The sequence below is a fragment of the Salvelinus alpinus genome, chromosome 10 (assembly GCF_045679555.1).
Source record: "Salvelinus alpinus chromosome 10, SLU_Salpinus.1, whole genome shotgun sequence".
Classification (NCBI taxonomy): domain Eukaryota; kingdom Metazoa; phylum Chordata; class Actinopteri; order Salmoniformes; family Salmonidae; genus Salvelinus; species Salvelinus alpinus.
In genome coordinates, this window is record NC_092095.1 from 30,843,392 (window position 1) to 30,915,480 (window position 72,089).

At 41.1% G+C, this 72,089-nt stretch overlaps 3 protein-coding genes across 7 annotated transcripts; all 3 read right to left on the reverse strand.

The window, feature by feature from the left end:
- Positions 1 to 3,460: 3,460 nt before the first annotated feature.
- LOC139531891 (ADP-ribosyl cyclase/cyclic ADP-ribose hydrolase 1) lies at positions 3,461 to 17,339 on the reverse strand. Of its 2 annotated transcripts, XM_071328830.1 has the most exons (10): positions 17,317 to 17,339; positions 16,061 to 16,191; positions 15,831 to 15,954; positions 8,314 to 8,440; positions 7,947 to 8,085; positions 7,367 to 7,449; positions 7,115 to 7,188; positions 6,931 to 7,023; positions 6,534 to 6,620; positions 3,461 to 3,717 (listed from the first exon to the last, which is right to left on the reverse strand). In XM_071328830.1, the coding sequence occupies exons 2-10, from the start codon at positions 16,113 to 16,115 to the stop codon at positions 3,621 to 3,623; spliced, it is 879 nt and encodes a 292-aa protein (XP_071184931.1). In that variant the 5' UTR covers positions 16,116 to 16,191; positions 17,317 to 17,339; the 3' UTR covers positions 3,461 to 3,620. The 2 variants fall into 2 exon arrangements, with proteins under 2 accessions (XP_071184931.1, XP_071184933.1); XM_071328832.1 differs by lacking the exons at positions 3,461 to 3,717; positions 17,317 to 17,339 and adding an exon at positions 4,455 to 5,524 and having other exon boundaries at positions 16,061 to 16,188.
- Positions 17,340 to 19,931: 2,592 nt separating this feature from the next.
- Positions 19,932 to 23,892, reverse strand: LOC139531890 (E3 ubiquitin/ISG15 ligase TRIM25-like). 3 transcript variants are annotated; one of them, XR_011666452.1, is made up of 11 exons: positions 23,234 to 23,871; positions 23,028 to 23,123; positions 22,357 to 22,590; positions 22,047 to 22,206; positions 21,732 to 21,778; positions 21,403 to 21,642; positions 21,151 to 21,291; positions 20,584 to 20,841; positions 20,323 to 20,427; positions 20,042 to 20,119; positions 19,932 to 20,005 (listed from the first exon to the last, which is right to left on the reverse strand). XR_011666452.1 is itself a non-coding variant. In XM_071328829.1 (10 exons), the coding sequence occupies exons 1-10, from the start codon at positions 23,819 to 23,821 to the stop codon at positions 20,108 to 20,110; spliced, it is 1,854 nt and encodes a 617-aa protein (XP_071184930.1). In that variant the 5' UTR covers positions 23,822 to 23,892; the 3' UTR covers positions 19,932 to 20,107. The 3 variants fall into 3 exon arrangements, 2 of the variants coding, with proteins under 2 accessions (XP_071184930.1, XP_071184929.1); XM_071328829.1 differs by having other exon boundaries at positions 19,932 to 20,119; positions 20,584 to 20,814; positions 23,234 to 23,892; XM_071328828.1 differs by having other exon boundaries at positions 19,932 to 20,119; positions 23,234 to 23,872.
- A 9,306-nt stretch (positions 23,893 to 33,198) lies between these two features.
- LOC139531892 (uncharacterized) lies at positions 33,199 to 55,205 on the reverse strand. Of its 2 annotated transcripts, none has more exons than XM_071328834.1 (18): positions 54,338 to 55,205; positions 53,988 to 54,077; positions 53,580 to 53,813; positions 53,262 to 53,411; positions 52,748 to 52,984; positions 52,456 to 52,560; positions 51,977 to 52,228; positions 51,472 to 51,567; positions 46,239 to 46,463; positions 42,744 to 42,855; positions 42,483 to 42,506; positions 40,283 to 40,332; positions 39,906 to 40,136; positions 38,492 to 38,617; positions 38,053 to 38,232; positions 35,330 to 35,386; positions 35,148 to 35,252; positions 33,199 to 34,960 (listed from the first exon to the last, which is right to left on the reverse strand). In XM_071328834.1, the coding sequence occupies exons 1-18, from the start codon at positions 54,371 to 54,373 to the stop codon at positions 34,925 to 34,927; spliced, it is 2,346 nt and encodes a 781-aa protein (XP_071184935.1). In that variant the 5' UTR covers positions 54,374 to 55,205; the 3' UTR covers positions 33,199 to 34,924. The 2 variants fall into 2 exon arrangements, with proteins under 2 accessions (XP_071184935.1, XP_071184934.1); XM_071328833.1 differs by having other exon boundaries at positions 39,906 to 40,139; positions 54,338 to 55,204.
- Positions 55,206 to 72,089: the final 16,884 nt, after the last annotated feature.

A 72,089-nucleotide genomic window follows, 5' to 3' on the forward strand; every position in this document is an offset into this window, starting at 1 on the left:
ATTTTTTCCCTCATCAATCTACACACAATAACACAATCCCTGCCGCTGAAAAACATCCCCACAGCATGATTCTGCCACCACCATGCTTTACCGTAGGGATGGTTCCAGGATTCCTCCAGACATGATGCTTGGCATTCAGGACAAAGAGTTCAATCTTGGTTTCATCAGACCAGATAATCTTGTTTTTCATGGTCTGAGAGTCTTTAGGTGCTATTCGGCAAACTCGAAGGGGGCTTTCATGTGCCTTATACTGAGGAGTGGCTTCCATCTGGCCACTCTACCATAAAGGCCTGATTGGTGGAGTGCTGCAGAGATGGTTGTTCTTCTGGAAGGTTCTCCCATCTCCACAGAGGAACTCTAGAGCTCTGTCAGAATGACAATTGGGTTCTTGGTCACCTGCCTGACCAAGGCCCTTCTCCCCCGATTGCTCAGTTTGGCCGAGCGGCAAGCTTTAGGAAGAGTCATTGTGGTTCCAAACTTCTTCCATTTAAGAATGATGGAGGCCACTGTGTTCTTGGCAACCTTCAATGCGGCAGAAATCTTTTGGTACCCTTCCCCAGATCTGTGCCTCGACACAATCCTGTCACGGAGCTCTACGGATAATTCCTTCGACCTCATGACTTGTTTTTCCTCTGACATGCACTGTCAACTGTAGGACCTTGTATAGACAAGTGTGTGCCTTCCAAATAATGTCCAATAATTTTAATTTACCACAGGTGGACTCCAATCAAGTTGTAGAAACATCTCAAGGATGATCAATGGAAACAGGATGCACCTGATCTCAATTTCGAGTCTCATAGCAAAGGGTCTGAATACTTATGTAAATAAGGTATTTCTGTTTTTAATTGTATTCATTTGTAAAAATGTCGAAAAACCTGTTCCCGCTTCGTCATAATGGGTTATTGTGGGTAGATTGCTGAGGATAATTATTATTTATTTTTTTAGAATAAGGCTGTAACATAACAAAATGTGGAAAAAGTCAAGGGGTCTGGATACTTTCTGAAGGCACTGTATAATAATGAATATTATCAAATCCATATCAATGATAACATAACAAGGGTGGCCTAATTTCTGTTGCAGATTTTCTGAAATTGAAATGCAAAATTGTGGTTCTTGAAGTATTCTAAGGTTATTAGGTTGAATATAGGATACATGATTGATGATTTTTTCCACAATGTCTTTTTCCACAATGTTGGCCTTCAAATGTGTTTTCTATAGACATAATAATTGTCGGATGGTCGGAAACAAATTTGAACTTAAATCGCCAAAGATGTGTCTCTAATTCTGTAGCATTGTCACGTCATGTGTATAGGTGGCAGGGAAGTCAGGCGCAGGAGAATCAAACTTGGTATGAATGGAGTAGTTTAATAGCTTAAAAAACACAACTCCAAAACCATCGTACATAATAAAAGCAAAGTGGGTACGAGGACCCGTCGCGCACCAATACAAACTTCACGAGCATGCAAAACAAACAATCTCTGACAAGGACATGAGGGGAAACAAGAGGGTTAAATACACAACAGGTAATGAATGGGATTGGAACCAGGTGTGTAGGGAGACAAGACAAGACAAAACCAATGGAAAATGAAAAATGGATCAAAGATGGCTAGAAGACCGGTGACGTCGCCCGCCGAGCACCGCCCGAACAAGGAGAGGCATCGACTTCGGCAGAAGTCATGACAAGCATATACTAGAAAAACATTTAAAAGTATGTAATACAGCCAAATTTGTCTTTCCAATCACAAACTTGAGCGGAAGAGAACTATTACGTTTTTAGAAATAGTACTCATGCAAGAGGCGCATCTCCACACTTCGCACTAGAAACTTTTTCCATTACTAAAAACATATTTTTTCTATATGCCTTTTTCAGATTGACTCCACTGTTCGATTACTTAGCCTAAAAGTTAGCTCACAGGTTTCAGGGTATGTTAATGGGGGAGAAGAAGGGAAGAAAGCAGGAGCAGCAGCATGCCGCATGAGGTGCGTGTTGACAGGGTCACCAGCTACAACTCGGGACAACATAATTGGAGCCGCCAATGAATTACCTCGTACCCCTCCACATCGACTCGGTACTGGTAGCACTTGTATATAGCCAAGTTATCGTTACTCATTGTGCATTTATTATAACTTTTATTTTTACATGTATTACTTTTCTATTATTTCTCTATTTTCTTTCTCTCTGCATTGTTGGTAAGGGAAGAGGTCCCTGAACCAATAGTTGGTTGTATTTACTAAAGTAATATGGGGTGGAAGCTATTGGAGTTTTAAGGAAGTATTTTGTATTTAAAGCTATTTGCATTCATAGAAAATAACCAAAATCATAAAATACTAACTAATTGCCGTAGATTGTACAGAGGAGGCCCCTGAATCAATAACAGTTGGCACTATTCAGGCCAAAAAGATCATCAAGGACATCAACCACCCGAGCCATGGCCTGGTCACCCCGTTATCATCCAGAAGGCGAGGTCAGTACAGGTACAACAAAGCTGGCTTCTATATCAAGGCCATCACACTGTTAAATAGCCATCACTAGCCGGCTTCCACCAAGTACCCTGACCTTATTTTTGAACGAAACTGAACAGCAAAAACAAGGGGTGTAACTTGTTCGCTATCGTTAGCTGATTTAGAATATGATATTTCTATCATCCTGGCATGTTCCTCGAAGAGGTATTGACGAGAAAAGTCTGAATCTTTAATATTAAGCCAGTGGTGTGTATTCATGGATGCCAAGGGAAGCCAGGCTTCCCCCCAAAATGTTTCAATAATTAAAAAATAAATTATATAAAATGTATCTTTTGTCTCTGTGCTTCATAAAAACAACACCCCTCTCTGTATGTGTAGCCCATCTATCTGATGCTGTCTGGTCAAAAATAGTATGACATTGTTGCCACCTGTAGCATTGAATGCAAGGGAAGCCAGCAGCATTTGGCATTCCTTGATTAAAAAAAAGTATAATAGCCAATCAGCGTTGACCTAAACCAGAGAGTAAGAGGAAGCGAGAGGCCCAACTCGGCGGAAAATCTTTCTGTCTGTCCCTTGTTTATCAACCAACCGTACAATCTAATCCGACTGTAAAATAGCCTTGTGGTCATTTTCACGCAAAGATGTGTATTTATCAATGTGAATGTGATCGTTTGGTGTGCACAAAACCCAAGTCTGCTCTGAGCTGGGTGTACACCGTTTTACAGGTGAACAAGTGGTGCTGGTTTTGGAATACATGGTAAAATAGAACATGATTGTCAAAGTACATAATAGACTAATAACTGGGTTTGATAAGTAAACAAGATTAGGGACCAATCAGAGAGCAGGGTTATGATGATGTCATTATGAAAGGACCAATCAGAGCAGGGTTATAATGATGTCATTATGAAAGGACCAATCACAGAGCAGGGTTATGACCATCCCATTATGAATGGACCAATCAGAGAGCAGAGTTTTGACGATGTCATTATCACATTAATATAATTAATCTGTCTTTATTTCAGTTAAAATCAACAAACATAGTAAACAAACAGCAAAATGTGTGTATATCTAAAGACAACTTGGATAGAGTATAATGCATTGAAAAGTGACACATAGCCTACTATGGGGGTAATATTTTTAGGGTGGATGTAACCTATCTACAGATGTAGCCTCTGTCTGTGCAGTAGGCTGTTAGCACAGGGCAGGCAGGAGAACTGTTGAGGGTTCTGGATGCACTGGAGGATCATCAGAGTTCTGCGAGGAGACATGAAGATTCAAAATAACAATGTGCACTCTACCGTGTTCAGGGTTCTGTTCACTTTCCCAAAATTCCCAAGTTTTCCAGAAATCCTGGTTGGATGTTTCCCAGAATCAGGATTGAACTAGAAAAAGACATTTCCTAAGGAAAATGTGTCTGCTTGCTAATCTTAAAGTGTTCATGCTTGTGAAATAGTAGTGTCAGTGACTGCAGTAATGGTAGTAGTAGTAATGGTAGTAATAGGGTTGTCATAAACAATGGGTTACTTAAAGTGAGTTATTTTGGGGTGGTTTGTAGGTGTAGTTATTGAAGTGGGTTATAGTGGGTTAGTATAGTAGGCTAGCGGGAGTACTATAGCATCTTAAGCCATATCATGTGTTTTTAAGCTCTCAAAATGTTTTAGTTTGAACATTATGATAGTTCTGTGGCAGAGACTTCAGTTTAGAATGTTGAAGCCTCCATATCGCCATTGAAATGAATGGGGATACAACAAACTTTATAGATTATGAAGTATGAAGGCTTCCAAAAAGCGGTGTTGAGACAATCTAAGTTGAGTCAGTCTGCACAACGTTGGGGCGGTGTTTGTAGCTGGAACGGATCAAGGCAGCGGCAAATATTTGTTTTGCCTTTGAAGTCTATGGAGCTTTTATCCTAATTTAAAACGGTTATAGTCCAAAAAGTAAAAAATAGCATCAACAATCTTTTGACAAGCAATCTACAATGAACAAAAATATAAACGCAACATCCAACAATTTTTATTTTTTTACTGAGTTACAGTTGAAAGTAAATTGAAACAAATTCATTAGGTAGGCCCTAATCTATGGATTTGACATGACTGGGCATAGGCCCACCCACTTGGGAGCCCACCCACTGAGGAGCCAGGTGTGGTTACACGTGGTCTGTGGTTGTGAGACCGGTTGGATGTACTGCTAAATTCTCAAGAATTATGTTGGAGGCGTCTTATGGTAGAGAAATTAACATTCAATTCTCTGGCAACAGATGTGGTGGACATTCCTGCAGGCTCCCTCAAAACTTGAGACATCTGTGGCCTTGTATTGTGTGACAAAAGTACACATTTTCAGTGGTCTTTTATTGTCCCCAGCACAAGGTGGAGCTGTGTAATGATCATGCTGTTTAATCAGCTTCTTGATATGCCACACCTGTCAGGTGGATGGATTATATTATCTTGTTATAGGAGAAATGCCCACAAACAGAGTTGTAAACATATTTGTGCACAACATTTTTGAGAAACAAGATTTTTGTGTGTGTGGAACATTTCTGGGACATTTTATTTCATTTTACAAGTTGAGTCTGTAACATGTCAAAGTTGGTTTGGTCTTTGTAGCTTTAACAGTTCAAGAACAATGGAAAATCCAAATGGCATTTCTAGCTTTAAAGGTTGAAGACTAGTTACAGTCCAAACTTTTACCATGTTAACCTATGCCAATTGAAATGCATTGAGATTTATGCAAATATGGTTGTAGTGTCAAAAATAATCAGTAGTATCCCCCAAAAAAATTTCAAGCAAAATTCTCATGGTAACGTGTGCGCTGGGAGTCGGGAAGCAAGTTCAGGGAGTGAATAATTTCATAAATGAACGAAACATAATACAAAACAAGAAACACGAACAACGCACAGACATCAAACTGAAACAGAAACAATGACACCTGGGGAAGGAATCAAATGGAGTGACATATAAAGGGCAGACAATCTAGGAGGTGATGGAGTCCACATGAGTGTCATTATGCTCTGATGTGCGTAACGATGGTGAAAGGTGTGCGCCATAACGAGCAGCCTGGTGACCTAGAGGCCGGAGAGGGAGCACACGTGACAGTACCCCCTCCCCGACGTGTGGCTCCAGCCACAGGACACCGAACAAAATGACGATACAGGGGATCAGGAATTGACCGCTCACCTCTGCTAAGGCGCAAGAAACCGGACGAACCGGCTGAGGTGTGAGAGCCTGATGAGCCGGCTGAGATCTCCCTGGTTGCCTTGGTCGAGGCACGGGAACCTGTTCACCTAGCTGAGGCATGGGAGTCTATCGAATCCGCTGAGGCATCACAGCCTCTCTATCCCGCTGAGGTATGGAAACCCGTCGAGCCAGCAAAGGCAGGGGAACCCGTCGAACCCGCCGAGGTATGGGAAACCTACAAACCGGCTGAGGCCTCCCAGGTAGCTCCGGTTCTGACTCCCGGACCAGACATCACCTCCAACACAAAAACCAAAAAACTCTGATGCTTCCCTTTGGTGAGACGTCATTCTGTAACGTGTGCGCTGGGAGTCGGAAAGCAAGTTCAGGGAGTGAATAATTTAATAAATGAACGAAACATAATACAAAACAAGAAACACGAACAACGCACAGACATGAAACTGAAAGAGAAACAATGACACCTAGGGAAGGAACCAAAAGGAGTGACATATATAGGGCAGGTAATCAAGGAGGTGACGGAGTCCAGGTGAGTGTCATTATGTGCTGATGCGCGTAACGATGGTGACAGGTGTGGCCATAATGAGCAGCCTGGTGACCTAGAGGCCAGACAGGGAGCACACATGACAATCAGTGGTAGTCTGGACGTTTTAAAATTGCTTTGGTGTTGGTAGCTTTTACGGTTTTGGCGCTAGAGGTTCCAGCAGATGGCAAATAATAATAATAAGTACGAACAGTTTCTAAAGTTTGCTTTGCTTTCAGCAAGCATACCTAATAAGCAGGAATACTCAGGATTTCTGGAAAACTAGAAAGTTACCGAAATGTTCAAAACAAATTGTGTTTTAGTGAAGTAGGAAGTGATGAAAAGGTGATGTGACTTACAGGTCACTGTCTGTGCAGGTCCAGCGGAACCCTCTGGTCTGTAGGACATTGATCAAATCCACAATGGAACCCTGAGTGCAGGATTCTCTAAAGGAGGAGAGAACGAGGATACATAAAGTACATAACATATAATATTTCTAAAGGTTGTTGTATTGTAGACAAACCATTTGTATCCGATGCAACTTGACAATAACATAATTTGCATGACATTTGCATAGATAAACTTATTTTGTGTTGATATTGAAAGATATGCCCAGTTCGTAACTTGGGTGTTTATCTAGGGTTCGTTCCAAATGGCACCCTATTCCCAATGTGGTGCATTACTTTTGACCAGGGCCCAACGGGCTCTATGTAGGGAATAGAGTGTCATTTGGGACGCATTCCTAGTCATTCTCACATGAAGGGTCCCTCCAGGTTGGCCACCACCTTGATGTTGACATGATCCACCATTCTGGGGTTCAGGCTGTCCAGCTCCACACCCCCAAACATGCTACAACAAGATGAAAAGGACCAGAGTGAAACAATCACTACCACTGTTAGACCACTATGTACTGTCAGTGGCTGTCACGTCTTCGCCTTACCTTTTCCTGTTGAAAGCATTCTCTATGGATCCATTGAGCAGCACTGTGATGTTGCCACATGCCGCTGCAGCAAACTGTCAAACATACAGAGATGAGGCAATCATAGCCAGACATAGTCCACAATATACAGTAGACATGTCATGCCGTCACTCAGTATCTCAAAATCACAAGGCATATCCCTACCACAAAAATATTGCCATGAGATTAGTGGCATTCATGTAATTTAGGCTACCATTTTGTGAGTGAGCTTACGTTTTGTGAGGCTTGTCTCCACAAGGAATAGACAGGATGGTTTACACACGTTGACCAGTCTGGGCAAGAGTTGAAATCAAAGCCTAACAAAGAGAAACACATGAAGGAGCTTCATAAGAAAGAGACAGCCATTTTTTACATAGAAAAACCACCCCATAGACAAAGTCAATGATATCTGCTGTGAAGAGTACGTTATCCTTCTAAGGAAAAGGAAAGTAATTCTCCTTTGATTCGTGTGCAGAGCAGGAGGGGGATCTCTCCGGTGCAAAATTGGAAGAGTTTACCACAGAGATGGGGGTGTAACACATGGTGTTCTGATACAGCTGCACTACACAACACCCTATGTGTGCAATATCCCCCACTCTGTCTCAACTTCCTGTAAGCACTGATCCAAACATTACATCTGTGGTCAACCACAGAGCCCCAGCCTGTCATATTGTGACCTCTCTCCTCATCAGGGGCTTTGGAGTGATGACTTGGCACCCACTGGAACAACTGTTCCTTCAGTTCTTTTGGGAACAATGTGAAGAAAAGAATCATAACTCTCTCTCTCTCTCTCTCAGACCATGATGAATCCTACCTCTGTCTTTCTCTTCCTGTCCGCACCAGATGAGGTCATTGAACATGTATCCCACCAGCGTGTCCTCCAGGGTCCAGAAACGACGTGTTACAGCTGCATAGCTGTGCATCAGCTCCCTGGTCTTACTCCAGAACAGCAACTACAAAAACCACAAGGGCAACAAGCACAAACCAGATACTAGATATCAGAGGAATCATACAGTAGATACTCAATAAATCAAAGATACTCAAAAACACAACACAGTCAGTTACATCCTCAGAGGATTCAGGGCCCGTATTCATAAAGTGTCACAGGGTAGGAATGCTGATCTAGGATCAGGTCCTACCTGTCTCGGATAAGAATCCAGCGCTGCCATGGTGATACTCACCTTACCACATGTCAGAGTCTGTGGTGTGGCATGGAACATCCTTTTGTAGTCCTTAATCTTCACATTACAGCGAGACTTCCTCATTACAGCCTCCTCAAACTCCCTCCAGATCTCCTCACAGTCATAGCTACAGTAACACACACAGCACTTTTACCTACAGTACCAGTCAAAAGTTTGGACACACCTACTCATTCCAGGGTTTTCCTTTATTTTTACTATTTTCTACATTGTAGAATAATAGTGAAGACATCAAAACTATGAAATTACACATATGGAATCATGTAGTAACCAAAAAAGTGTTAAACAAATCAAAATATATTTAATATTTGAGATTCTTCAAAGTAGCCACCCTTTGCCTTGATGACAGCTTTGCACACTCTTGGAATTATCTCAACCAGCTTCATGAGGTAGTCACCTGGAATGCATTTCAATTAACAGATCTGCCTTGTTAAAAGTTAATTTGTGGAATTGATTTCCTTTTTAATGCTTTTGAGCCAATCAGTTGTGTTGTGACATGGTAGGGTTGGTATACAGAATATAGCCCTATTTGGTAAAAGACCAAGTTCCTATTATGGCAAGAACAGCTCAAATAATCAATGAGAAATGACAGCCAATCATTACTTTAAGACATGAAGGTCAGTCAAGCCAGAAAATTCCAGGAACTTTAAAGTTTCAAGTGCAGTCGCAAAAAACATCAAGTGCAATGATGAAACTGACTCGCATGAGGACTGCCACAAGAAAGGAAGACCCAGATTTACCTCTGCTGCAGAGGATAAGTTCATTTGAGTTAACTGCACCTTAGATTGCAGCCCAAATAAATGCTTCACAGAGTTCAAGTAACAGACACCTCTCAACATCAACTGTTCAGAGGAGACTGCATGAATCAGGCCCTCATGGTCGAATTGCTGCAAAGAAACCACTGCTAAAGGACACCAATAATAAGAAGAGACTTGCTTGGGCCAAGAAACACGAGCAATGGACATTAGACCAGTGGAAATCTGTCCTTTGGTCTGATGAGTCCAAATTTGAGATTTTTGGTTCCAACTGCTTTGTCTTTCTGAGACACGGAGTAGGTGAACGGATGATCTCTGCATGTGAGGTTCCCACCGTGAAGCATGGTATAGGAAGTGTGATGGTGTGGGGGTGCTTTGCTGGTGACACTGTCGGTGATATATTTAGAATTCAAGCACACTTAACCAGCATGGCTACAGCATTCTGCAGCGTTCTGCAGTGATATTCCATCCAATCTGGTTGGCGCTTAGTGAGACTATCATTTGTTTTTCAACAGGACAATGACCCAACATACCTCCAGGCTGTGTAAGGGCAAATTGACCAAGAAGGAGAGTGATGGAGTGCTGCATAAGATGACCTGGCCTCCACAATCACCTGACCTCAACCCAATTGAGGTTTGGGATGAGTTGGACCGCAGAGTGAAGGAAAAGCAGCTAACAAGTGCTCAGCATATGTGGGAACTCCTTCAAGACTATTGGAAAAGCATTCCAGGTGAAGCTGGTTGAGATAATTCCAAGAGTGTGCAAAGCTGTCATCAAGGCAAAGGGTGGCTACTTTGAAGAATCTAAAATTGATTTGTTTCACTTTTTTGGTTACTACATGATTCCATATGTGTTATTTTATAGTTTTGATGTCTTAAATATTATTCTACAATGTAAAAAATAGTACAAATGAAGAAAATCCTTGAATGAGTAGGTGTGTCCAAACTTTTGACTGGTAATGTATATCTAATCATAGATAACATTTAAAAAAATATGTCATGTTGAGAACATGTTGCATATAATGAAATAAGATCCCTTACGAAAAAACCACATGAATTTCACAAAATCACATGGGATCACGTGATTACATGTGAAGTTAATGTGATAACATGTGACAACATGATCTCATGTGAAATAAATGGACAACATGCGGATGCAAAAAACATGTAGTCGGACACGAGCTCTGCTGTACTATAGGGCAGCCCCCCACACCTCTCTGATTCAGACACATTTCATTTGTACAACTGACTAGGTATCCCCCTTTCCCCTTATAGAGAGTTTAGTTTGGGTTAAGTTGGGTCTCTCTCTCTCCCTCTCCCCTTTTTTCTTATCCGCTCTCCTCACTCTCTCCCCCTTGAGGTAGATATCAAGTGATCTGGAGCAGTACTCGCAATAGTTTTCCACTTCTACTTTCTTAACAGCAAGCATCATAAAACATTATGACACGGTCATAAACATGTCATAATATGTCTTAACAGCTGACATAACTTGTCATAACCTGTCATAATACAGTCATGACACATATTTAGACCTGTTGTGACATATATTGCATTATTTTATGGCTGGTTATGACACCTACATAAGAGTGTTAAAACCCACAAAACCTATCGCGGTAGTTATTTTATGTCTGATTATGACACCTACATAAGAGTGTCAAATCCCACAAAACCTACCACACAAGGCGAAGCATTGTAGATTACACCATAGCCTACTTGAAAACTTCATGTGTATGTTATATAACATTTTCTGATATGTACCATATTAAATTATTGTAATTGTGCACACATTGATGTCAGACATGTACCTACTGTACCCCAATGCTCTGTTGCTGATGACTGGGATGAATGCAGGAGCAAATTTCAAGAGCAGGACAAGACACTATCTTTTTGAGTGATGACTGACATATGGCCATGCTCGTGATAGGCCTATCTGGCTGATATGATTATGGTGGTCATAATTCTTCTTGACAGAATCAAAAAGTGTATTTTTTTTGTCCAAGTAAAACGACACAGGATGGTCATAATACTTCATGACAGTGTTTGCTAATTGACATCATTTGAGTCAATTGGAGGTGTACCTTTGGATGTATTTCAAGGCCTACCTTCAAACTCAGTGCCTCTTTGCTTGACATCATGGGAAAATCAAAAGAAATCAGCTAAGACCTCAGAATTTTTTTTGTAGACCTCCACAAGTCTGGTTCATCCTTGGGAGCAACTTTCAAACGCCTGAAGGTACCACGTTCATCTGTACAAACAATAGTACGCAAGTATAAACACCATGGGACCACGCAGCTGTCATACCGCTCAGGAAGGAGACACGTTCTGTCTCCTAGAGATGAACGTACTTTGGTGCAAAAAGTGCAAATCAATCCCAGAACAACAGCAAAGGAACTTGTGAGGATGCTGGAGGAAACAGGTACAAAAGTATCTATATCTGTTACGCTCGTCGTTGGAATGAGACCAAGGTGCAGCGTGGTAGGCGAACATCTTACTTTTATTTAAAATGAACACCAAAAAACCAACAAAATACAAAAACGAACGTAAAGTTCTGCAGGCTATACAGCAACTAACAAAATCAAGATCCCACAACTGAAGGGGGAAAAAGGGCTGCCTAAGTATGATCCCCAATCAGAGACAATGATAAACAGCTGCCTCTGATTGGGAACCATACTAGGCCAACAAAGAAATAGAAACATAGATTTGCCCACCCAAGTCACACTCTGATCTAACCAAATAGAGAATAAAAAAGGCTCTCTAAGGTCAGGGCGTGACAATATCCACAGTAAAACTAGTCATATATTGACATAACCTGAAAGGCCGCTCAGCAAGGAAGAAGCCACTTCTCTAAAACCGCCATAAAAAGCCAGACTACGGTTTGCAACTGCACATCGGGACAAAGATGGTACTTTTTGAAGAAATGTCCTCTGGTCTGATGAAACAAAAATATAACTGTTTGGCCCTAATGACCATCGTTATGTTTGGAGGAAAAAGGGGGAGGCTTGCAAGCCGAAGAACACCATCCCAACTGGGAAGCACGGGGTTGTCAGCATCATGTTGTGGGGGTGCTTTGCTGCAGGAGGGACTGGTGCACTTCACAAAATAGATGGCATCATGAGGCAGGATAATTATGTGGATATATTGAAGCAACATCTCAAGACATCAGTCAGGAAGTTAAAGCTTGGTCGCAAATGGGTCTTCCAAATGGACAATGACCCCAAGCATACTTCCAAAGTTGTGGCAAAATGGCTTAAGGACAACAAAGTCAAGGTATTGGAGTGGCCATCACAAAGCCCTGACCTCAATCCCATAGAAGATTTATGGGCAGAACTGAAAAAGCGTGTGCAAGCAAGAAGGCCTACAAATCTGACTCAGTTACACCAGCTCTGTCAGGAGGAATGAGCCAAAATTCACGCAACTTATTGTTGCGTGAATTTAAACAATTTAAAGGCAATGCTACCAAATACTAATTGAGTGTATGTAAACTTCTGACCCACTGGGAATGTGATGAAAGAAATAAAAGCTTAAATAAATATTTCTCCCTGCTATTATTCTGACATTTCACATTCTTAAAATAAAAAGTGATGATTCTAATTGACCTAAGACAGGGAATTTTTAACCGGATTAAATATCAAGAATTGTGAAACCCTAAGTTTACATGCATTTGGCTAAGGTGTATGTAAACTTCCGACTTCAACTGTATATATGCATTCGTGAAATGGTAGGTGCTTTGTGTTTGTTTTGCATGGCCACTGATGTGATTGATTTGCGGTATAATTACATTGAAGTGGAAGGTGGCGAGATGACATGTCCTTTTAACAAATTGACGTCTGGTTTCACGAGGTTATTGTCATTCATTGTACATTTGTACGTATTGCGCAATTTTTTTAGCTACTGTAACCATGTTTTCAGACTTGCTTCGAACTTTGCCTGCTTTGATAGAGTCATAAGAGTAAAAATTAACCACCATAACTCCGTACCGAAACAGGAAGTACTTTAAAGGCTCATTGCTGGAGGTTGACGAAAACCCACACGCGAAGGATGTATTGACTTTTAGGCCGGGTTTCTGTACAGCACTTCGAGATATTAGCTGATGTACCAAGGGCTATATAAAATAAACTTGATTTGATTTGATTTGATTGACTGTGACTGTGACTGTCAACCCCATTTCTTATTCAGTAATGGAGGTACAGTGAAACTTTTATGTTTTATGAGCACTTGCATTGCACCGCTGTGATCATTCCAATGAAGATGAAGGGTAATTGAATGAATAAATCAAGTGTGAGCACACTGAAGCAGTTTGCACTCAGCGTTCATGACACAGGCAAACAAACAAACACACACACACACACACACACACACACACACACACACACACACACACACACACACACACACACACACACACACACACACACACACACACACACACACACACACACACACACACACACACACACACACACACACACACACACACACACACACACACACACACACACACACACACACACACACACACACACACACACACACACAGAGTGCCTGGACACAGCCCTTAGCTGTGGGATATTGGCCATATATCACACACCCCCAAGGTGCTTTATTGCTATTATAAACTGGTTACCAACGTAATTAGAGCAGTAAAAATACATGTTTTGTAATACAAGTGGTATACGGTCTGATATACTATGGCTGTCAGACAATCAACATTCAGAGCTCGAACCACCCAGTTTATAATTAAGCCATTAGGCACAAGGCGGTGTGGTATATGGCCAATATACCATGGCTAAGGGCTGTTCTTATGCACGACGCAATGCGGAGTGCCTGGATACAGCCCTTAGCCATGGTATATTGGCCATATACCACAAACCCCAAAGGTGCCATATTGCTATTATAAAATGTTTACCAATGTAAATAGAGCAGTAAAAATAAATGTTTTGTCATACCCATGGTATACGGTCTGATATGCCATGGCTGTCACCCAATCAGCATTCAGGGCTCGAACCACCCCGTTTATAATTAAACATACCACAGCATTATTGAATACTCGCTTCTGATTGGTTAAAAGGGCATTCTAGAATGGACATTAAAACCAGATAACTGGACAGTTCGAAAAGATATCGGGACACCTTGCAATCATGACGCAATAAGCGCCTACATATGCAAACCGTACTTGCTACAAAGTTACAGAATGCTAAACCAACAACCACACAAAACGGAATTAGATACATTGTAAATGCAGGTCCTACGAGGAACAAACTTTGCTAGCAGACTTTCATTGATTTGTTTTTGCAGAGACGTATTTTTTGGGGAGCGTCTGACGACTTAACGTGGTGAGTGATGAACAAGAATGTATCTGGTCCCTACTGTTGCAGTCATGACACAAGTGGCGCTATGCTGTCAAATACTTCCATGTTTCTAGTTTGACCAGCTGTTTTCAGCAACTGATATTTTTTAATTTGGTTGTCATATAGACAGGTTTGCTAGCAACAAACAATTGTTAAAATTTCGAGCCTAGTGTTGGATATACAATGCGATCTCCTCATTATGAAGTGTTGAGTGTCCTGACGAGAAGGAAAACTTTTCTACCTATGCTAGGCAAAATCAGCCATTATCAGCTCATTGTTATGGATGTATCCAAATGAATGTCAACAGAAAACAGCTACTTTGCTGTTACTCTACCTGCAAAGGTTGTGACTGTGTTAGCCGTAGCTAGCTGGCTAACAAGGGATAAGAACGTTGCCATGGAACATAAAAAACGAATGGTTGGGTCGCGTCCATAAATATCGAACTAAACGAATGAATGACTGGGAATGTATGAATTCACTTATAAAGATGAAAATATCAAAAACAACAAAACAGTATTTCTACCGGTAAAGTAAATGTGCTTTCATATTGTTTTCTCTCTTTCTTTTTTTCTCTCTCTCTCTCTCAGAGGACCTGAGCCCTAGGACCATGCCTCAGGACTACCTGGCATGATGAATCCTTGCTCTTCCCAGTCCACCTGGCCGTGCTGCTGCTCCAGTTTCAACTGTTCTGCCTGCGGCTATGGAACCCTGACCTGTTCACTGGACGTGCTACCTGTCCCAGACCTGCTGTTTTCAACTCTCTAGAGACAACAGGAGCGGTAGAGATACTCTTAATGATCGGCTATGAAAAGCCAACTGACATTTACTCTTGAGATTATGAATTGTTGCACCCTCGATAACTACTGTGATTATTATTATTTGACCATGCTGGTCATTTATGAACATTTGAACATCTTGGCCATGTTCTGTTATAATCTCTACCCGGCACAGCCAGAAGAGGACTGGCCACCCCTCATAGCCTGGTTCCTCTCTAGGTTTCTTCCTAGGTTTTGGCCTTTCTAGGGAGTTTTTCCTAGCCACCGTGCTTCTACACCTGCATTGCTTGCTGTTTGGGGTTTTAGGCTGGGTTTCTGTACAGCACTTTGAGATATCAGCTGATGTAAGAAGGGCTATAAAAATACATTTGATTAGATTTTTCTTTGGCAACTGTAAGCAATTGTATTTTATTGTTAGCCTGCAATACTTTATTATAAAAGGTGGCTATTTTGTGGCTACTATGTTCCACAAACACTTTTTCACATGTGAAATCATGTTATTTTCCACATGTGAAATCATGTGGTTTTCCGTAAGGGATTCTATGTTAGAAATGCATTTGATTTGTCAAGACACTAAGTCGGTCAAACTGCCTACTTTTTCATGTCTTACCCACACTTTACCTGGAATTAGGGCAAACTAGTGTTATGTAGCTGTAACATCGACCAATCACAATGTGTTTCAGGTTAGGTGTCGTCCCCATCTCAGCTCTCAAACCATCAGTGCAGAACAGGACAATGACAAACCCTGATGAAAGAAATAACACAAGTACAATACCTCTGAATGTATTCATCAATGTCTATAAAGGTGTTCTTTCACTCAGGTTATGGAGGGACTATAGAAAATAACTCACATAATATGAGCATGTGGAATATGCTAGAGGTCGACGAAGACTTCTGAAAGGTCATGGTGTTCAGAGCTCATGGATGGAGCTCTCCAAGGTACGCCCCAGACCCCTCTTACTTTCAGAGTTAGGCCCTGTCACTGTCAATAGAGAAAGAAAGAGTGAGTGAGTAACGAAGTGTGTGTATGTGTGTGCACGTGCTTGGTGACATCAATTGACATCAAGAGTGTGAACTCAATGGAGAGACCAACTCAGTGTTATCACCAAATCAAATCAAACTTTATTTGACACATGCCCCGAATACAACAAGTGTAGACAGTGCAGTTCAAGAAGAAGAAAATATTTGCCAAGTAGTCTAAAATAAAAAGTAATAATAAAACGTAACACAATAAGAATAACGAGGCTATATACAGGGGGCACCGGTACCGAGTCAGTGTGCGTGGGTACAGGCTAGTTGAGGTAATCTGTACATGTAGGTGGGGGCGAAGTGACTATGCATAGGTAACTAACAAACAGCGAATAGCAGCAGTGTACAAGAGGGGGGAGACTCTTATTATAATTTCATGCTCTCTCTCTGTGTGTGTGTGTGTGTGTGTGTGTGTGTGTGTGTGTGTGTGTGTGTGTGTGTGTGTGTGTGTGTGTGTGTGTGTGTGTGTGTGTGTGTGTTTGCATGCTTGGTGACCTCAAGTGTGAGGTAAAAGAAGAGATGACCCATGTGTTATCCCAAATGTGACTCCAATTATAATTTCACGCTATACTACTAGGAGGCACATTTGTGCAATGGGGGAGAGGTCAACCACTAGAAGTTTGCAGAAAGACATACAAACAGGCCATACATAGTGTCAGGTTAACATTTTTGGTAGGTAGTGTAAGATTCTGGTCAGTGTGTGTAATAGTGAGGAGTTGGTGAGTCGGAGGGTATGACTTTAGTTAGAGATAGGGTTTATGAGTTGGGTTAGTAGAGTAACCAGTGGCTGGCAGAGCTCCTTGCGTCTCTCACTACTCTCAAGAGAACACACACTGGGTTTGTTGCCTGTTAAATCTAATCAGCTAAGGGAATGTGGCTGTCTCTTCCCACTGTCTTTGTGTCCTGTCATAAAGGTGGTTATCTTTCAGCTGTTTACAGTAGATGTAAGGGTCAACAGTCCATCAAGCACACACACTCAAATTAAGGCAGACATTACTGATGAATGACACATATTTTTGTTAAAAGCCAATCATTCATTTTCTTATCACTCATGAAGTAAAGTACAGTTAAAACTCACCAACTCAACACCAATACCTTACCTACGATTAGAATAAATCAACAGGAAACAATAAGATGGTAATAAATCAGTAATCATGTCAAACATATTCAATAGAAACACTCAGTCAAAAAACGAATACATACAAACCAGACAAAGACCAAGAAGTGCTTACCACTGCATAAGAAGGGACACAAACATTGATGAGTTGATGGACAGTTAGCTCCACAACATCTGGATGTCCATAGGAGTGGTGTTCATTTCCCTCCCTGCACAGTAGCAGTGTCCTGGGGTTGTGCAGTGGACATTACCCTCCTCCCTTGGCCACTAAGAAACCTGAGGGGCTGGGCTCCCAAGACAGAGACAGCCCTTTCCCAACCCATAGAGCTGGATTGAGGGAATAAACTAGGCCTTTTCCTGCCACAGACAGACGGCCCGCATGACTCTCATTACAACAGTCTCCACATAGAGGGCAGGAAAAGGACTATGGGGAAGGACACTTACCATATGCAGGGACAGGGGCGAGCACACATATATCATATGAATACATAAAGATAAAGCTTTAGAATTTACTTATATTTACTTTAAGGCTGGAAAAGGGGTGGATTGCCAATCAACATACGGTGTGTGCAGTATCACTTAGTGGCCAGTAGATGGTGTTAATTGTCTTGTTTGTATGCGAGTTATGGTTTCAAGCCCCATCTCAGCCTTGCACTCTGTTTCAATCATACAGTCGTGGCCAAAAGTTTTGAGAATGACACAAATATTAATTTTCACAAAGTCTGCTGCCTCAGTTTGTATGATGGCAATTTGGATACACTCCAGAATGTTATGAAGAGTGATCAGATGAATTGCAATTAATTGCAAAATCCCTCTTTGCCATGCAAATTAACTGAATCCCCAAAAAACATTTCCACTGCATTTCAGCCCTGCCACAAAAGGACCAGCTGACATCATGTCAGTGATTCTCTCGTTAACACATGTGTGAGTGTTGACGAGGACAAGGCTGGAGATAACTCTGTCATGCTGATTGAGTTCGAATAACAGACTTGAAGCTTCAAAAGGAGGGTGGTGCTTGGAATCATTGTTCTTCCTCTGTCAAACATGGTTACCTGCAAGGAAACACGTGCCGTCATCATTGCTTTGCACAAAAAGGGCTTCACAGGCAAGGATATTGCTGCCAGTAAGATTGCACCTAAATCAACCATTTATCGGATCATCAAGAACTTCAAGGAGAGCGTTTCAATTGTTGTGAAGAAGGCTTCAGGGCGCCCAAGAAAGTCCAGCAAGCGCCAGGACCGTCTCCTAAGGTTGATTCATCTGCGGGATCGGGGCACCACCAGTACAGAGCTTGCTCAGGAATGGCAGCAGCCAGGTGTGAGTGCATCTGCACGCACAGTGATGCGAAGACTTTTGGAGGATGGCCTGGTGTCAAGAAGTGCAGTAAAGAAGCCACTTCTCTCCAGGAAAAACATCAGGGACAGACTGATATTCTGCAAAAAGTACAGGGATTGGACTGCTGAGGACTAGGGTAAAGTCATTTTCTCTGATGAATCCCCTTTCCGATTGTTTGGGGCATCCGGAAAAAAGCTTGTCCGGAGAAGACAAGGTGAGCGCCACCATCAGTCCTGTGTCATGCAAACAGTAAAGCATCTTGAGACCATTCATGTGTGGGGTTGCTTCTCAGCCAAGGGAGTGGGTTCACTCACAATTTTGCTTAAGAACACAGCCATGAATAAAGAATGGTACTAACACATCCTCCGAGAGCAAATTCTCCCAACCATCCAGGAACAGTTTGGTGACAAACAATGCCTTTTCCAGCATGATGGAGCACCTTTCCATAAGGCAAAAGTGATAACTAAGTGGCTCGGGGAGCGAAACATCGATATTTTGGGTCCATGGCCAGGAAACTCCCCAGACCTTAATCCCATTGAGAACTTGTGAACAATCCTCAAGAGGCGGGTGGACAAACAAAAACCGACAAATTCTGACAAACTCCAAGCATTGATTATGCAAGAATGGGCTGCTATCAGTCAGGATGTGGCCCAGAAGTTAATTGACAGCATGCCAAGGCGGATTGCAGAGGTCTTGAAAAAGAAGGTTCAACACTGCAAATATTGACTCTTTGCATCAACTTCATGTAATTGTCAATAAAAGCCTTTGGCACTTATGAAATACTTGTAATTATACTTCAGTATTTCATAGTAACATCTGACAAAAATATCTAAAGACACTGACGCAGCAAACTTTGTGAAAATTAATATTTGCGTCATTCTCAAAACTTTTGGCCACCCCTGTACATTACCAGGAAGTTGTTCCTTCCATCACATACAGTATAATAAAAATGGCATGATTATAATTATAATTTGTAGATTATAACCCCTCTCCTCTCCCCTAGAACTCTTCCCCCGTGTTGTTGCTGTAAAATAGACTGTGGTTTCTCTTAGCCAATTTACCTGGTCAAATGAACACATACGTTTTAATGTCTGTTTCATGCAAATCCTTATTTCTGCTGATATCTTGGTAAACCAGGTTACACAAAACTCTGATATAGAACTACAGACACTTTCGGGTAATATACATATTGTAGGGAATACATGTTTCAGTTCAGTTTAAATGTATATAGCAACAGCAAATAGTCTTACATTATCATATTTAATTTCACAAATAATTATATCCAATACATGTATTCACTCTTATCACATATTGATGTGTGTGTGTGTGTGTGTGTGTGTGTGTGTGTGTGTGTGTGTGTGTGTGTGTGTGTGTGCGTGTGTGCTTCCATCTTGTCCTGTGCACATGTTCTCCCCTACTACAGATGAAGCTAGAGACCGGAAAACATACATACAGAGAGAAACATTACATCACTCTTGTAATCACGCAATACAATAATCAGTATTGAAGGACTGTAATTCCTACAATTGATGCATACAAACTGTACTATGGCTTGCAAACAACATTTAATAGGCAAGCAAACAACATTTTTTATGTAGACTTTAAACAAGGTTGAGGGATTACTGGTCATACCTTTCGGAGGTCCAGCACATCCTGCAGCATATAGCGGATTCTGGGGGCGGTTGTCCTATTCTTCACAATCTTCACAATCATGTTGTAGTGCTGATCCATTCTGGGCTGTGGAAGTATAGACAGGCCAGGTGAATGTAGTTGACTGATTTATAGATCTGAATCTATTGGATTGATCTATCCAATCATTTAGGATTAAAATGCACTGTACTGTACTCATATAAATGTAACAGATCACATCAATAAATCAATACAGTGCTGTACCCTGGCCTTCTCTAAGTCCTTGCCGATGGTGGAGAGCATTGTGCACAGACACTCCAGAGAGGTATCGTCGCCATCCTTAGCAAGCTTTACGATGCAATTGTGCATAATGGCTTCTGTAAGTATCTTCAACTGGAACAACTCGCAAATGAATCTGATGTTGCCTAGAGACCGTCTGCACCACATGGCCTTGACCTCCTCCGGCTCCTCCTTCAGTCGCTGGCTGACCTCCCCCTGGAAGGTTCGGACAAGCTTCACAAGCTGCATCAGAGTTTTTTAAAGCACTTCATGGGAATTTAATTGGGAATAACACAATTTATTTCCACTGCAATGTAAGGAGCAAGTTCCGATGTCATATACTGTATGTCAAATATGTGTTCAGTGTGTTCTGTCTATGGAGTAACCAAGGAACATTTGATTTAATGACACACATCAGGGGGTAATCACAACCAGGGCTGGGATCTAGCAACTGTCAATCCAACCCCTTAGCTGTTAAACCAAGGGATCCAAATCTCTTTCCAAGGTCACAAGATGTCAGTTTAAGCTAGTCCCTAAAATATGTTATTGTACCTTGGTGGTGGTGTCCAGCTCCTTCTGCTTTCCTCCAAAGAGCTCAGATTTATTATTCTCAAACTCAAACCGGCATTGATTCAGCAGTAATTTACGGAAATTCAAAGTCACTCTTGGATTCCATGACGTTGGCACATTGAGCTGAAGAGTAAAAAGGATGTTACAAAAGTCAAAATGCCTGTGAATCAATGTTTTAAGTGATCCTCACATTTGGCAAACAAGAGACGGACACAAACACAGTTGCAGACTTACCCTCATTAGGCAGCGGCACAAGTTGGCGTAGACCGCAGAGCTGGCAGGGTGTGCTATGGCTCTCTCATATATGAGGTCAATGATGCACTTCAGCTTGTCTTCTGTGTCAATGGTGAGCTCAGTCACTTCTACCATCAACTCCCTGAAGTTCTTAGGAGTCAGCCTGTCCAGGATGTGACACATAGTGACAAACAGCTTCTGCATCTGTGGATCCTCAGCTTGCATGGTTTCCTTCAAGCCCTTTAGGACAGAAATGGGTGACATGGCAAAATATCACTGGCAATATTTATTTTAGAAGGTACTACAACACAACTACAGTAGGCACTTACCAGGTTCTGTTCTACTGACTCCTCACTGACAAGATTGCCAGTTATATCTAGACCAGATCCAAAGATTAGAGAGAGAGAGATATAAGTAGAGAGACAGAGAGCAGAAAAATAAATACATCAATGTTGAGCCGCTGGTAGTGTCCTAGTGGAGACTGTAGACAATGTACATTTGCACTGTCTGAGCTTTGCTACCTATAGGATATACTGTACACATCCTCAGCTGTCTAGATGAAGACATAAGGAAAAAGAGAATGGAATGATCTTCTACACAGAACAATCCATTAAGAGACACATTGAGTCAGATTTAACAAGTACCTGTTTTAGAGACCTTCCCCAGTTCCTCTGAGCAGACATCCTCTAGTTTTTCTTTCAGTGTAGAGGTGGACATCTTAACTTTCTGAAAATATACTTCATGACCAACAGGAATCCCAGGTATGTCTTCAAATCCAATGGGGGCAAGTAGAGACGTGCAGCTCTAGATTCAAACAGAAATAAAAGAGAGATGCAGGATGGTACATAGAAGTATTTCTGTTTTCTCTCTATGTAAATGAAAATGACAAAGGAGCATAGTTACCAGAACCATATATTTCTAATATGGTTCTGAGAGTTACTAATGCTGCAGTACCTGGAGGAAATGGATGTGATCCTCGGTCTGTGTCAGCAGTATAATGTTAGCATCAATCTTCCTCAGTTCAACATTGTCCTTCTCCAGTGTATGTAGAAGTCCTTCAGTCTCGCGCACTATATCCCTCTCCTTAGCTTTGATCATCTCTCTCACCTCAGAGCTTCTTCTCTCAATGAGGCGGATCAGCTCAGTGAACGTCCTCTCGCTGTCCACCACAGCTTCCTGTGCAGAGCACTGATAGGGAATTCGGAAAGTAAAAATGTAATTGAAGCCGCCATCGTAATGTACTTGTTTACAACCTACATTGTTGCGGTTCACAACTTACCTGGTTGTAAGTTTGAATAATTCCTGAAAACATTCTGTAGTTTTATTTTAGCATTGAAAATATGGCTCTACTTGAGCTCCATGAAGAGGAACAGGTTGAGTGACTAATTTCTCTGCTAATCTAACTACAGGAGAGCCGCCCGGAAATGAGCCAAGAAATGCCCCTTACATGTTTACCGACAACAGCCTGTGCCGACGAACAGTTAATTAAAAGCTTTGACTAGTACATTAGAATTCATTACATGATTTCCTGTTGATATCCTGACACACTGCAGCCACTGCTTTTAGACGTTTCTCTTTGCAATTTTGTCCTTTAATGTTTCCATATTTTACAGGTCAAAACTTACCTTGACAGAACCCATCATGTTTTGCAGGTCCAGCATCACAGTTTCCCTCTTCTTGATTTTCTGCTGACATTCCCTCTGTACCTTCCTCACCTGTTCCTGTGAATATACATATTAAACCCTATTTGATAGTATTAATGCTGTGATGGCAACAACAACAACAACAAGATTACATTGAAAGACAAAAGATTTCTGGCAGTTGGGCATACCTGTTTCTTTGCCCTTTCAGCTGGAGCTACAACAGTTTCATGACCCCTGTGTTGATCTATAGCACACTGATAACAAATGCATTGTTGATCAGTGCAGCAGTAGACCTCCAACAGTTTGCCATGGTGAGGGCAGATCCTCTCCTTTAATTGTGTGGAGGCTTCACACAGAATATGTTTCTTCAAAGCTGTTGACTCATAGTGAAGCTGAATGTGAGTCTCGCAGTATGAGGCCAGACACACCAAACAGCACTTCACTGCTCTGTGTTGTTTACCAGTACAGATGTCACATGGCACATCTCCAGGTCCAGCATACGGCAGAGAAGGGGAAACTTGTTGTCCTGTCTTCTTCAGTTTCCCCACTACTTCAGTTAGCATGTTGTTTCTGCTCAGGACAGGCCTTGGTGTAAAGGTCTGTCTGCATTGAGGGCAGCTGTAGATAAGCTTTTGATCATATTGATCCCAGTGACCCTTAATACAAACTTTACAGTAGCTGTGTCCACATGGAATAGTCACCGGATCGTTCAGTAAATCCAGACAGATTGAGCAACTAAACTCCTCCAGGGACACTGAAATACAGGCCTCTGCCATGGTCACTGTCCTTAAAAATACTGAGAATTGTCACATTCAGTTTCACTTCTCTGAAACAGTTCTTCCTCTTCGCAACGAACTGACAGGTGCATACACTGCCACCTACTGTACTGGAGTGTGAGTTTGGTCACAACCTATCTTTTAGTTATATAACCTTTATTTAACTAGGCAAGTCCGTTTCTTATTTACAATGACGGCCTTCCCCTGCGAAACCCTAACCCAGACGATGCTTGGCCAATTGTGCGCCGCCCAATCATGGCCAGTTGTGATACAGCCTGGAATCAAACCAGGGTCTGTAGTGACACCTCTAGCATTGAGATGCAGTGCCTTAGACCGCTGCGCCACTCGGGATCTCTTTGTAACTATACCATTATATTCTCTTAACTAACCCTACATTTCTAATAAAATAAAATTCCCAACAAACCTCATTACTCCCATCACCCCCACAAAAAATACCAACCTCTCTTTTTATATATTTTTTATTTAACTTTTATTTAACCTCTCTGACCCTTTCAAACAACATCTCCCTTTCTACGTCATACATTTCACAAAATAATTCTAAATATTCAACCATTTCCTCTACCATACAGCCATTACAAATTCAAGTACCATGACTCCATCAATTTCAAAGAAAAATTTAATCCCGTAAACCCTAATCTCACCTACACAACATCAATTCCTCCCTTTCATCTCCATTATATGACACTATATCCCGTACAGATTTCCTTGTACTATAAAAATGTTTGCCCATTCTACTTTCATCCCATTGTCTATGCCAGCAATCTAACCCATTTTTCAGAATCAATGTTTTAATTTCCCCTCTACCCAACTACACCTGTATATCCACAATATTATTTTGTTTTTGCTATTATATCTACTATATAATTTCCATAAACTCCTGTATGAGCCGTAATCCAACAGAACTGGATTTCAATACCAATACCAATAACCCCAACAACAGCAGCATTATTTATAATCCTAAATTCTCATGTTCTGACTTTCCAGATCTTAAACTACATCAAATTGATGCAGTCCCAACATATTACTACTCTTCTTGGTTGCACCTCCTCTATCCATGGCAATCCAACAATTATCACAACCATTTCTGTTGCATATACAGATAAATCATGTGTTAGTCTCTTCCATAAATTAAAGTCAGGAATTAATACACCTGCTCCTGTGGGATCCTTTGCACCATCTGTACACACTGCAAGACAATAATAATACAACTGATTACTAATATATTGATCCACTACTGTTCCTACATTATCTTCTTCACACCACTGTTTCTTTTCTTCAATCAGGCTAAGATCAACATGTGGTATTGAGTAAAACCACGGTGGCACATTTCTGAAAGTTTTTTAATGAGTCGGCCTTTACCTGCAAGTGTAGAACATAGTTGGATAGAGGGTACACCTTTGCCATTATGGCTTCTGTGACAGCATGGGCAGCACCATTGAGGCTTATCTCCATGTGAAAGTAGTACATTTCTTCATCTTCTATTTCTATTAGTTGATTGACACTCGCTAAACAAACTGAAAGGGTGCATACTGCCACCTGGATTGTGTTGTTTGAACAGGCATTAAGCCAAGGTTGGTGATTCACTGCCACCTTCATTTTTGAAACGTTTGCTCAGGAGTATAATTCATAGGCTGATACTTCCTGCTGATCTGGATGTTATTTTCTGTGTGATCCTTCCTTAACCTAGGGTTTCCCAAACTTGGTCCTGGGGCCCCACTTGGGTCACATTTTGGTTTTTGCCCTAGCAGTACACAGCTGATTCAAATAACCCTGCCTTAACCCATGTCAAGTGTTAACAGTGTTTGGCCACCAAGTGCTAAAAGTCATTATCTAAATAATGTGTCTGAAATGCTAGATGGTGTATGTGATGTAAACAGAGAGGTCTACTTTCTTTTGGACCTGAATATTGAATGGTTTTCATCAAGCTGTCCGCTTAAGAGGAAGCTTCTCACTGTAACCAGTGCCTGTAATCTGGTTCAGGTTATTAATTAACCTACCAGGGTGTTTACAAACACTACATGAACAAGATCATCCACATGTATAGGTCACATTTTTACTAATACTGTAGAACTCTGTTCTAAAGCTGTACCCATACCCATTGGATGCAGTAATCACAATATAGTGGCTATATCTAGGAGAACCAAGGTTCTAAAAGCTGGGCCTAAAATAGTGTACAAGAGATCATACAAAATATTTTACTGTGACCCTTATGTAGATGATGTAAAACATATTTGTTGATCTGATGTGATTAATAAGGAGCATCCAGGCGCTGCATTTCATGAATTTATGAAATAGCTTCTTTCAATTATTGATAAACATGCACCTGTTAAAATACTGTAAGGCTCCATGGATCGATGAGGAATTGAAAAGCGGTATGGTTGAAAGAGATGGGGCAAAAGGAGTGGCTAATAAGTCTGGCTGCACATCTGACTAGCTGACATTGTAAATTGAGAAATTATGTGACAGAGCTATTTATCTAATAGAACTCAGAGGGTTTTCTTTGATGGAAGCTTCTCTAAATGTCAAACATGTGGTGTACCCAGGGCAGTTCTCTAGGCCCTCTACTTTTTTATATATTTACCAATGACATGCCACATCTCTAAAATTAAGAGAATTGTATTTGGTACACATCATTCCCTAAGCTCTATTTTTATTTTAAATTAACATTTATTTAACTAGGCAAGTCAGTTAGGAACAAATTCTTAATTACAATGGTCAAATCCAGACGACGCTGGCCAATTGTGCGCCACCCTATGGGACTCCCAATCACGGACGGTTGTGATACAGCCTGGATTCGAACCAGGGTGTCTGTAGTGACGCCTCTAGCACAGAGATGCAGTGCCATAGACCGTTGCGCCACTCGGGAGACCTCAGCTGAATCTGATAATTGTCATGACTTTCCAGTCCTGAGATGGAGATCGGGGGTGCCGGCTAGGCAACAATATTTCAATTTTTGAGAATGTGGAAATGTTCAGTGGATACTAGAAGAAACCTCATATCGAATTAATTTTGATGTTGTGACAGATGGTAGAACCACATAACTGTACCTCTGTCTACACTTCTCAATTATGAGGTTTGCATCTGAATGTTGTTTAAAATGAATGACTAAGTATCATACTTTTTAAAAGATAGAAATGTGATTTAAGTCTTCTAAATGAGAAAATGTTTTTTTCATGTCAAGTTTACAAAGTCAGTAACTACACCCACATGAGCACAGAGATTATGCAAAATTTAATGGAACGCCCCTTTTCCCCAAGTGTTTAAAAGGACGCGCTGAAGAATTAACACATTAGACCAGTTACGTGCAGCGCCAGCTGAATACGTTACAAATGGTTGAGAAATCTACCACTCTATAGACCAAGCAGACTAAAGCGCGAGCCGGTTTTTGCAAAATGGATTAGAACTACAATTCTAAAAACTAAAACTACAAGACCAGAGAACATGAGGACGCTGGTCCCCACGTTGAAATGGTTGCCACTCTATAGACCAAGCAGGCTGAGGTGTAAGCCGAATGTTGCATAATGGTTTTAAACTTTGAAGCTATCGATCACTACAGAAGAAGCAAATCCTAGACGTCGCGTTATCAGTCTGCAGCTGGAAACGTACGTAGCCTAGGATGAGAACACCGACAACCTCTGAAGCATTCTAATGAGATCAACTCTGAGAACTACTGTACAGGGTAAGTCGAAGTATCCATTCTTAACACCACCATGACCAGGAGCTCTACCTAAGGACATGGTGAACTCTGGTGGCCGAACCAGAGTCGTACACCCAACATCTCCGTGACCAAAGGATTTGGACGATCAAGGACAGCTCAATCATAAATACATAAATTGCATACTCTTTTTCCAAATGAGCGGTTATTAGAATGTTTCAGATTTTGTATTTCGTGAGCGTAGCTTCCCAATGTCCGATAGAGTAACTCCTTTGTCTCCCTTCCTCCCCGCTCTGAATTCGCCACTGTGTTATAACCAAACTGTCCTGCTTTGTTATACTTCTTGGTACTATTTACTGTATAATGTTATTGTGTATTTGTGTATTCTGTAATTGTTTAATTAGTTAGTAAATAAATAATTGAGCCAACTTGTGTATCGCTGATTCATTAATAAAGTAGGGTTCAAGCATACTACAAGAAATGACAACGTTCAGAATGACTGATGAGGTAATAATACATTAATAAGTGACTGTAATCGATAAGATATGAAAATATCTGAAGAGAGTAAAATTCGGGAAATAGTAACTCTTTAAACATTTTCCCGTGGTGCCCCGACTTCTTAGTTAATTAATGTTACATTAGTTTAATCACATAATAATAATAATTACAAAGAGAATTGATTTGATATAAGTCTTCACATTAATGAATAGTCACGTCATGACATAATGAATGGTTTGAATGTTGAACAAGTTGAGGAGACTAAATTCCTTTGTGTTACCTTAGATTGTAAACTGTCGTGGTCAAAACATATAGATTCAATGGTTGTAAGATGGGGAGAGGTATGTCTGTAATAAAGACATGCGCTGCTTTTTTTGACACCACACTCCACAAAGCAAGTCCTGCAGGCTCTAGTTTTGTCTTAATCTTGATTATTGTCCAATCATGTGGTCATGTAGTTCAGCTGCAGCTGGCCCAGAACAGAGAGGCACGTCTTTCTCTTAATTGTAATCAGAGGGCTAATATATATACTATGCATGCCAGTCCCTCTTGGCTAAGAGTTGAGGAGAGACTGACTGCATCACTTCTTTTTATAAGAAAAAATGTGTTGAAAATTACAAATTGCTTCCAGAGTCAACTTACGCACAGCTCTGACACACTTACACTACCAGACTTGCCACCAGGGGTCTTTTCATAGTCCCCAAATCCAGAACAAATTCAAGAAAGCGTACAGTATTATTATATAGAGATATTATTGCATGGTTCATAAAATACAGTTGAAGTCGGAAGTTTACATACAGCTCAGCCAAATACATTTAAACTCAGTTTTTCACAATTCCTGACATTTAATCTAAGTAAAAATTCCCTGTCTTAGGTCAGTTAGGTTCACCAGTTTATTTTAAGAATGTGAAATGTTAGAATAATAGTAGAGAGAATGATTTATTTCAGATTAAATTTTTTTCATCACATTCCCAGTGGGTCAGAAGTTTACATACACTCAATTAGTATTTGGTAGCATTGCCTTTAAATTGTTTAACTTGGGTCAAATGTTTCGGGTAGCCTTCCACAAGTTTCCCACCATAAGTTGGTTGAATTTTGGACCATTCCTCCTGACAGAGCTGGTGTAACTGAGTTAGATTTGTAGACCTCCTTGCTCGCACACACTTTTTCTGTTCTGCCCACACATTTTCTATAGGATTGAGGTCAGGGCTTTGTGATGGCCACTCTAATACCTTGACTTTGTTGTCCTTAATCCATGTTGCCACAACTTTGGAAGTATGCTTGGGGTCATTGTCCATTTGGAAGACCCATTTGCGACCAAGCTTTAACTTCCTGAATGATGTCTTGAGATGTTGCTTCAATATATCCACATAATTATCCTGCCTCATGATGCCATCTATTTTGGGAAGTGCACCAGTCCCTCCCGCAGCAAAGCACCCCCACAACATGATGCTGCCACCCCCGTGCTTCACGGTTGGGATGGTGTTCTTCAGCTTGCAAGCGTCCCCCTTTTTCTTCCAAAAAGTAATTATGGCCAAACAGTTCTATTTTTGTTTCATCAGACCAGAGGACATTTCTCCAAAAAGTACGATCTTTGTCCCCATGTGCAGTTGCAAACCGTAGTCTGGCTTTTTTATGGCAGTTTTGGAGCAGTGGCTTCTTCCTTGCTGAGCGGCCTTTCAGGTTATGTCAATATAGGACTTGTTTTACTGTTGATATATATACTTTTGTACCCGTTTCCTCCAGCATCTTCACAAGGTCCTATGCTGTTGTTCTGGGATTGATTTGCACTTTTCGCACCAAAGTACGTTAATCTCTAGGAGACAGAACGCATCTCCTTCCTGAGCGGTATGAGGCTGCGTGGTCCCATTTTTTTTATTTTTTTTAACAAAAATGAATATATGAAGGAATATCTAACTAAGAGATTTCTGGGTTTACTAAAGGGTTGGGAGGTTATAAAAAAAGCTGATGTATTTTGTATTCATCTGTACTATTGTTTGTACAGATGAATGTGGATACCTTCAGGCATTTGGAAATTGCTTCCAAGGATGAACCAGACTTATGGAGGTCTACAACTTTTTTTCTGAGGTCTTAGCTGATTTATTTAGATTTTCCCATGCTGTCAAGCAAAGAGGCACTGAGTTTGAAGGTAGACCTTGAAATACATCCACACCTCCAATTGACTCAAATGATGTCAATTAGCCTATCAGAAGCTTCTAAAGCCATGACATCGTTTTCGGTAATTTCCCAAGCTGTTTAAAGGCACAGTCTATTTAGTGTATGTAAACTTATCCCACTGCAATTGTGATTATAAGTGAAATAAACTGTCTGTTAACAATTGTTGGTAAAATTTCTTGTGTCATGCAGAAAGTAGATGTCCTAATTGACTTGCCAAAACTATCGTTTGTTTACAAGAAATGTGTGGAGTGGTTGAAAAACGAGTTTTAATTTCTCCATCCTAAGTGTAAGCAAACTTCCGACTTCAACTGTAGTTCGTAAATGTAATTCCTCAAAATGTTCTTGGAATGTGTAGCTTTCTTAGGAACTTCGTAAATATATTTCTTAAGAACTTAAAATATCTTCTTATGTGGCATTGACATTAGTGACGTGCTTGAAACCAATACATAAGCACATAAGCCTATGTGACAGGGATGATAGGATTTGGCCCACTATAATAAAGTGTTGATATTTCAATTTTATTAAATGTATTTTTTTGCTTTATGTCTCGAGAATAAAAATGTTTTAGTTGGCTTGCGAACCCTTTACACACAATTCCCCCCCCCCCACACATTATAGCCATCAGACTACCGTTAGCTACTGTACATCAAAACCAAAAATGGATAACCAAGGAAAGCGCAATAAAAACTTCAGTAAACAAGAGCTTGAGGTGATGGTGGAGGAAATAGCAGCCAGGAAAAGGTTGCTGTTGGGGAGACTTGATAACTGCAAGTTCACTGCAGAGACCAAAAAGAGAGGATGGGCGAGAGTGGCCGAGTCAGTCTCTGCCATCTGGGGGAATGGCAAGGGACAGTGACAACAAATAAGTGGTCCGACATCAAGTCGGCTGCTAAGAAGAAGGGAGCTGAGAGACCATTCATGTGGACCAGCTGGAGGAGAAGGTGTAATCCATCATAGAGATGGTGGTAGAAGGACTGCGCGATGGTTAAATTAGTTAGCTACGTTAGCTAGCTAACGTGTAAAGACATTATAGCCAACATAGCAATTATAGTTAACGTCGTTAGCGAAGTTCTTTGCAAATTGACGAGATAGCGCCAGCTATTTAACACTTCTAGAATATTGTACTATATTGTTAATTACTAGCTAGCCAGATAATGCGTGTTTAATTTGTATTCTTGCTGTATTTAAATATCCTGAAGCCAACGGTTTCTGTGGCGCAAGAAAACATGAATGGTTACAAAAGTACCCATTCGTCTCAAGACAAGGGTTTAGCTGTCCTAAAGTTAAGTACATTTCCAAGAAGGAATCCTAAAGCATTATTTTCAAGAATCCCATTTCTTAGGAAGAAACTTAGGTAAAACTTTAAGAACATTTCTAACAACTTTATTGAGGAATAGCTGTAACGGTCGTTCAGTAGGGATTGGACCAAAGAGCAGCGTTGTTATTTGACATAATGAATTTATTAAAGTAAAGACGAAAACACACGAAAACACTTTAACAAACTACAAAACAACAAACGACGCAGACCGACCTGAACATAAGAACTTACATATACACGAAGAACGCACGAACAGGTACAGACTACAAACAAACCGAAACAGTCCCGTGTGGCGCTACAAACACAGACACAGGAGACAACCACCCACAACAAACAATGTGAAACAACCTACCTTAATATGGTTCTCAATCAGAGGAAACGTAAAACACCTGCCTCTAATTGAGAACCATATCAGGCAACCCATTAACCAACATAGAAACACATAACATAGAATGCCCACCCCAACTCACGCCCTGACCAACTAAACACATACAAAAACAACAGAAAACAGGTCAGGAACGTGACAATAGCAACTTTGCTTAACTTTATTCTTAAATCCGAAGATAAAGGAAAAAATGCCAGTTAAGAAATATATTCTTAAAGTTTTGTTAATCCGGCCCCTGGACCCCAGGAAGAGTAGCTGCAGCTTTCACAACAGATAATGGGGATACTAATAAAATACAAAAAATACCATAGGAAGCCCCACCCAATTGACTAGTCCAGTGTTTTTTCTTTGGCACATGACATAGAGTACAGGGAGTGGATTAGCTAGAGACTGCAGCAGTCAACATCCAGGGCTGCCTGCTGGCCCGGCAACATCTGCCAAGCTCACCGGGCCAGTTAATCAAGATTTCACAAGCAAGACCTGATGAGAAGTTTGATATGTGCCCTAACCTACCACACAAAGGCACTATGGATTCATTTTCCCTGGTTGACACAGACATGCTCAGAAAAGTGATATCACAACTTAAGCCTTGAGCTGGCCTGGCAACATCTGCCTTCCTGATCCTATTCCCACCACCTTCAAAATAGTTTTTTAATTGCATATCTAAAGAAGTGCAATCTATTGTTAATCACTTTTTTTCATTTTTGAAAAAATCCAATCTGGTTTTCGTGCCCAGCAGACACAGCCTTAGTTAAAGTGGTAAATTATCTTAGAGCCAACACAGATGCCAATCACCTCTGTGCTTGCACTCTTATATTTAAGTGCTGCATTCGACACTGTTGACCATGATTTCCCTCTGAACAGACTGGAGAGATGGCCTCTCCGGTCCTGTTCTAAATTGGTTTAGGCTCTATTTAACCGGTCAAGAGTTTTTTTTGTCACCCTTTGTGAACATAACTCAGAGAAAATACATACATGTTGCGTTCCACAAGGGTTAAATTTTGGTTCTGGTACTATTCAGTTTATATATGTTACCCCTTGGCAGCGTGATCAGAAAGCACAGCATTGATTTTCACTGCTATGCAGACAATACACAACTTTACATTTGTGTCATCAGAGGATTTTAGCTCCACGGCTTAATTATTAGACTGTATTAGTGATTTAAATACGTGGATGGCTCACAACTTCCTCCAGCTAAATCAAGATAAGACCGAGGTAGTTATTGTTGGAGCCAAAGCACAAAGAGAGAATCTAGCCGCACATTTTAATTCACACGCGATCTCAATTGATCTCACACGCGATTTAGTCACACACGATCTCAATTGGGCCAAGGGGGGAGACAAAATGTTTAATATTGCCTTGTTATATCAATATTTAAGCATTAATGCATTTCCACTGCCATTTCTCACATAATGAATTTTACCGACAAAAAACAATCTCACCTTGTTTTGTCAAACTTTGGAAAGTTTACAAAACAAATTAGCTGTTTCCATCAGGCCTGTCATGACATTTTTTATGAGACATGTACAGATGTAGGATCTTAATTTGATCACTCTTGTTGATGAGAATCTTCTTGCACAGCAGGAAATGCAAACTTGCAGTGTATTCAAGGTTTAAAAAGCTTTCTAAAGTTTGTAATTTCCATTTTAAAATGTCAGACTTGATTTGCCCTAACGTAAAATGCAGCAACCCCAACAAAAAACATCCACTATAATCCACACGTACTGTTGCTGCAGGATTATCTTCCTGCTGTAACAAACTGCCTCAAATTAAGATCCTACATTTTAATTTTTATTTATTTAACCTTTATTTAACTAGGCAAGTCAGTTTATTTAGAATAACGGCCTACCCCAGCCAAACTCTAACCCGGACGACGCTGGGCCAATTGTGCGCCCTGCCCTATGGAACTCCCCATCACGGCCAGTTGTGATACAGCCTAGAATCGAACCAGGGTCTGTAGTGACTCCTTTAGCACTGAGATGCAGTGCCTTAGACCGCTGCGACCCTCGGGAGTTACATCTGTACTTTACTTGCATAAAAAGGTTGAATTGAAACCTGGTAACCCACAAGAAACATGCATTTCAATGCAAAACGGCAAGGACAAAGATACCAGTCGCTCCTTCCAACAGAGTAGGAGTGTACCACAGGCTATGTTCAGTTCTTGTGATTGGACTCTATACACTACCGTTCAAAAGTTTGGGGTCACTTAGAAATGTCCTTGTTTTTGAAAGAAAAGCACCTTTTTTGTCCATTAAAATACCATCAAGTTGATCAGAAATACAGTGTAGACATTGTTAATATTGTAAATTACTATTGTAGCTGGAAACTGCTGTTTTTTAATGGAATTTCTTCATAGGCGTACAGAGGCCCATTATCAGCAACCATCAGTCCTGTGTTCCATTGGCACGTTGTGTTAGCTAATCCAAGTTTATCATTTTAAAAGGCTAATTGATCATTAGAAAACCCATTTGCAATTACGTTAGCACAGCTGAAAACTGTGGTACTGATTAAAGAAGCAATAAAACTGGCCTTCTTTAGACTAGTTGAGTATTTGGAGCATCAGCATTTTTGGCTTCGATTACAGGCTCAAAATGGCCAGAAACAAAGAACTTTCTTCTGAAACTAGTCAGTCTATTCTTGTTCTGAGAAATGAAGGCTATTCCATGCGAGAAATTGCTAAGAAACTGAAGATCTTGTACAACGCTGTGTACTACTCCCTTCACAGAACAGCGCAAACTGACTCTAACCAGAATAGAAAGAGGAGTGGGAGGCCCCGGTGCACAACGGAGCAAGAAGACAAGTACATGAGCGTGTCTAGTTTGAGAAACAGGCGCCTCACAAGTCCTCAACTGGCAGATTCAATAAATAGTACCCGCAAAACACCAGTCTCAACATCAACAGAGAAGAGGCAACTCAGGGATGCTGGCCTTCTAGGCAGAGTTGCAAAGAAAATGGCATTTCTCAGACTGGCCAATAAAAATAAAAAAGATTAAGATGGGCAAAAGAAAACAGACACAGAGGAATTGTAAAAACACATGGTCCTGGTCTTCAATGGTCTTCCTTTTGGCCCTTGTACAAATGGAGCTGGAGAGAGAAAGTGGAATCGTGAGTGAAACATTACATCAGACTTGAACAAGAATCTAATATCAGTGCTTTAAGATTAGAGAATAGGTGAGAGAGGGAGGGGGAGAAAGAGAGAGAGACAGACAGACAACCAAAGACACAGAACAAACATAACAGGTAGTGGTGGTTGTGGGATAGCTGGTCATACCGTTCTGCGGTCCAGCACATCTTGAAGCATATAGCGGATTCTGGGGGAGGTCCTCCTTCTCTCCTTTATCAGATTAATCTGTGTGTAGTGCTCATCCATTCTGGGCTGTGGAAGTATAGACAGGCTAAGTGAATGCTGTTGACTGACAAACAACAGACGCACATCAATAGATCTATACAGACCTGGTTCTTCTCAGAGTCCAAGTCCTTGCCAATGGTGAAGAGTATTGTGCACAGACCCTCTAGCGCACATATGTCAGAGTCAAGGCCCGCGGGCCACATCCGGCCCGCGAGAAGGTTTTTTACGGCCCCTGGGATGATCTTGATTTATTATTAGAACCGGCCCGCAGACCGCAGCAAGCCGGCAGCCCGCAGATCTTTTACACGCACCAATACTACATTTCCCACAATGCAACGGTGACGCACCGAGCAGTAGGCTGCTTCATTTCAATATTTATTGGCACAGCAGTCGTCAGCATCACAGTAAAATTAACTTTCAGATACCCATCAAAAATGGCAAAACGGAAGGTGGACACTGAGAACCGGGGGTTTCAAACAAGGTGGGAGTCGGAGTATATGTTCACGGAGGTAGCTGGAAAACCTGTGTGTCTTCTGTGTGGAGAAAGTGTGGCGGTACTGAAAGAGTATAATCTGAGACGACATTATGAAACGAAACACGCGGACAAAAACAAGAATATGGACATGGAACAAAGGCTACAAAAGGCAGAGGAATTAAAACGAGGCCTCAAATCTCGACAGGCTCTGTTCAAAAAAGCCAAATCACAAGGCCAGGCTGCTGTCAAGGCCAGTTTTATTTTGGCAGAAGAGATCGCTAAATCAGCCCGGCCATTTACGGAGGGGGATTTCATCAAAAACTGCATGATTAAAGTTTGTGACGAAGTTTGCCCAGAAAAAAGGCAACTCTTTTTAAATGTGAGTCTGAGCAGAAACACCATTGCCGAGAGAGTAGACCAGTTGTCCATCAATCTAAAAGAGCAGCTTGTGAAAAAGGGAAAAGATTTCATTGCATATTCCTTGGCTGTGGATGAGAGCACCGACATTTCTGACATTGCCCAGTTGTCAATTTTCATCCGCGGAGTGGACTCCAGCCTAAGCGTGACAGAGGAGTTTTTGGCTTTACGTCCTATGCATGGCACAACTACGGGGCATGATTTGTATGAAGAGGTGTCAAGATGTGTAAATGAGATGGAGCTGCCTTGGGAAAAACTCGTGGGTTTGACAACCGACGGAGCACCTGCGATGTGTGGACACAGGAGCGGACTGGTGGCGAAGATACGGGAAAAGATGCAAGAGGAAAACGCGACAGGTGAGCTGACAGCTTATCATTGTATCATACACCAGGAAGCGTTGTGCGGTAAAGCCTTGAAAATGGAGCATGTAATGAGCATCATCACGCGCACAGTTAACTTTATCAGAGCCAAAGGTTTGAATCACCGCCAGTTCAAGGCATTTCTGACGGAGTTAGAAACGGAGCATGGTGATTTGCCTTATCACACAGAGGTGCGATGGCTAAGCCAGGGAAAGGTGCTTCAAAGATGTTTCGAGCTTCGTGAGGAGATTTGTCTGTTCTTGGACAGCAAAGGGAAAGACACAACACAACTCCGAGACGAAATGTTTCTGTGTGAAATGGCTTTTCTGTGTGACATTACGAGTCATCTGAATGCAATGAACTTGCAGCTGCAGGGTCGGGATCATGTCATCTCTGATATGTACAGTACAGTGAAGGCATTTAAAACCAAACTGACTCTGTGGGAGACGCAGATGCGGAAAGAAAATTTGAGCCACTTTCCCAGCTGCCAGACCATGAAAGAGAAGCTCTCTACCAGTGCGTTCCCGAGCGCACAGTTGGCTGATAAAATAGGTATGCTTGCCGCTGACTTTCGACGCCGATTTGCTGACTTTGAAGCACAAAAAAGCAGGTTGGAACTGCTCGGTAACCCATTTGCTGTTGACGTGGAAAGCTCACCACCAAACCTCCAAATGGAGTTGATTGACCTCCAATGCAATGATGCACTGAGGGCAAAATATGCGGCAGTGGGTGCTGCGGAGTTCGCCCGTTTCCTCCCCGACACAATGCCCCAGCTGCGCATCCAGGCTGCTCAAACGTTGTCTATGTTTGGCAGCACATACCTGTGTGAACAACTGTTTTCTTTGATGAACCTGAACAAAACATCACACAGAAGTCGACTTACTGCTGAACACCTCCACTCAATTCTGAGGATTTCCTCAGCTCAGAGCCTTACCCCGAACATTGATGAACTTGTGGAAAAGATGGGACACCACCAAGTATCACCCTCAACCTCAAACAAGTGAACATTACTGTGCAATCACATATTTAGAGTTTTTACTCAGTTCAAGTTTAAAAGTTAAAGTTTAATATTTGTTTTCACTGCATGTTACTTCTCCTTAAACAAAGTGTTGTTTTTGATTAATAGATTTTTGCACTTTATTTTATTGTATTTCAATCCAATTATATTTTAAAAATATTTCAGTTGAGTGGATGATAGAAAATTGCTATTATTGTTTTTTTCTTTGAAGTAAATTTAGCCCACTTTTGCTAAAATAGAAAATATAGGCTACTGATGGTGCCTTGAATACCGGTTTCTTTCATTTAATGTTCATGTTATGGGGATTTTTATATAAAGGAAATTTGTCTTTTGTGTCTGTTGAAAATTAAAGATTACTGACAGAGCCATAAGAAAATATTGCTTTATTTATCTGATCATATTGGAATATATTTGTTAGGTTTTCAGTAGGTTCAATTAGGTTCACTAGACTATATGCGTCATTAAAAATTTTTTCAATGAACATTCGAACAGTCCGGCCCTCGGCTTGTAGCTAAATTTTTTATTTGGCCCTCCGTCCATTTGACTTTGACACCCCTGCTCTAGCGAATCATCATCTCCATCCTTTATTAGCTTTACGGTGCAGTAGTCTATGAGGCCCTCGGACATCATCTTCAACTTGAACAACTGGCAGAGGAATGTGATGTTGCCTAGCAACTCCCGCTGCCCCTCTGCCTTAGCCTCCTCCAGCTCCTCCCTCAGTCGCTGACGGTCCTCCTCCTGGAAGGAAACCGGGATGTCTGTTCAGCCTGCCTTGTACTAATACAAATTGCATTGGACTAAACAAGGTACAAGTTGTTACAAGTGTTACAATGATCAGTTGAAGGGAATACTTTAAATGTAATATCAATGTAAAGTTAAGCGAAACTTAATCAATTACAATTGTTTATAAAGAATAAGGCATTATGAAGAGAAATGAAGTTTATGTAATGTGGATTTTGACATCTCAAAGATAAAATGCTGCTGTATGAGGTGCTACCTCAGTGGTGGTGTCGAGTTCCCTCTGCTTTTCTTTTAAGATCTTACTATTATCCTTCTCAAAGCCCTTCTGGCATTGGTTCAGCAGCAGCTTGCGGAAATTTACTGTCACTCCAGGTATTTTGAGCTGAAAGGGCAGGATATGTAGGAGACAAAAACTCATTGACGGGTTATCTGATTATGGAGCGAGAGAGCCAGAGAAAGTTAGATTTGAATTAGTTCGGATTAGATTCTGAACGTTGACCACTATTACATTACTGTTTTGGATACTCATTTGATATATATACAGTCACTAGTGAAGGTCTACACCCCTTGCACACAGTCTTCACATTTTGCTGCCTTCAAATAACAGAAGGGTTTAAAATCTGGATTTCTTCCTACAGATCTACACAAACTACTTCACATTTTCAAAATGAATGACAAATTAATAAAAATTGTAATGTGAAGAAATATTGATTGCGTATGTCTTCACACCGCAGAGTTAGCCTAATACTTGGTGGAAGTACCTTTTGTAGCCATTACAGCTGTGAATAATTTTGAATAAGATTCTACCAACATTGCATAACTCTTAGGGCATTGTTTTTAGTCAAAATTGCTTAAGCTCAGTAAATTTGGTTGAGAATCATTGATGGACAGCAATTTTCAAACCTTGTCTATGATTTTCACGCAGATTTAAGTCAGGGGGTTGATACTGTACCACTCAGAAACACTCAATACTTATTGGAAAGCCATTATGGTATGTTTTTTGCATTAAAATGTACTTAACTGTCCCGCTAAAAAGGAACTCTATCCCGTGGTGAAGTTTTTAGAAGACTATGGTGGGTTTTCCTTAAACCTTTCAAATGCATTTTGATCTTGACAAACTCCCCAGTCGCTGCCGGTGACAAGCATACCCATAACATGTTGCCACCACAATACTTGAAAATGTTGACTCCAATGCTTCCCACAGTTGTGTCAAGTTGGCTGGATGTCCATTGGGTGGTGGACTATTCTCAATACACACAGGAAACAGTTGAGCGTGGAAAAACCCAGCAGCGTTGCAGTTCTTGATACATTCAAACCGGTGCGCCTGGCACCTTCTACCATACCCCGTTCAAAAGCATTTACATTTTTTGTCTTGCCCATTCACCCTCTGAATGGCACACATTCACAATCCACATCTCAATTGTCTCAAGGCTTAAAAATCCTTCCCTCCCCTTCATCTACACTGATTGAAGTAGATTTAACAAGTACATCAATAACGGATTGTAGCTTTCACCAGGTCAGTCTGTCATGGAAAAAGTGTTCCTAATGTTTTGTACACTCAGTGTATGTTGCCCTAAGAGTTGGTAAAATTGTATTAAAAACAATAAACAGCTGTTGGTGACAGGCAAACACAAATACACACATGGAGACTTGTACAGATGCATACGTACCCACTTGAGTTGGTGGCACACCTTTGCATAGACCTCAGCGCTGGTAGGGTTTAAGATGGCCCTCTCATATATAGAGTCAACGATGCCCTTGAGTTTGTCCTCTGTGTCAATTGTGAATGCACTCACTACCTTCATTGACTGATGGAAGTTCTTGGGAGTCAGGCTGGTCAGGATGTTATCCATTTGTTCATACATTTCCTCTGTCTTCACTGTCTCTAGGTCCACAAAGTCCTGCTTCAAGTAATACGTTAAGGGGGCAGAAGAGGGAGTACGCAGAGTTAAATAATAAAGGGGCAGATTCACCAACAGATATTATCTCCATCGATATTCAACCAGGAGCGTATACACATGTACATATTAATCTGACCAGATCTTACCAAGTCCTTTTCTTCCACTGCCTGTCTGCTAGTGCTAAGAGAACTGATAGCTGAGAGGGAGAAGAGAGAGAAAGAAAGAGAGAGGAAATGAAAACAAGAAGAAAGAGGAGGTTGTATGTTAGGTCCTTCACTTTATGCCAGTAATTGTGCTGTGATGGTACTACCCAACTAGCATATTTGGTTCCTTGGAAGTTGTGGGAACGTACGTTTTTGGTTTACCATTGGTTCTGGAAACGAAGTCATAAGTTTCCTGACTGGTAAAACTGAACGTTTTTTAAATTCTCCACACTTCTGTCAAAGTATTGAATGGAAGTGAAAACGTAGCCTGTTCAGGGAACGTACATGAATGTTTCAGGGAGGTTCTGAGAGCGTTTTACTATGTTTCCCTGGGAGGTGGTATTTACATTCTGAGAACTAAAATGATAGGTAATTAAATAACGTTCTGAGAATGTTTCAACACTGCTAGTTTAATTTAACTGATTTTAATTCCAAGCACAGATAGGACACATGGACATTATTTTGTTTCAGCTTTAATCATGCAAACACATTTATTTTTAATTGTGGCATGCCGTCAGTGAGACTTGAACCTATGATCTTCTATTGTCTAACCATTGAATTAGTCCACAGTGCCACTTTACTCACACAAAACTGTTCATTTTAGTCTATTTAAACAGACCACATTTCAAAGGGAACAAGCACTCATTAAAATCAGGTGTGGCCAATTAGTGGGTGCGGCCAACACACATGAACACACTTAACAAGAAAGGATATGATATATATGTTTTTAAATACAATTCTTAGAACCTTTTTTAAATGTTACTAATGTTTTCTTGTGTTTTTTTATAGAATGTTTTCATGCCATCCCTAGGAGGGGTGCGTCACTTGAGTGGGTTGAGTCACTGACGTGATCTTCCTGTCTGGGTTGTCGCCCCCCCTTGGGTTGTGCAGTGGCGGAGATCTTTGTGGGCTATACTCGGCCTTGTCTCAGGATGGTAAGTTGGTGGTTGAAGATATCCCTCTAGTGGCATGGGGGCTGTGCTTTGCCAAAGTGGGTGGGGTTATATCCTTCCTGTTTGGCCCTGTCCGGGGGTATCATCGGATGGGGCCACAGTGTCTCCTGACCCCTTCTGTCTCAGCCTCCAGTATTTATGCTGCAGTAGTTTATGTGTCGGGGGGCTAGGGTCAGTTTGTTATATCTGGAGTACTTCTCCTGTCTTATCCGGTGTCCTGTGTGAATTTAAGTATGCTCTCTCTAATTCTCTCTTTCTTTCTCTCTCTTGGAGGACCTGAGCCCTAGGACCATGCCTCAGGACTACCTGGCATGATGACTCCTTGCTGTCCCCAGTCCACCTGGCCGTGCTGCTGCTCCAGTTTCAACTGTTCTGCCTGCGGCTATGGAACCCTAACCTGTTCACCGGACGTGCTACCTGTCCCAGACCTGCTGTTTTCAACTCTCTAGAGACAGCAGGAGCGGTAGAGATACTCTTAATGATCGGCTATGAAAAGCCAACTGACATTTACTCCTGAGGTGCTGACTTGCTGCACCCTCGACAACTACTGTGATTATTATTATTTGACCATGCTGGTCATTTATGAACATTTGAACATCTTGGCCATGTTCTGTTATAATCTCCACCCGGCACAGCCAGAAGAGGACTGGCCACCCCTCATAGCCTGGTTCCTCTCTAGGTTTCTTCCTAGGTTTTGGCCTTTCTAGGGAGTTTTTCCTAGCCACTGTGCTTCTACACCTGCATTGCTTGCTGTTTGGAGTTTTAGGCTGGGTTTCTGTACAGCACTTTGAGATATCAGCTGATGTAATTTGATTTGAAATTTGATTTGATTAATGTTCTGAGAACATGACTTTAAATAGAACATTGAAGAAACCTGTAGAAAACGTTATCATGAAGTACTGAAATTCCCACAGAAAAACGTTGTTTCTTAAAACATTCTCTGAACAATTTGAGAACATTATTTGAAATAGAACCATGAGGAAACCTGTATGAAATGTTAAGATGAAGTACTGAAACTCCCACCAAAGAAACAAATGGTTTTCAGAACATTATGTGCTAGTTGGGTAATCTGCACCATTCCCAGAACGTTGTGGGAAGGTTGTATGCAAAATAACCATAGGACAACCATGCTCTCACCAAGCTCTAAGAAACATATGGTTCTCAGAACGTTGTGCTAGCTGGGTACTTACTGTATGGTCCCAGACTTTCTTCAACTGTTGAAAGAAATAGAGAAAAAAAATTGTTCATGTATGAAGGAATTTGGCTTGTGCACAAAAATAGTAGGCCTTGGGTTGCAAAAATCCCAGTAATTAAACCAATATTCCCAGGTTGGAAGATTTCCTGTATAAGGAGGGAATAAGCAGGGAATCTAAATTCCTCTAACCAGGATTTCTGGAAAATCTGGGCATGTTGGGAAAATTACTGGAATTTTGCAGACCTAAAATAAGCACCTGATTTAGAAAACTCCACAAATTGCAACTTGGAGGAATCTTCAAATTGCTGTTGCATTTCAGAGGCACATGTCCTCACTTCTTCAAAAGCCTCAGTGATGCTGGGTAATTTCTACAAACAGACAAGGAAACATGCAGGACATCAGATATACCACAAATCCATTTCAGAAAAACATCTTAATACACCGCAACATGGTAAAAGTCAACAAATAAGGTGTTCATATAAATAGTTATATGTAGTGAGCAGAGATAGAAGTTTACTATATTTTTTAAATATATATTTATAATACCTTTTCAAAAAAGTTCAGCAAAAACAGATCAAAACAATGAACTAAAGGTTCACAAGATATTAATTAATCAAGTCTTCCTGGTTTGTGAATGATATCCATTTCTCCCAGTTACTTTCGAATAAAGGATTTTGGAGTCTTACGGTATATATGTATGTCAAGCTTTCCATATTAAATATATCTTGGATTATCATGTTGGGGCTTCTACTTTATACCAGTTCCTGGTAATGGCTTTTTTACTTGCAGCAAGGTGCCTTTAACAAGTATTTGTGACTGCCCATCACATTCTCTGGGACAAAAGAAAATGGGTGTGGTTGGCATCTACATAGCCACACAGCCGCCAGCATGGCTGTTGTATAGTTAGCTGTTGACTTTTGATTCTAGGAGTGATTAAAAAACGACTTGTTTCTCCAACAGAACTCTCCATGTTCTTGAGTTTGAAGAAGTACAGTGCATTCAGAAAGTATTCAGACCCCTTTCTTTTTCCAAATTTTGTTATGTTATAGCCTTATTCTAAAATTGATTAATTTAATACAAATCTTCAATCTACACAAAATACCCCATAATGACAAGGCAAAAACAGGTTAAAATTTTTCTTAGCAAATATTCAGACCATTTGCTATGAGACTCAAAATTGAGCTCAGGTGCATCCTGTTTCCATTGATCAACCTTGAGATGTTTGTACAACTTGATTGGAGTCCACCTTTGGTGAAATCAATTGATTGGACATGATTTGGAAATGGACACACCTGTCTATATAAGGTCCCACAGTTGACAGTGCATGTCAGAGAAAAAAAACCAAGCCATGAGGTCGAAGGAAATATTCATAGAGCTCCGAGACAGGATTGTGTCGGGGGAAGAATACAAAAAAATGTCTGCAGCATTGAAGGTCCCCAAGAACACAGTGGCCTTCATCATTCTTAAATGGAAGAAGTTAGGAACCACCAAGACTCTTCCTAGAGCTGGCCGCCTGGCCAAACTGACCAATCGAGAGAGAAGGGCCTTGGTCAGGGAGGTGACCAAGAACCCGATGGTCATTGAGAGAGCTCCAGAGTTACTCTGTGGAGATGAGAGCATTCCAGAAGGACAACCATCTTTGCACCAATCAGGCCTTTATGGCAGAGTGGCCAGACTGAAGCCACTCCTCAGTAAAAGGCACGATAGCCCACTTGGAGTTTGTCAAAAGGCACCTAAAGGACTCTCAGATCATGCGAAACAAGATTCTCTGTTCTGATGAAACGAAGATTTAACTCTTTGGCCTGAATGCCAAGCGTCACGTCTGGAGGAAACCTGGCACCATCCCTACGGTGAACCATGGTGGTGGCAGCATCATGCTGTTGGGATGTTTTTCAGAGGCAGGGACTGGGAGACTAGTCAGAACCGAGGGAAAGATTAACAGAGCAAAGTACAGAGAGATCCTTGATGAAAACCTGCTCCAGAGCACTCAGGACCTCAGACTGGGGTGAAGGTTCACCTTCCAACAGGACAACAACCCTAAGCACACTGCAAAGACAATGCATGAGTGGCTTCGGGACACATCTCTGAATGTCCTTGAGTGGCCCAGCCATAGCTCGGACTTGAACCCGATCTAATGTAACGGATGTGAAATGGCTAGCTAGTTAGCGGTGGTGCGCGCTAATAGCGTTTCAAATCGGTTACGTCACTCGCTTTGAGACCTTGAAGTAGTGGTTCCCCTTGCTCTGCAAGGGCCGAGGCTTTTGTGGAGCGATGGGTAACGATGCTTCGTGGGTGACTGTTGTTGATGTGTGCAGAGGGTCACTGGTTCGCGCCCGGGTCGGGGCGAGGGGACGCCATAAAGTTAAACTGTTACATTGGTGTCGTGACCCGGATCACTGGTTGATGCGGAAAAGGAGGAGGTTGAAAGGGGGGTGAGTGTAATGGATGTGAAATGGCTAGCTAGTTAGCGGTGGTGCGCGCTAATAGCGTTTAAAATCGGTTACGTCACTCACTTTGAGACCTTGAAGTAGTGGTTCCCCTTGCTCTGCAAGGGCCGTGGCTTTTGTGGAGCGATGGGTAACGATGCTTCGTGGGTGACTGTTGTTGATGTGTGCAGAGGGTCCCTGGTTCGCGCCCGGGTCGGGGCGAGGGGACGCCATAAAGTTAAACTGTTACACTAACATCAAAGGAGAGACCTGAAAATAGCCTGATAGAGCTTGACAGGATCTTTAGAGAAGAATGGGAGAAACTCCCCAAATACAGGTGTGCCAAGCTTGTAGCGTCATACCCAAGAAGACTCAAGGCTGTAATCGCTGCTGCAGGTGCTTCAACAAAGTACTGAGTAAAGGGTCTGAATAGTTATGTAAATGTGATCTGTTTTTTATGTTTAATACATTTGCAAAAATGCCTAAAAACCTGTTTTTGCTTTGTCATTATGGGGTATTGTGTGTAGATTGATGAGGGAAAAAACAGTAAGCAATTTTAGTATAAGGCTGTAATGTAACAAAATGTGGAAAGTCAAGGAGTCTGAATACTTTCTGAATGCACTGTATGTTGGGTACTACATATATTGTCCCAGTCTTCCTCTGAGATGTCTATATTCAGTTCCTTTTCCCATTTTGCTTAAACATAACAAGTTGAGTCTATCAGGCCATGACACAGTGAAGAGGTTGTCTTGGACATTGCCTGTTTATATGCATTTTGAATCACATGGATAGTCATATGTGGTATGAAAGAAGGTTCTGTCATTTTCTTTCTCTTTTTCAAAATAGTCCATGAACTGTAAGTATCTGAAGAAATCTTGGTTTTCCATCCCATATTTCTCCTTGGAATGAAAACAGAGTTCTCCATCCTCTACAATGGCACACAATGCTGTCATGCCTCTCTCAGCACATTCCTTAAATGTTTTATCGTAGATACCTGCTTTAAATTTCGAATCAAACGCAAACCATTTCAACATTCTGATTTCCTTTTCCAGGTTGTGTTTTACAATCCAAAACAAGAGGTCTAGTGTAAATGATGATATAGGGTTAAGTATTCCTGTATTCCCAAATTGGTCTTTATCCTCAGCTGAAGTTGTCTATATTATAAGTTCTGAATGATATTGACCGACCAATACAGAAAAAATAAATACCTTTGTTCAAAACTGATCCAAACATTTCCCCTTCTAAATGTCAGTGTTCAAACTTTACACTCTTCAAATGTTCTTGTAAACATCTGTAGCACTTTATTCGAGCGCTATTGATTTTACCTGTAGGAAATGGGGGTAGACCTCTATGTGTGGGAGCTGTCTACCCTCTGTTTCGGTCCTCTTCAGCTCATCAAGCTCCTGCTCCAGTGTTTGTAGGAGTCCCTCAGCCTCACTCACCATCTCCTTCTCTTTAGCTTGGATCACCTCTCTCACCTCTGAGCACCTTGTCTCAATCAGCTTGGTGAAGAACCTCTCACTGTCCTCCATTGTAGCCTGTGATAAGCACTATCAAAAGACAGAGAGAGAAAGAGGCGTCTTGTTGAGACATTTGGCTCAGAAACTTTGGTTAGCATTGTCTGAGTTCTCTGCACTTCTCCCAAAGTATTGACTTGCATACTCCCTGTCATGATTGATGGGCTGCGGTGGATAGCTGACGTTTTACGGGCTCCTGACAAATACTGCTAATTTGTGTTTTTTAATGCTGATCTTAACTTTTTGTTACATAATGTCTCCGCCATAATTTCCTATGATCGAAAACGGCTTCTGGACATCAGAACATTGATCACTAACCTCAATTTGGATGAAGATTTCTACTTCAACGAGTCAGCAGCTCTAGACGTTCTTCTTACTTTGTACCAGGCCCTAATCCCTGGGACTTGAAAGAGGAAGCAGCGGCTAAAAAGAGACAGGCGAGGCGGCATGCTAATGAGATTACGTCGGCGAACAAATAGGCTGCCATTTCCCTCTGTTCTGATGGCGAATGTGCAGTCACTGGAGAACAAACTGGATGAACTCCGTTCGAGACTATCCTTTCAACGAGACCTAAAGAACTGTAATATCCTATGTTTCTCGGAGTCTTGGCTGAACAAGGACATGGATAATAGATATCTCGTGGGTTTCTCCATGCATCATCTAGACAGGACGGCAGCCTCGGGTAAGAGTAGGGGGTAGGGGTGTGTCTCTTTGTTAACAGCAGCTGGTGCGTGATCTCTATTGTTTAGCAAGTCTCTAGTTTTTGCTCCTCTAAGTTGTATACCTCGTAGCTGTCTATTTACCACCACAAACCAATGCTGGCACTAAGACTGCACTCTACAAGCTGTATAGAGCAATAAGCAAACAAAGAAAATGCACATCCAGAAGCAGCGCTTCTTGTCATCGCTGCAACACACGTACAGGATAGGCGAAGGTCGAGAGCCATGCGTCCTCCGAAATACGACCCCGCCAAGCCACACTGCTTCGTGACACACTGCTCGCTTATCCCGGAAGCCAGCCGCACCAATGTGTTGGAGGAAACACCGTACATCTGGCAACCGAAGTCAGCGTGCACGCGCCCAGCCACAAGGAGTCGCTAGAGAGCGATGGGACAAGGACATCCCATCCGGCCAAACCCTCCCCTAACCCAGATGACACTGGGCCAATTGTGCGGTGCCTCATGGGTCCCCCGGTCGCGGCTGGTGATTTTAATGCAGGGAAACTGAAATTCGTTTCAGCTCACTTTTACCAGCATTTCATCTGTGCAACTAGAGGTGACAAAACTCATCTTTGATCACCTTTACTCCACGCACAGAAACAAATACAAGGCTCTCCCCCACCCTCCATGTAGCAAAACTGATCATAACTGCATCCTCCTGATTCCTGCTTGCAAGCGAAAACGCAAAAAGGAAGTACCAGTGACGTGCTCAATACGGTAGTGGTCCGATGAAGTGGATGCTAAGCTACAGGACTGTTTTGCTAGCACATACTGGAATATGTTTTGGGATTTATCTGATAACATTGAGGTGTTTACCACATCGGTCACCAGCTTCATTAATAAATGCATCGACGACGTCCCCCCCACAGTGACCGTACGCACATATCCCAACCAGAAGCCATGGAATACAGGCAGCATCCTCACTGAGCTAAAGGCTAGAGCTGCCTCTTATATTTAACACTTTTTGGTTACTACATGATTCCATATGTGTTATTTCATAGTTTTAATGTCTTGACTATTATTCTACAAAATAGAAAATAGTAAAAATACAGAAAAACCCTTGAATGAGTAGGTGTGTCTAAACTTCTGACTGGTACTGTACGTCAATGATATGTCAGATACAGTAAAGTGCAAACTCATGCTTTACGCTGATGACTCAGCCATACTGGTATCAGGGAAAGATACAGTTTACATAGAGGAGACCCTGAGTAAGGAATTGCAATTTGTTAGAGATTAGTTGACTGACCACAAATTGTCGCTACATTTGGGAAAAACTGAATCGATTTTGTGTGGAACAAAACGTAGATTGCTTTGGGCTGACAAGATAAAGGTAAACTGTGCAGGCAAGGAGATTGAATCTAAAACAAGTGTAACTTATCTTGGTATGTCCCTAGATCAATCCCTTTCTGGAGACCTGATTTCTGCTAAAATTCTTTCAAAAAATCAAAATGTTTATATCGTAACACTAGATATTTTAACATCAAAGTTAAGAAACCGCTTGTCTCAACCTTGATTCAGTGTCATTTTGATAATACCTGCTCTTCTTGGTATAGTGGGCTATCAAAAAAGCTGAAAAAAGGAATGCAGGTCATGCAAAATAATGTTATCAGGTATATGCTTAATGTATACGCTAGGACCCACATAGGGGTACAGGAGTTACAGGAGGTGGGCTTATATAAAAAAAAACACATTGATATGGTCTATAACCAGCAGTTACAATACCAGTGCTAGTGTTATGTCTTGTAAAATCCCAATATTAAATAGTACTGCAAGGAGAACGTTTATCTATACAGGCATTTGTCTATGAAATAGCCTCCCCTTGAAGATCAAGCAAAGAAAAAGTAGAAAATTGCTTTAAAAAGCAGGCAAAGGTTTTCCTTTGGACAAGGTTGTCTAAGTAAGACCAACCACTCCACTGCTGCTTGTGCTCCCTACCACTGGTCAGATGTATTTATTTGAATGATTGGTATGATGTGCAATGAATAGAATGAACAGCTACCACCCCCAAGTCATAAGATTTCTGAACAATTAATCAAATGGCCACCGGACTATTTACATTGACACTCCCCTGCATTTGTTTTGTACACTGCTGCTACTCGCTGTTTATTATCTATGCATAGTCACTTCAGCCCTACCCACATGTACAAATTACAAATTGTATCCCCGCACAGTGACTCGGTATCGGTACCCCCTGTATATAGCCTCGTTATTGTTATTTTATTGTGTTACTTTTTATTATTTTTTACTTTAGTTTATTTGGTAAATACATTCTTAACTCTTCTTGAACTGCACTGTTGGTTAAGGGATTGTTAGTAAGCATTTCATGGTAAGGTCTACATATGTATTCGGCGCACGTGACAAATAAAGTTTGATTTGATTGTTTTTTAAGGCCGACATGTGAAATGAATATGGTTGATTCTTAATGTTAGGGAAAAGTGCAGAAAATAGTGCCACTTTCTAGGTTGTCAATATAAATTAATGTATTTATGGTTGTTTGTAGTTTTGGAAACAAGCGTTTTTAATAATACTTTTAAGTGATACCCTCTGGGTCCACATTGTACATTTTGTTGGATACAGTGCATTCAGAAAATATTCAGACCCCTTGACTTTTTCCACATTGATACGCTAAAGCCTTATTCTAAAATAAATTAAATATATTTTTTCCTCATCAATCTACACACAATAACCCATAATGACAAAGCGAAAAAAAAGTTTTGAATTGTTTGCAAATGTATTAAAAACAAAAAACAGAAATACCTTATTTACATAAGTACTCAGACCCTTTGCTATGAGACTCGAAATTGAGCTCAGGTGCATCCTGTTTACATTGATCATCCTTGAGATGTTTCTACAACTTGATTGGATTCCACCTGTGGTAAATTCAATTGATTGGACATGATTTTGAAAGGGACCTGTCTATATATGATGCCACATTTAACAGTGCATGTCAGAGCAACAACCAGGCCACGAGGTCGAAAGAATTGTCTGTAGAGTGCCGAGACAGGATAGTGTCAAGGCACAGATCTGTGGAAGGGTACCAAATAATTTCTAAAGCCTTGAAAGTTCCCAAGAACACAGTGGCCTCCATCATTGTTAAACGGAATAGGTTTGAAATCACCAACACTCTTCCTAGAGCTGGCTGCCCGGCCAAACTGAGCAATCGGGGGAGAAGGGCCTTGGTCAGGGAGGTGACCAAGAACGTGATGGTCACTGACAGAGCTCCAGAGTTCCTCTGTGGAGATGGGAGAACCTTCCAGAAGGAGAATCATCTCTGCAGCAGTCCACCAATAAGGCCTGGTAGTGGCCAGATGGAAGCCACTCCTCAGTAAAAGGCACATGACAGCCCGCTTGGAGTTTGCCAAAAGGCACCTAAAGGACTCTCAGACCATGAGAAGTAAGATTATCTGGTCTGATGAAACCAATATTGAACTCTTTGACCTGAATGCCAAGCGTCACGTCTGGAGGAAACCAGGCACCATCCCTACGGTGAAGCATGGGAGTAGCAGCATCATGCTGTGGGGATGTTTTTCAGCGGCAGGGACTGGGAGACTAGTCAGGATCGAGGGAAAGATGAATGGAGCAAAGTACAGAGAGATCCTTGATGAAAACCTGCTCCAGAGCACTCAGGACCTCAGACTAGGATGAAGGTTCACCTTCCAACAGGACAACGACCCTGTTGGACATTTTTGTTGCTTTGTCATTATTGGGTATTGTGTGTAGATTGATGAGGGGGGAAAACTATCTAATTCATTTTAGAATAAGGTTGTAACGTAACAAAAAGTGGAAAATGTCAAGAGGTCTGAATACTTTCCGAATGCACTGTATGTTGGTTACCCCAAATAAATGCAAATAAAAAAAGCAAACACAATTGAGATGAGCCCATAGATGAGCCCTAAAACAGCTCATCGCAGAGTGTGGGTGACTGCATACTTGGGAGTGTTTCTGAAAGTGGGCGTTGCAAAAGAAGTGTGTGGATCAACAGCGATGGGTCTAACATTAGCGCTCCACTATCGGTTAAACCAGCTTAATGTTTACATAGCAGGTGAAGAGAACCAACGTAGCAGATTAGGAGAATTAATGTGTCGGGTTGGGAGAATGAGGTTAAGGTTAGGAAAAGGTTTAGGCTTAGCTAAAATGCTACAGTTGTCAACAATCGACTCATCGTGCAGCCCAATCAGCTACGCAAAATGGTCTTGAGTGGCTACAAATCTGCCCAATTAGATGATTCGCTTTCCATACAACCACTTCTGTTGACACGACCACTTTCAGACATACTCCATGTGTGCAGTTACCCATGACTCCATCAGTCAGCTAATGTCGCACCTTTAGAGACTCCACTTCCTGTCTCAGTTTCTGTAGTTCCTCCTCTCTCTCCTGGATTATCTGCTGGCATGTCTTCAACTGCACATTCACCTTTTTCTGTGGACAAACATACAGACAGTTGTAATTGACATCACACAATGGATCAAAACAAATCCCTTTCTGATAGATACAGTACCAGTCAAAAGTTTGGACACACCTACTCATTCCAGTGTTTTTCTTAATTTTTTACTATTTTCTAAAATGTAGAATAATAGTGAAGACATCAAAACTATGAAATAACATGCATGTAATCATGTAGTAACCAGAAAATTGTTAAACTAATGAAACTAGATTTTATATTTGAGAATCTTCAAAGTAGCCACCCTTTGCCTTGATGACAGCTTTGCACACTTTTGGCATTCTCTCAACCAGCTTCATGAGGTAGTCATGAATGCATTTCAATTAACAGCCTGCCACATATCTATGTACCTCTTATACTAAGCCTATAATGGCATCCCATCCATACCTTTTTGGTAGCCCCCCGAGCAGCAGCTGAGTCTTCAGCTTTCAGCTTATCATCATGATGAGGACATGTGTTCTCCTGTAGTGGTATAGATGTGCTGATCAGCTTCTGATTCTTCATGGCTAATGACTTATAGTGAGGACGCAAAACAGGTTCTGTGTCTCCAGGTCCCGTGTGTTTCTCAGCATCATTGTCAGCTTGCAGCCCGGTCTCCTCCATCTTTTCCACCAACTCACCAAGCTGGGCCGTTTCTTTCTAGAGAGAAAAATACACACACAACAGAAACATTACATCCATCATCTAAGACATTACATTTTGGCAATGCAATAATCTGTAATATTATAGAATTGATAGAACTGTAATTCCTACAATTGATGCTTATCAACTACATACTATGGGTTTAATAGCATAGAACAAGAAAATGAAACAACTAAGAGGTTAGATATGGGTGTTTAAAGAGGTAGACAAATAAATGGTCATACCTTTCGGCGGTCCAGTATATCCTGTAGCATGCTTGTGATTCTGGGGGAGGTCGTACTATCCTTCACAATCTTCACAATCATGTTGTAGTACTGATCCATTCTGGGCTGTGGAAGTATAGACAGGCCAGGTGAATGTAGTTGACTGATTTATAGATCTGGATCTATTGGATTGATCAATCCCAAAATGTGGAATAAAAATGCCATTGATTTTGCTGTCATGGATAAAAAATAAAATGTTTTTATTTTGTTCAAAAACAGACAGACGGATGGATGGACGGACAAAATGCTGTACCCTGGCCTTCTTCAAGTCCAAGTTCTTTCCGATGGTGTAGAGTAATGTGCAGAGACCCTCCAGAGAGTTATCATCTCGGTTCTTCAGCAGCTTTACGATGACGTCGTGCACGATGCACTCAGTCAGCATCTTCAACTTGAACAACTCACACATTAACTTGATATTGCCTAGCGACTGCCTCCGCTCCTCGGTCTTGGCCTCCTCCAGCTCCTCCCTCACTCGCTGGCGCTCCTCCTCCTGGAAGGAATCAGGAAAGTTAACAAGTTAAACTATACAAATTGTTACTAGTTAGATAACAAACCGTGTTCCAATTATCAATTGAAGGGAATAGCACCACAATATATTATCAATGCACAGTTAGGGCAACATAATCAATCGCACATCAAAGCATTAAAGTCATACAGAGGAATGAATATAATTTTGATCAGATTAGAATAGAATATCTCAAAAAGATGTTTCAAAGTGTTGGTCTATAATCTAGTCGACAGTGTGTCTGAAGGGATGGATGTGCTACCTTGGTGATGGCATCCACCATCTCCTGTTGTTGCCGGAAGATTTCACGACTGCTTCTCGCCATGTTCTCAAAGTTTCTTTGGACTCGGTTCAGAAGCAGGTTGCGGAAATTTACTGTCACTCCTGGATTGGCAGCGGTGGGTACTTTAAGCTGAGGAGGAGGATATGCAGAAGGGAGAAAAAACTCAAGTTAAAAGCACAATATGTATGATTTACTGCTGTTCTTGGTGTGTGGTCACTGGCATTTGACAAAAATAGCAATCACCTCAGCGACAGACAAAATAAACACAGAGGGAGAATTGTATAGATGCAGACTTACCCCCATGAGGCAGCGGCAGATGTTGGCATAGGTCGCAGAGCTGGTAGGTTGTGCCAGGGCCCTCTCATATATGAGGTGAATGATGCCCTTCAGTCTGGCCTCTGTGTTAATGGTGAACTTAGTAATTGCCTTCATCGATTGCTGGAAGTTGTTTTGATTTACCCTATCCAGGATGTAATTCATTTGAGCATACAGTTTCTGTGTCTTCTCTGGCTCTGGATCCTGAAACTCCTTCTTCAAGTTATAAATTGGGGGACAGGTGAGGCAGTGACATAGACATCAAAGTTAAAGAGGGTAAGGAGGTCAGAGAAACAATTAGGGGGCAGTATGATATCACCAACAATTTAATCAGGAGGGTATCACTGAACACACATATACCTACTGTGTACATACAAACTCTGCACTTACCAAGTCCTGTTTTTCCACAGCCTGTCCACTAGAAGAGGGAGCTGGTGACTGGGTTTCTTGTTTGCATGTCTTGGTCCCACTCATCTTCTTCTGTGGACAAACATGCACTGGTATTGAGGCAATACTACCGTGGTATTACAACATTATACACTCTTCCTGAATGTTATATTGTGATAGATAGAAATGTGTCTTTGCCTTCTCTGGTAGATGGGAGGGGCCTGTGTAATTCACTGAACTCACATGACATGCAAAGTACAATGTACACGTAGGCTAATTTCATACTGTGCCACATTCAATGATACTCCGTGTAATTTTGTCACTTGCAGACATGAAAACGTTATTATCCATACCTTTTTCTTGCTAACCAGGTGCTGATTTCTCAGCATGTTTGCTGAGTATTTCCTCAGTATGTTTGCTATTTCCTCAGTATGTTTCCTCAGTATATGACTTGGAGTATATGACTATGTTTCCAGATCCAGTGTCATCAGTTTGCAATCCAGTCTTCTTTATTTTTTAAATTTCATCAAACTTGGTGTTTGTGTCTAGTACAGGTCTTGGGGTGTAGGTCTCTCTGCACTGGTAGAATATGTGATAAGGATTACGTTGGTCATCCTGATCCCAGTTACCAATACATCATTTGCAGTAACTCTGTCCACGGGGAATTCTCACCGGATTCAGTAAACCCACACAGATTAGACAACTTGTTTTTTTCTGATTCAAAATATCAATAGTTTGAGCCACAGTAGTTGAGTCACTGCAGGTTACTGTACTGCTACAGCGCAGTTGTTGGTTTTGTTTCTTGTACTGCTAGTGTAGCACAATATAGACCACCGCCTGTAGTTTCCAATGTGAGCAAATGACTCCTAGTGGATAGAACAAACAACCAGGGGGGCAGAGCCAAGCACGAGCTAGCGAGAGCCTATTGGCGCGTTCTAGCATATATTTGCGTATTTCTGTTAGTAAACGACTCTGAAGTGACCGTGTACAATAACTCAATTCGCCCTAGCACTCCTTCTAAACAACGACATTTTAGAAACGTTGGCAAAGGGTAAAGTCTAAAAAAAACTTTGTTCACTCTGTTCGTAACATATTTTAGTTTTGGAAACAGTGGAAAAAAGGAGGAACCCGCACACTGTTCTTGATAGTATCACTGCTATCATTAAGCATTTCGCTATACACTCGCAATACACTCGCAATAACATCCAATAACATTTCTTCTTCTTCTTCTTCTTCTTCTTCATTGAGGTTTAACGGTAGTTGGCATCCAATTTGTTGCATTACCGCCACCTACTAGACTGGAGTACAACTCCATTACATTTAATGTATTCCTACCTCATGCCATCATCCTGAAAGGATGGGACATCACCACTTAACACACCCTGTAACTCTTCTGCTGTCAAGTCTCGCACACCCAAATACCTCTATGCAGCTGCCACCACAACCTCAATTTTCTGAGACTTCCGATCCATCCCTGCAGTACAATTAATAACCATTGCTATAAATGCTAAAAATCCCATTTTACTGAAACTTATATCACCTTTTGGCCTATCCCTCTGTACTGGTATATCTCTACTACTCTCACCACTCTTCCCCCTTAACCCATCTTCCTCTACTTTCTTCAATGCCTCAGCATATGACAACTTCTGCACTACTGTAACCCTGGAAACCTCAACCTGCCTCTCTCGCACCGGACATTTCTGATCCCCAGCTCCATGGGCACCCCTACAATTAACACATTCCACTACTTTCCCCAATACTACACATTCCCTTGTCTCATGCCCTTCTGCACATTTCTCACACCTTGGACCCTCCTTTATACACACTGCTGCCACATGCCCATAAGCTTGACACCTGTAACATTTTAATGTATTTGGCACATACGCTGTAACTTATATATCCTAACTTCACTTTGTCAGGCAAAGACTCAACTTCAAAACTCAAAAGAACAGACAATGAATCTTCTGTTTCCCAGCTCTCGCCACCCTGTCCGCGTGGCATCAAATGACGAGCATCACATACACCGGAGATCTTTTCCCTCAGCTAGGCAACTTTTATATCTACTGCCACCCCAGTTAACACTCCTTTCATTGGTGCTCTTTTCTTGAGAACAAAACCATTCACTTTTCTCACCCCCATTCATTTTACTTTAAGCGCATTCTTCCTCTGCTAACAGAAACACAAACAATTATCACTAGACCACTTCTAGTTACCCTCACCGATTCCACATGACCCAACTCTTTTTTCACCCACTGTGAAACCACAAATGGATCAGCCAAAAGGCAAGAGTCCACTTTTTCCATAAACTTCACTCCTACTGTCACAGACTCTTCTTCACCCTGATCCTCAGTGCATACCTCGGTCTCCGATAACTTTACCGCACCTATCACCTATTCCCTTTCTCCTGTCTTCAGCTCCCTCTACTTACACCTTCTACCATTCTTCTTTGACAAACCATCTCCTTTTTCCCCCATAATTTTTATCCGACTCAAGCTCACCCTCTTCTTCCCTCTCTCTCTTAGGGCTCTTCTCCCTCTCTTTTTCCCTCCATTCCTCCTCCGTTTTCCAAGTACACGTCTTCTTATGATAATACTGCTGCTCCATTCCTGACAACCATCTTGTTCTTGCTTTCTCTAGGGACTCCATTTTCTCCTTCTTTCTCGACACGTCATGACCCTCGACTCAATACTATCTCCTTTTGTGAGTTTTTTAAATTAGCACCCTTATGTAGACCTAGCCCCACCCACATCCGTTCCACGCATCGAATGACATTACTCAATGACATGGACCCCAATCTCAAATTCACTATTGAATGTGACACTAAACGTGTTCATTACCTTGATATGTGGACTGAGAAATCGACTGGAACCTTGTTTACAACTCTGTATAGAAAAGAAACGGACAGAAATACTATATTACAGGGGGACAGCTTCCACCCTGACACTGTCACGTTCTGACCTCTATTTTCCTTTGTTTTGTCTTTATTTTGTATGGTCAGGGCGTGAGTTGGGGTGGGCAGTCTATGTTTGTTTATCTATGTTTTTCTATTTCTGTGTTTGGCCTGATATGGTTCTCAATCAGAGGCAGGTGTTAGTCATTGTCTCTGATTGGGAACCATATTTAGGTAGCCTGTTTTGTGTTGGGTTTTGTGGGTGTTTGTTTCCTGTGTCAGTGCTTGTGCCACACGGGACTGTTTCGGTTAATATCACGTTGTTATTTTGTTTTGTGTCATGTGCAGTTTATTCGATTAAAACATGGACACTTACCACGCTGCGTCTTGGTCCGATCCCTGCTACACCTCCTCTTCAGACGAAGAGGAGGAAATCTGCCGTTACAGACACATTAAAAAGAGGACTTCCAAGAAGCCAGTTTTTCAGACTGCACAATACGTATATGCCACTCCACAGAGGACTATCTAGAAAAAGCAGCGGAGATGCGCAATAGGTTTCTAAGAAGAGGCTATTCTCCACAATGTGTGGATGAAGCTCTTAATTTGGCATTGGGGAAAACACGAGATGAACTGCTACAAAGCTAAAGAACACTCTGTAATGTTAACAACCACATATACTTTGAACTCGCAAAAAGTGGGAGATGCTGTCAAGAAACAGTTGCATGTTTTATCATCGGACCCAGCTTTGACGGCTGAATTTAAGAATCCACCACTTATTGTATATAGGAGAGGTCACAATGTACGCAATAAATTGGTCCATGCCAACTGCCAGCCACAAAAGAAATCAGCCAGGCTCTTTTAAGCCCTCTTCCGAATGGTAGCTATAAATGCAGAGGTTCCGCACAGTGCAACAATATGATGAAGTGTGAATATTTCTGCCATCCACATACAGGAAAACGTTTCCAAATAAATTACATTATTACGTGCTCCACCACCCATGTTATCTACATTATTAAATGTCCATGTGGGCTGTGCTATGTACAGTTGAAGTCGGAGGTTTACATACACTTAGGTTGGAGTCATTAAAACTCGTTTTTCAACCACTCCACAAATTTCTTGTTTACAAACTATAGTTTTGGCAAGTCGATTAGGACTTTCTACATGACACAAGTAATTATTCCAACAATTGTTTACAAACAGATTATTTCACTTATAATTCACTGTATCACAATTCCAGTGGGTCAGAAGTTTACATACACTAAGTTGACTGTGCCTTTAAACAGCTTGGAAAATTACAGAAAATGATGTCATGGCTTTAGAAGCTTCTGACAGGCTAATTGACCTCATTTGAGTCAATTGGAGGTGTACCTGTGGATGTATTTCAAGGCCTACCTTCAAACTCAGTGCCTCTTTGCTTGACATCATGGGAAAATCAAAAGAAATCAGCTAAGACCTCCGAAAAAAAATGGTAGACCTCCACAAGTCTGATTCATCTTTGGGAGCAATTTCCAAACGCCTGAAGGTACCACGTTCATCTGTACAAACAATAGTACACAAGTATAAACACCATGGGACCACGCAGCCATCACACCGCTCAGGAAGGAGACGCGTTCTGTCTCCTAGAGATAAATGTACTTAGGTGCAAAAAGTGCAAATTAAAGAACCTTGTGAAGATGCTGGAGGAAACAGGTACAAAAGTATATACAGTGGGGAGAACAAGTATTTGATACACTGACAATTTTGCAGGTTTTCCTACTTACAAAGCATGTAGAGGTCTGTAATTTTTATCATAGGTACACTTCAACTGTGAGAGAAGGAATCTAAAACAAAAATCCAGAAAATCGCATTGTATGATTTTTAAGTAATTAATTTGCATTTTATTGCATGACATAAGTATTTGATACATCAGAAAAGCAGAACTGAATATTTGGTACAGAAACCTTAGTTTGCAATTACAGAGATCATACGTTTCCTGTAGTTCTTGACCAGGTTTGCACACACTGCAGCAGGGATTTTGGCCCACTCCTCCATACAGACCTTCTCCAGATCCTTCAGGTTTCGGGGCTGTCGCTGGGCAATACGGACTTTCAGCTCCCTCCAAAGATTTTCTATTGGGTTCAGGTCTGGAGACTGGCTAGGCCACTCCAGGACCTTGAGATGCTTCTTACGGAGCCACTCCTTAGTTGCCCTGGCTGTGTGTTTCGGGTCGTTGTCATGCTGGAAGACCCAGCCACGACCCATCTTCAATGCTCTTACTGAGGGAAGGAGGTTGTTGGTCAAGATCTCGCGATACATGGCCCCATCCATCCTCCCCTCAATACGGTGCAGTCGTCCTGTCCCCTTTGCAGAAAAGCATCCCCAAAGAATGATGTTTCCACCTCCATGCTTCACGGTTGGGATGGTGTTCTTGGGGTTGTACTCATCCTTCTATTCCTCCAAACACGGCGAGTGGAGTTTAGAGCAAAAAGCTCTATTTTTGTCTCATCAGACCACATGACCTTCTCCCATTCCTCCTCTGGATCATCCAGATGGTCATTGGCAAACTTCAGACGGGCCTGGACATGCGCTGGCTTGAGCAGGGGGACCTTGCGTGCGCTGCAGGATTTTAATCCATGACGGAGTAGTGTGTTACTAATGGTTTTCTTTGAGACTGTGGTCCCAGCTCTCTTCAGGTCATTGACCAGGTCCTGCCGTGTAGTTCTGGGCTGATCCCTCACATTCCTCATGATCATTGATGCCCCACGAGGTGAGATCTTGCATGGAGCCCCAGACCGAGGGTGATTGACCGTCATCTTGAACTTCTTCCATTTTCTAATAATTGCGCCAACAGTTGTTGCCTTCTTACCAAGCTGCTTGCCTATTGTCCTGTAGCCCATCCCAGCCTTGTGCAGGTCTACAATTTTATCCCTGATGTTCTTATACAGCTCTCTGGTCTTGCCCATGGAGAGGTTGGAGTCTGTTTGATTGAGTGTGTGGACAGGTGTCTTTTATACAGGTAACGAGTTCAAACAGGTGCAGTTAATACAGGTAATGAGTGGAGAACAGGAGGGCTTCTTAAAGAAAAACTAACAGGTCTGTGAGAGCCGGAATTCTTACTGGTTGGTAGGTGATCAAATACTTATGTCATGCAATAAAATGCTAATTAATTACTTAAAAATCATACAATGTGATTTTCTGGATTTTTGTTTTAGATTCCGTCTCTCACAGTTGAAGTGTACCTATGATAAAAATTACAGACCTCTACATGCTTTGTAAGTAGGAAAACCTGCAAAATCGGCAGTGTATCAAATACTTGTTCTCCCCACTGTATATCCACAGTGAAACGAGTCCTATATCGACATAACCTGAAAGGCCGCTCAGCAAGGAAGAAGCCACTGCTCCAAAACGACCATAAAAAAGCCAGTCTACGGTTTGCAACTGCACATGGGGACAAAGATTGTACTTTTTGGAGAAAAGTGAAGAAATGTGATGAAATGAAAATACAACTGTTTGGCCATAATGACCATCGTTATGTTTGGACGAAAAAGGGGGAGGCTTGCAAGCCGAAGAACACCATCCCAACCGTGAAGCACGGGGATGGCAGCATCATGCTGTGGTGGTGCTTTGCTGCAGGAGGGACTGGTGCAATTCACAAAATAGATAGCATCAGGAGGCAGGACAATTACGTGGATATATTGAAGCAACATCTTAAGACATCAGTCAGGAAGTTAAAGCTTGGTCGCAAATGGGTCTTCCAAATGAACAATGACCCCAAGCATACTTCCAAAGTTGTGGCAAAATGGCTTAAGGACAACAACGTTAAGGAATTGGAGTGGCCATCGCAAAGCCCTGACCTCAATTCTATAGAAAATTTGTGGGCAGAACTGAAAAGCGTGTGCGAGCAAGGAGGCCTACAAACCTGAGTCAGTTACTCCAGCTCTTTCAGGAGGAATGGGCCAAAATTCACCCAACTTATTGTGGGAAGCTTGTGGAAGGCTACCCAAAACGTTTGACCCAAGTTAAACAATTTAAAGGCAATGCTATCAAATTCTAATTGAGTGTATGTACACTTCTGACCCACTGGGAATGTGATGAAAGAAATAAAAGCTGAAATAAATCATTCTCTCTACTATTATTCTGACATTTCACATTCTTAAAATAAAGTGGTGATCCTAACTGACCTAAGACAGGGAATTTTTACTAGGATTAAATGTCAGGAATTGTGAAACTGAGTTTAAATGTATTTGGCTAAGGTGTATGTAAACTTCCAACTTCAACTGTAGGTAAAACCTCCCGTTCTCTCAAACAGAGAATCAGTGAACATAAAAGTTGTATTAGGAGAAACGAGTGGGATTATCCAGTCGCAATACATTTCAAAACTTCTTCGGGATCGGTGTCCCTTCCACGGGACGGTTGAGCTAACATAGACTAATGCGATTAGCATGAGGTTGTAAGTAACAAGAAAATTTCCCTGGACATAGACATATCTGATATTGGCAGAAAGCTTAAATTCTTGTTAATCTAACTGCACTGTCCAATTTACAGTAGCTATTATAGTGAAAGAATACCATGCTATTGTTTGAGGAGAGTGCACAATTTTGAACATGAAAAGTTATTAATAAACATATTAGGCCCATTTGGGCAGTCTTGATACAAAAGTTTGAACATAAATGCAATGGTTCATTGGATCAATCTAAAACGTTGCACATACACTGATGCCATCTAGTGGCCAAAATCTAAATTGCTTCTGGGCTGGAATAATACATTATGGCCTTTCTTCTGCATTTCAAAGATAATGGTACAAAAAAATCGAAAGAACGTATGTTTATTTCTTTGTATTATCTTTTACCAGATCTATTGTGTTATAGTCTACTACATTCCTTTCACATTTCCATAAACTTCAAAGTGTTTCCTTTCAAATGGTACCAAGAATATGCATATCCTTGCTTCAGGGCCTGAGCTACAGGCAGTTAGATTTGGGTATGTCATTTTAGGCAAAAAAAATAAAAAAGGGGTTAATCCTTCTGAGGATTAATGTCCTAAAACATTACATTTCTACCTTTAGATTTTGTGGCATAGAGATAGTTAAGATATCAGACAGGGGAGGTGATATAAATAATACTCTGAGCAAAAGAGAATGTTTTTGGATTTTCACCCTCCAGACATTATTTCCTAAAGGTCTTAATGAAATGCCTATGTATATTATTTCAGATTATTCTGATGTTTTTCTTGTGCTGTCCCCAATGATTTATGAAAACTTGCTTGGTAGGTCGATGTCCTCATTGTGGTTTTACTGGCATGTTTAATATGTTTTATGTACACACTTTATTAGAATATTTATGAAATGCATATTGTTATATTTGGTGCACTTATTTTTTTTCCTTTGACTCCAGCCCCATTCGATGTGTGGAACGGATGTGGGTGGGGCTAGGTCTACATAAGGGTGCTAATTTAAAAAACTCACAAAAGCTCTGACGAAGGCCGTGACGCCGATACGTAAAGCTTATTAAAGAGCAGTGATACTATCAAGAGCAGTGTGCGGTTTCCTTCTTTTTTCTCATTTTATTCAACTGTTACCATGCACCAGCAAAATAGATAGCTCAGATGTGCGAGTGCCTTTTGAGTTTTGGAAACAGAAAACTGCATTGAGATCAAATGTTTCATCAATAAGAAAATGAACTAATTTAAATTTCGGCCAAAATATTTCTCGCTCCATCTTCTCCCACTGCCGGTCACTGGGCTTCCTCTCACCATCATATTTGGTAGTGATTGGAAACGCCAACCGGAAGCTTCACATTTATATATTCGGTGAAATATTTGTCTCATTGTTCCTTCTGTGGCTCTGCTGTTGGTTTAGTTTCTTCAGAAAGAATTATGTGTGAGAGACAGGTATAGGATCAATAGCATGTCAAATGTATTCACAAATGTAAATCACCAATCCACAAATGTAAAACACTTTCCACAAATGTAAATCGTAATCCACAAATGCAATTCGCTATCCACAAACAAACACCTTTTTATTTTTATTTTTAAATCAATATATTGCATTAGAATTTTTTTCAATTGCAAATATGCAGGTCATTTCCAAGGGTCTTAAGTAAAATGACTGCCATAAAGACAGAGTTATCACACGTAGAAGGCGATTTATAGTCATGTAAAAAAAGTTGATCCCATTGATGCCGTTGACCCTGATCACTGGTTGCTGCGGAAAAGGAGGTTGTCAAAGGGGTGAGTGTTACCGGTGTGAAATGGTTAGCTAGTTAGCGGTGCACGCTAATAGCGTTTCAATCGGTGACGTCACTCGCTCTGAGACCTCAAAGTAGTTGTTTCTCTTGCTCTGCAAGGGCTGTGGCTTTTGCAGAGCGATGGGCAACGGTACTTTGAGGGTGACTGTTGTTGATGTGTGCTGAGGGTCCCTGATTCAAGCCCAAGTTGGGGTGAGGAGAGGGACGGAAGCAATACTGTTACAAAGTCTGATCCCATATCCTACACCTCCACCCTACCTTTTGCATGCTTCTCCTGGGGAAATGGTTAGAGGCCTCAGGAATACGTCTCCTTGATACTCATCGTCTGTGCAACATGAGACAGAGGATGGATTATAATCACTTACAATGTATGACATACAGTATCCTTCACATTTAGTGGTGCTATCACACTGGCCAGCTAATTCAACTATTTGGTTGATGAACGGGTGTACACCGCAATAATGTTGCAATTATAGAGTAATCTAGGGCTAGGGTTATTTACTTTGGACATACCATGGTTACACATATGGTTAACATATTATGGTTACCATAATATAATTTCTGCAGCCTTGAAAGGCAGGCATCAACATGGCCGAACGAGAGGCTGCCAGTGATTGACAGAAATCGCTTTCTATGGTTCCGAACATTTTTTCTACGACTACAAATCTTTTTCACGCATGATAACTTTTTTTCTACTGTGATAACTTTTTTTCTATGTGTGAGAAAAAAAATTCTACACATGGGAACTTTTTCTTCTTGTCAAATCCCTGCCAAATGTCAGGTGACCTAAGCGCTTCCAAATATGGAGTTGCAGGCTTTCCATATCTGTCATGTTTGCGCATATCTCTCCTACAGTGGCTTGCGAAAGTATTCACCCCCTTGGCATTTTTCCTATTATGTTGCCTTACAACCTGGAATTAATTCTTGGCACTAGGGGGGTGCTATTTCGACATAGCACAAATGTGTATCCAATGTAAACGGTCTCCTACTCAATTCTTGCTTGTACAATATGCATATTATTCTTACTATTGGATAGAAAACACTCTCTAGTTTCTAAAACCGTTGGAATTATGTCTGTAAGTGAAACAGAACTCGACTTAGAGCACTTTTCCTATGTCTGTGTGAGAATGGGAAATTTTATCATCTGCTTTGAGACCTGTCTTTAATTTTGCCTGTCTTCTATTGGTTGAGATGCACTGCATACGCCTTCCCCTGGCTGTTAGCGAATAGGGAGAGTTGAAATGACGTCTCTACGTATTTCCCAAAGTTTTTAAATTGATTGGAACCGAGGTGTCCGACCTTTTGGGACTTCGCGCTGACGCAAAGAGGGTCTTGGCATGTCTTTTTAGAACGTCTGGTTTTAGCTCCTAGAAGTATCCGGCTCTGTTTTTATTCGCTATAGGCTTTAAAGACATCATAATCTTGTTATTTTGAACCAAATTATACCAGTTTAGGTCAGTATATTGCGATTTTCAGGTATTTATTTCCATGGCGCTGTAGAAACGTGGGTGTCTCTCTCGAATGCCATTCTGTACTGCTAATTGCAACGTCGAGGGAAACATTCTCCAACCCAGCAACGATTCTTTTGGCCAACGGACACCTTTCACAAGATTCTGATGGGAGTTCAGCTAATAGTAGGTACTATTTATGCTGATAAAACGTTGTTCTGTTGAAAAAGAAAAATGTATTAGACGCCATTATTTTCCATGTAGCGTTGCGCTATCGCACCCTGTATTGTACCCAGTATTGCGCAGTAAGGTTAATTTTAAAAATGTAATTCAGCGATTGCATTAAGAACTAATTTCTCTTTCAATTGCTGTCCAACCTGTATTTTTTTAGTCAAGTTTATGAATAGTTTTCGATAAGATTAGGTGCCTTTCCAAAATGGCGCCGGACAGATTGCTTGATTTTTTGCCCACTAAACACGTTGTGTAACCACGAATTGTGCGGCTAAATATGCACATTTTCGAACAAACTATATGCATTGTGTAATATGATGTTACAGGACTGTCATCTGAAGAATTCTGAGGAGGTTAGTGAAAAAATTAATAGCGTTTGGTGGTTTATAACGTTATTGCTATTTTTGGCTTGAATCAATGCTACTGTGTGACTGACTTGTAGTAAGCTAAGATAACGCTATATTGTGTTTTCGCTGTAAAACACTTAGAAAATCTGACATTGGCTATATTCACATGATCTGTGTCTTTCATCTGCTGTACGCTGTGTATTTTTAAGAAATGTTTTATGATGAGTAATTAGCTAATACACGATGGTCTCTGTAGTTATTCTAGTCATTTTAGTGATAGTTGTAATGGGGGCTGCAATTGTAAACTATGATTTATACCTGAAATATGCAAATTTTTCTAACAAAACCTATGCTATACAATAAATATGTTATCAGACTGTAATCTGATGAGAATTGTTTCTTGGTTAGTGGCTATTTATATCTTTATTTGGTCGAATTTGTGATAGCTACTGATGATATCCCTGTAACTTTAGGCTAGGCTATGCTAGTCAGCTTTTGTGATGGGGGGGATCCCGGATCCGGGTTTGTGACTCGTGAAAGGTTCATAGATTTTTTGGGGGGTTGTATCATTTGATTTACACAACATGCCTACCACTTTGAAGATGCAAAATATGTTTTATTGTGAAACAAACAAGAAATAAGACAAAAAAACTGAAAACTTGAGCGTGCATAACTATTCACCCCCCCCCAAAGTCAATAATTTGTAAACCCACACTTCCTTTCATTCTGCTAGCAAACATGTAATCTTTGGACAATAAAATAGATGACCTACGTGGAAGATTAAACTTCCAACGGGACATTCAATACTATAATATCTAATGCTTCACGTGGCTAAACGACGACACTATCAATATACAGCTGGCTGGTTATACGCTGCACCGGCAGGATAGAACAGCGGCATCTAGTAAGACAAAGGGCTGCGGACTGTGTATTTTTGTAACAGCTGGTGCACGATATCTAAGGAAGTCTCGAGCTATTGCTCGCCTAAGGTAGAGTATTTCATGATAAACTGTAGATCACACTACCATCCTAGAGAGTATTCATCTGTATTTTTCGTAGCTGTTTACATAACACCACCGTCAGAGGCTGGCACTAAGACAGCTTTGAATAAGCTGTATTCCGCTATAAACAAACAAGAAAACTCTCACCCAGAGGCGGCGCTCCTAGTAGCCGGGGACTTTAATGCAGGGAAACTTAAATCCATTTTACCAAATTTCTATCAGCATGTTAAATGTGTAACTAGAGGAAAAGAAAAACTCTGGACCACCTTTACTCCACACACAGAGACACATACAAAGCTCTCCCTCGCCCTCCCTTTGGAAAATCTGACCATAATTCTATCCTCCTGATTCCTGCTTACAAGCAAAAATTAAAGCAGCAAGCACCAGCGATTAGATCAATAAAAAAGTGGTCAGATGAAGCAGATGCTAAGCTACAGGACGGTTTTGCTAGCACAGACTGGAATTCCTCCGATGGCATTGAGGAGTACACCACATCAGTCATTGGCTTCATCAATAAGTGCATCGATGACGTCGTCCCCACAGTGACCGTACGTACATACCCCAACCAGAAGCCATTGATTATAGGCCACATCCGCACTGAGCTAAAGGCTAGAGCTGCCACTTTCAAGGAGCGGGACTCTAACCCGGAAGCTTATAAGAAATCTCGCTATGCCCTCTGACGAAGCATCGGACAGGCAATTCGTCAATACGGGACTAAGATCGAATTGTACCACACCAACTCCTTCAAGAGTGTTGGAAAAGCATTCCAGGTGAAGCTGGTTGAGAGAATGCCAAGAGTGTGCAAAGCTGTTATCAAGGCAAAGGGTTGCTACTAAGAATCTAAAATCTAAAATATGTTTTGATTTGTTTAACACTTTCTTTTTTACTGCATGATTCCATATGTGTTTTTTCATAGTTTTGATGTCTTCACTATTATTCTACAATGTAGAAAATATAAAAAATAAAGAAAAAACGTTGATTGAGTAGGTGTGTGCAAACCTTTTACTGGTACTGTATATCCTGAGTTTTTTTTTATATATCTTCTAGATATAGGACAGACACTTCAAATCCTTGTTGTATGATTAATTTTTTGACTGTCTTTTTGTGCCATTTATGAATGTGTTATTCAATATGTTTCTCTGGGCTATAGTAGTAAAATCCAAATTCAACATTTTTGCAAATATTCGGCTCGGTGCCCTTGGTCGATTCACTTTGTGAGACTAGCGGACAGCTGGCACTGTTCCCCTACTAATCCGCAGCACAGGTTCTGTTGGCAATTGTGTGGCATTCTTTAGGGGGCTTGGTGGTTCCGATTCCGACTATCTCTCCTGGATGCCCGTACCACGGCTGAGTCTGAGTTGCGGATAGCGGAGATGGTTTGGGTCGTTGGACGCATTCCATGGTGTTCACAGGGTCAATCTCCCCAGGGTATGTGTATTACATTGGGCCATTCACTCTCTGTCCACAAGGGGGAAACCCTCCCCATAGGTGGCGCATTACTGGGATTAATTGCTGATTCCTGCCTGTAGGTCACCAATCCCTATAAGGTAGGTGTCTAGTGATACAGGTTATGGACCCTGTAGGCGATTTGTGATTGGTAGCAGAGTCGAGGGAACAAGCAGGGTTGGACACGACCCTGTTGTTTTCCCATACACAGTCTCTGTGGTTCATATGAACCCCGAAATGAGCTGTCTTCCTCCAGCTCAGTGCTTTTTATTCCTTGGAATTAGAGTTGATTACAAATTGCCCCTGTCTGTTACATCAGAAGGGGTCTATTTTTCAGAGCTGTCTGTCCCATTCCCAGCTAGGTTACAAGGCACTTTGTCGCCAGTAGGCTGCCTATGACTGGTCAGTAGGGTAACCTCCATGATAATATTGTGACAACATGCTAGTTGTTACAACAGTACCCCCAGGTGACACATAAACACAGTTTTTTCAACCCCAAGTTCCACAGTGTTCACGGGTGTCAAAATTGTTGTGTCTCCCGCATGTGAGTTAGATGAAAAGTGTCGCTTCTCCACGGTTGTCAAGAATGGTGGTTATTTTTCCATTTCCAATCTCTCTGTCCACAAGGTGGCGTCCCGCCTCTTCAGATGGCACTACACGGGAGGCTCACGCTCTGCTCCGACCAATGGCACGCATGCGCAGTGTGGCCCTGGATTATGCGAACAGTGACTTCGGGATACAGGCTACAACTCAGCGCATTCCGTCACTGGGTCTCGAGCTAGACACTCGCTTATCAAGCTTTTTTATCCATATGGAGAGTGTTCGGGTACCGGCTCTGCTTAGCCAAATTTCGTCTTGGTCACAGAATGCGTTTTCAACAATGCGTTTTAATCCTACTGGGGGTGATGACTTCTGTGATAGAAGTCGTTCCCTGGGGCTATTGTTGATGCAGCCCTTCCAGCGCTGAGGGCTAGCCACTCACCTGGACTCATCTCGCAGCCTAAGCCGGTTGCTTTGTGTGTCCCTGTCAGGCCTATGGGCCATGGCCCATCGATGGGACCCTCTTCTATTGTGAGGGGCCTCCCATGGGTTGAGATGTATCACAACAGACGCTTTTGTAACAACCTGTCTTGGTTGGGTTCATGTGAGTGACTGATTGATTGCACAAAGGAGGAAACCACACTAGCAGTCCCAAGCAATTTGGCATTATGCCCAGAATATTGTTTGGGGACTAGACAAGTGATACAAGGTCTCAGCTTTGAGGGAAGAAGCCTTGTGAGGTATCAGTCAGTCACATGCAGGAACAAACGTTAATAATGAATAATGTAACTCATGCTTATAACTTGTTTGTGTAGCAGTATAAAAGGACTGATAGGGAACGCCACCTTTCCGAGTTTTCATCATTCTTGTACTGAGTTTGTGAACCTCTCTGCATGTTAAATAAAGATTGCTTCGTTTACTTTGACTTTGAGTCCTTAGTGTTGAATTTCAACGACCGGCTCCTTACTGTCTGAGTAGGTGAGTGTTGGGCTGAGTGTGGGTGTATTTTTCCAAATTCAACAGACATGCATCATACTAACCAGACTGATAGTATCTCATTTCCAATTTGTTTAATTTCTCTGAACACTAAATAGAATAGGAATGGAGTTTTAGGCTGACTCAGGATGGTTATAGGCATACTATCACATTGGCCCTATACCGTAGACCAGTGGTTCTCAACTGGTTTTGCACGGGGACCCAAATTTGACAATGACAATTGAGTCGCGACCCAATATTATGGACTGTGGTTGATTACATTTTTTAATGTTGTATTGCAGCTGCCTTCTTGGGTAGGTTTCACTTGCAAAATAGACTGTCTCAATTATGGTATTAATGAAAGTCATTACACAGCCATGTCACCTGGGGTGGCAGGTAGCCTAGTGGTTAGAGCGTTGGACTAGTAACTGAATGGTTGCAAGATCAAATCCCTGATCTGACAAGGTAAAAATCTGCTGTTCTGCCCCTGAACAAGGCAGTTAACTCACTGTTCCTAGGCCGTCATTGAAGAAAAAAAAGTTCTTAACTGACTTGCCTAGTTAAATAAAGGTTTACTTTTTTTCCCTAGAAAACATTTATTATCAATTCAAGAGAATAAGTCATTTAATTAGGCGACCAGTTCAGGAGTGGGGTGTAATAAATTATCAGACTCAGAACATGACATCAAAAACAGTCCAATAATGTTAATGAACAGTCACACATACCAGTCCAATAATGTTAATGAACAGTCACACATACCAGTCCAATAATGTTAATGAACAGTCACACATACCAGTCCAATAATGTTAATGAACAGTCACACATACCAGTCCAATAATGTTAATGAACAGTCACACATACCAGTCCAACAATGTTAATGAACAGTCACACATACCAGTCCAATAATGTTAATGAACAGTCACACATACCAGTCCAACAATGTTAATGAACAGTAACACATACCAGTCCAATAATGTTAATGAACAGTAACACATACCAGTCCAATAATGTTAATGAACAGTAACACATACCAGTCCAATAATGTTAATGAACAGTCACACATACCAGTCCAACAATGTTAATGAACAGTAACACATACCAGTCCAATAATGTTAATGAACAGTCACACATACCAGTCCAATAATGTTAATGAACAGTAACACATACCAGTCCAATAATGTTAATGAACAGTCACACATACCAGTCCAACAATGTTAATGAACAGTAACACATACCAGTCCAATAATGTTAATGAACAGTAACACATACAAGTCCAATAATGTTAATGAACAGTCACACACACCAGTCCAATAATGTTAATGAACAGTAACACATACCAGTCCAACAATGTTAATGAACAGTCACACATACCAGTCCAACAATGTTAATGAACAGTCACACATACCAGTCCAACAATGTTAATGAACAGTAACACATACCAGTCCAATAATGTTAATGAACAGTAACACATACCAGTCCAACAATGTTAATGAACAGTAACACATACCAGTCCAATAATGTTAATGAACAGTCACACATACCAGTCCAACAATGTTAATGAACAGTCACACATACCAGTCCAACAATGTTAGTGAACAGTCACACATACCAGTCCAACAATGTTAATGAACAGTAACACATACCAGTCCAATAATGTTAATGAACAGTAACACATACCAGTCCAATAATGTTAATGAACAGTAACACATACCAGTCCAACAATGTTAATGAACAGTAACACACACCAGTCCAATAATGTTAATGAACAGTAACACATACCAGTCCAATAATGTTAATGAACAGTAACACATACCAGTCCAATAATGTTAATGAACAGTAACACATACCAGTACAATAATGTTAATGAACAGTAACACACACCAGTCCAATAATGTTAATGAACAGTAACACACACCAGTCCAATAATGTTAATGAACAGTAACACATACCAGTCCAATAATGTTAATGAACAGTAACACATACCAGTCCAATAATGTTAATGAACAGTAACACATACCAGTCCAATAATGTTAATGAACAGTAACACACACCAGTCCAATAATGTTAATGAACAGTAACACATACCAGTCCAACAATGTTAATGAACAGTAACACACACCAGTCCAATAATGTTAATGAACAGTAACACATACCAGTCCAATAATGTTAATGAACAGTAACACATACCAGTCCAATAATGTTAATGAACAGTAACACATACCAGTCCAATAATGTTAATGAACAGTAACACACACCAGTCCAATAATGTTAATGAACAGTAACACACACCAGTCCAATAATGTTAATGAACAGTAACACACACCAGTCCAATAATGTTAATGAACAGTCACACATACCAGTCCAACAATGTTAATGAACAGTAACACATACCAGTCCAATAATGTTAATGAACAGTAACACATACCAGTCCAATAATGTTAATGAACAGTAACACACACCAGTCCAATAATGTTAATGAACAGTAACACATACCAGTCCAATAATGTTAATGAACAGTAACACATACCAGTCCAATAATGTTAATGAACAGTAACACATACCAGTCCAATAATGTTAATGAACAGTAACACATACCAGTCCAATAATGTTAATGAACAGTAACACACACCAGTCCAATAATGTTAATGAACAGTAACACACACCAGTCCAATAATGTTAATGAACAGTAACACACACCAGTCCAATAATGTTAATGAACAGTCACACATACCAGTCCAACAATGTTAATGAACAGTAACACATACCAGTCCAACAATGTTAATGAACAGTAACACATACCAGTCCAATAATGTTAATGAACAGTAACACACACCAGTCCAATAATGTTAATGAACAGTAACACATACCAGTCCAATAATGTTAATGAACAGTAACACATACCAGTCCAATAATGTTAATGAACAGTAACACATACCAGTCCAATAATGTTAATGAACAGTAACACATACCAGTCCAATAATGTTAATGAACAGTAACACACAC

Bases quoted from the DNA above. Each gene is read 5' to 3' on its own strand.
- LOC139531891 (XM_071328830.1), bottom strand. From the start codon at position 16,115: ATGACCTTTCAGAAGTCTTCGTCGACCTCTAGCATATTCCACATGCTC. The intron at 7,450-7,946 runs GTAGGATTCATC...TCTCTTTGTTAG, and splicing joins ACAGGAAGAGAAAGACAGAG to GCTTTGATTTCAACTCTTGC. The intron at 7,024-7,114 runs GTAAGGCGAAGA...ATCTTGTTGTAG, and splicing joins AATGCTTTCAACAGGAAAAG to CATGTTTGGGGGTGTGGAGC.
- LOC139531890 (XM_071328828.1), bottom strand. From the start codon at position 23,821: ATGGCAGAGGCCTGTATTTCAGTGTCCCTGGAGGAGTTTAGTTGCTCA. The intron at 22,591-23,027 runs GTAAGTTTTGAC...ATTCCCTATCAG, and splicing joins ACATGATGGGTTCTGTCAAG to TGCTCTGCACAGGAAGCTGT. The intron at 21,779-22,046 runs GTACTTGTTAAA...GATCTGGTCTAG, and splicing joins GGGGAAGGTCTCTAAAACAG to ATATAACTGGCAATCTTGTC.
- LOC139531892 (XM_071328833.1), bottom strand. From the start codon at position 54,373: ATGCTGAGAAATCAGCACCTGGTTAGCAAGAAAAAG. The intron at 51,568-51,976 runs GTATGGATGGGA...GTTTGTCCACAG, and splicing joins CTCGGGGGGCTACCAAAAAG to AAAAAGGTGAATGTGCAGTT. The intron at 46,464-51,471 runs GTGCGACATTAG...GTCTTTTGATAG, and splicing joins AGGAAGTGGAGTCTCTAAAG to TGCTTATCACAGGCTACAAT.